At 44.2% G+C, this 71,214-nt stretch overlaps 3 protein-coding genes and 1 long non-coding RNA gene across 4 annotated transcripts; 1 reads left to right on the top strand and 3 right to left on the bottom strand.

Moving 5' to 3' along the window:
* Positions 1-2,252: 2,252 nt before the first annotated feature.
* Positions 2,253-7,019, bottom strand: HMGN2 (high mobility group nucleosomal binding domain 2). The gene is made up of 6 exons (XM_028738759.2): positions 6,708-7,019; positions 4,380-4,424; positions 4,007-4,036; positions 3,767-3,817; positions 3,522-3,617; positions 2,253-3,164 (listed from the first exon to the last, which is right to left on the bottom strand). The coding sequence occupies exons 1-6, from the start codon at positions 6,720-6,722 to the stop codon at positions 3,129-3,131; spliced, it is 273 nt and encodes a 90-aa protein (XP_028594592.1). The 5' UTR covers positions 6,723-7,019; the 3' UTR covers positions 2,253-3,128.
* A 4,105-nt stretch (positions 7,020-11,124) lies between these two features.
* On the bottom strand, positions 11,125-33,589 carry DHDDS (dehydrodolichyl diphosphate synthase subunit). The gene is made up of 9 exons (XM_028738755.2): positions 33,453-33,589; positions 28,262-28,373; positions 26,681-26,797; positions 25,965-26,107; positions 20,898-21,014; positions 19,846-19,947; positions 16,766-16,880; positions 13,679-13,786; positions 11,125-12,548 (listed from the first exon to the last, which is right to left on the bottom strand). Exons 2-9 carry the CDS (start codon positions 28,322-28,324, stop codon positions 12,312-12,314), a joined length of 1,002 nt encoding a protein of 333 aa, XP_028594588.1. The 5' UTR covers positions 28,325-28,373; positions 33,453-33,589; the 3' UTR covers positions 11,125-12,311.
* Positions 33,590-43,450: 9,861 nt separating this feature from the next.
* On the bottom strand, positions 43,451-55,332 carry ZNF683 (zinc finger protein 683). Its single transcript, XM_028738760.2, has 6 exons — positions 55,140-55,332; positions 50,675-50,794; positions 49,937-50,189; positions 48,186-49,144; positions 46,819-46,947; positions 43,451-45,307 (listed from the first exon to the last, which is right to left on the bottom strand). Exons 1-6 carry the CDS (start codon positions 55,296-55,298, stop codon positions 44,795-44,797), a joined length of 2,133 nt encoding a protein of 710 aa, XP_028594593.2. The 5' UTR covers positions 55,299-55,332; the 3' UTR covers positions 43,451-44,794.
* An 865-nt stretch (positions 55,333-56,197) lies between these two features.
* Positions 56,198-64,948, top strand: LOC114601530 (uncharacterized). The gene is made up of 3 exons (XR_003707777.2): positions 56,198-56,624; positions 63,972-64,042; positions 64,655-64,948. It is a non-coding gene; the product is annotated as an uncharacterized LOC114601530 (long non-coding RNA).
* Positions 64,949-71,214: the final 6,266 nt, after the last annotated feature.

Here is a 71,214-nt window from a genome sequence, read left to right as displayed (position 1 = left end):
AATGTTTCAACACCACTGGTGACCGAACCCTGTAAACTACCAGTTCAAAACGCAAAGGGCCAATAATGGTTGCAACACTGTGCTTCCAACACCTATCTCAGAGCTGCTCAGGATACCCTGGTGGATGGTATCAAAAGCTGCAGAGATCCACAATTAACAAGGCTGCCTTCCCCATCCATCAGCATGACCAAAGCTGGTACAGATGCCAAACCAGGCCTGAATCTAGGCTGGAAAGGGTCTAAACATTTCCTACAAGAACAGGTAAGAGCTTAGCTATCACCACCCTCTCAAGCACCTTCCCTACAATGGCATATTGGCAACATGATAGTTGTTTCAAATAACCCACATTAGACCTGGAGATTTGTATCATTTCCTGAAGTAAATTTAGTACCACCCTAGCAGTGATGTGCAAGTTTTGGTTTCCTTGTGTACTGAACTTATGCATCTGAGAAGAGGCCCACAGCAGTAGCATTATAGTATGGAAAGAATAGATGGGAGTGGTGTGCTGATGAGGAAAGAGCAATCTTATTAAAGGAGCAGCAAGCATCTGCAAAACTCTTTAATTTTCCAATTTTATTTTTTGCTGTCACAAAATCCAATTATGCAAATTAACACCTATCTGCTTTTGGAAGGTCATGCCAAGTTACTAATTTTGAAAACATTATGAGGACTTATAGAAAGTGCTGTAAAAGAGCTGATGCACTGGAAGGTTTAGTCTCACCCAACCTGAGTCTCAGCACTCTGCTCAACCTGCTGGATTAACTTGATTCCATATTACAAAAAAGAAAGTCCCACTGCATTCTAGAACCTTTGAATCTTCCGTATTTTTATGGCGCTACTTTCGTTTTGGTTATTCTAAGATTAATTTAACAACATGATCAGATCTAAACCAAATCATTGCTTACTCCTTGTGTAATACCACTCTTGGCCTTCAGTTCAACCTTGTGTTAAGCATTCAAATGGAGTTGTCCACCCTATACCTTTCCATGAATTCCTACTCCATTTCATACTGCTGTAGCCACCAAGAGTCACATGTAATCAATCACTTTTATTTTTGAACAATAAAGGCAAGATGACTAAATCCTGTAATTTACCTAAGCAGATTTAGTTTATAGAATGAATGGAGCCTCAGGTTCAGAGCTGCATGGGGCCCTCCAAGAGAGGACTCCAAGGCACAACCTTCACCAACTGTTGTTGAGTAGTTTTGCCTGGCTGGAATGTATTGCTGAACTGTAATAATTCTTCTTGCTTACTTGGAGAGCTATGCATGTATGCTGAAACCTCCAACTTGTGTGTGGCTGGAATGTAGCCTCCTGTCTAAAGGTAGGGTTGCCATATTTCAAACAGTGAAAATCTGGACAGAAAAGCTGTTGAGCTTTCTTGGCAAAATCACAGAAATTCTCCGTTTCTGAGCTCCTTTTCTGGAAAATCGGCAAAACTGGCCCTGCTGTCATGGGCTGCCATGCGTCCGGATTTTCCCGAACATATTGTTGATTTCCGCCTGGACACTGCTGCCAACTGCAGTATTCCAGATATGTCTGGGAGATTCTGGACGTATGGCAACCCTAGTCTAAAAGTAAAGAGTCAAAACTGTTTTATCCCTCTTTTGCCTAACTACCACTGGCATATGGTCCCTGGAAGTTTGTTCACAAAGAAATGAGGCCATTGGGCTGAAAAAGGTTCCCCACCAGTGTCTAGAGCCTTAAACATTAAGATAAAAGGCACGCAGTACAACTCAGTATTGCAAAAGAAGCCCACAAACGTTACTAGCCTTGAAAAATGTTTACTAAGCATACTGGGGCTTGGAGATGGGGCAAAACACCCTCTTTTACAGCAGCTGTGAGCTTCCATCCTCTGTCTGCTCACATGCAATTCCTTATCGCCTCTGGGTATCAGGGCTAGTTCTTAAATACAAGGCTGGTAGAACTCTTCTGAGATTATACCACTATAGAACACAGATGGGGAAAAGCATGACAAAATATTCAAAATAGCACCAGGGGTGAGGGGAGAGTAATTTTCCTTGACATGCTACTTTTGCATTTTGTCATGCAATTCCTTCACCTACATTTATAACTGGAAATTTCCCAAGAGAATTGAACCATGTGGTTTTTCTGATCATGTAGATCAATGCTTAGTGTTTCTATGACAGCGGGGCCATTTTGAAACATATATACTTACATTTAAGCTCACCAATGTAACCCTGAAAGAAAAGCACTAGAAATCAAAGAGAACAGAGTAAAAAAAGAGAACAGTCCAAGCCAAACAATATCCAGCTTTATTAAAGGTACTTTTCATAAAACAATCAATCAATGGTATTCAGGCAGGACATGGTCTACAATCTGCAATGTTTTACAACAAATTCCAACTCCCCTTTCTTCTTGGACTACCAAAATGTAAAGTTACTATATAAAACCCAATGAAATCTTCAATTCTTACTTGGAACAGGGAAAGTTTAGAGTGAGGGTGGACACTTTCACATTTAGTATGTTGTTTAACAACTTTTCACAAGCCTACCCTGACTTTTAGAGGAAAACAAAACCGTAGAATTCTTAATTTGAAGATTCACAATATAAGAAATGTGGCTCATCTGAGAGCCATCCTTCCCCCACCCCATAGTATTTGACACCAGAAATCTGGATTGCCTGACACTGTGAGTACGAATCTGATTTATGAGAGCAAGTATCAAAAGACCCTATGCCACACTCAAAGGAGTGGTAAATGCAATACAAATGACAATGTGAAAGAACAGACAGAGGAAGTCTAAGTACTGTTTTAAATGTACCTTCTCCTCAGACACAAGCATTTTGGGAACTTCAGTGTTCACTCAAGTATTTCAGAAACCAAAGATGAACAATATCAGGGAATCCCCCTTTCTTGTGTCCATGTAGACCCCCTCTTGTAAAATTGAAGGGGGGCTTTTAAAAGCCCAGGTTCTAAGTAACAGAGTCAATGGCATTTGTCCCCTCTCCTTCCCCCAAAACACAACAACGAAGCGTTCTGTGTGCTAACAACATAGCTTTAAAAAAAAAAGTAAAACAAAATTCTGCATTGTTATAAAACTTGATAAAAAATAGTATTTCAAACTGTACAGTCACCAGAAGTACACAGTTATCAAAAATTCACACAATTCACTTGGCATCCCCAGCACCTTCAGCTTTCTGTGCCTGAAAGACAAAGGCAGTCCCGTCAGTTTTCTTTATGCTAATGCAAGCTTACTACCCACATAGGCCAATGTCTGCATGAATCTATGTAAATTATATGAAACAGACACACACCCATTAACACAATGCAAGCTATTATGAGAAAGTATTGATGTTAGACTTGAGCAGAAGAACGAAGACAAATATTTCTTACTTAATTTTTAAAACTGCAATCTCGTATACAATCGGGAGCATACTATTCCATTCAAATACAATCATTTCACAACAAATTAACAAAAGAGTTTGGAGGAAACATGCTGGTCCATATCACTAAATATATAGTTTAGCAAAGTAAAGAAATCTACTATATTGCTATTATACCTGGTCTGTTTTGGCATCTCCATTTTCTGCAGGATTGTTTCCATCCTTGCCTGCATCAGCTTTCCCCTTCTTCCCCTTAGGTACCTTCTCAGCCTTCTGCCAGTCAATGGAAATAATTAATAGTTCACAAACCATAAACATCTGCTGATATAAAGGACTTCACACAATTTAAAACAATTGTTTGAACATAAGACCAGAGAACAAAGATGTATTCAAGTTCAAATTGCATACAATTTGAATTTTACCTTTGGAGCTGTTTTTTTAGGTTTAGGTTCTGGCTTTGGAGGAGCAGGTTTCTAGAAAAGACAGAACAATTCAAAAGTAGTTTTGAAACAATAAGGTATTTGTTCACTTTACTATATGATGTCATGCTTAACAGCCAACTTAATCCCTTTCAGGGTGTCAATGAGTTGACTATCAGTAGTTCTTTAGAAGTTACTACTGCTAACAACCCTAAAGGACATTCCATCACACAACATACTTACAGCAGATAACCTTGCTGATCTCCGCTGTGGCTGTTTTAAAAAAGAAAAGTTAACCATTAGAATGAGTTGTTTCTTTTAGAATAGAGACCTAAAATCCAGCATTCAAATACACGCATTACATTCTGATACAATTTTCAAGATCAGAAAGCTAACATACTTCTAAGTAGCATATCTCCATCTGACAGGTAAGGTTAAAATGAGAACAATGTGGTAAGAAAGCTAGATACATACAAATCTTTGCAAATTACACCACAAGCTTAACCATCTCTACTCAGAAGTAAGCTCAACTGAATTCAATGGGGTTTAGTGGCAAGTGAATACATTTGGGATTTCAGGTTCAGTCTATAACATAAAAATATAGTAATGCTCTTACCTCATCCTTTGCTTTGGCCTTGTCACCCTTGGTATCTCCTTCAGCCTATAAGGAATTTAAAAAGTGAAATAGCTGATGAAACCCTACACCATCAATCTAATTTCTTTGGAGGTTTTAAAAACTTGGATAAGCTGATGTTACTTAAATATATAAAGAAAAATATTTAATGCATTGCAAAGCTGACAATCTCATCTTTGTCTGATTCCTTTTTCCACAAATTTTAAAATAGCACCCTCTCACAACTACTTAATATTATTTTCCCTCCCTGTATGCAGTACAGAAAGCTGCCATATATAGAATCAAACCATTAGTCAATCTAGTTCAGTATTGTCTACATTGACTGGCAGCACTTCCCAGGGTTTCAGCCAAGTCTTTCCCAGCCTTATCTGGAGAAGCATGGATTGAACCTGAAACCTTATGTGTGCAAGGCAGATGCTTACTAAGCTATGGCCTTTATATTTTAAATCAAGATGTTGGCATTTTAAATCCTATGCTCAGAAAACCAAGAAATTGCATGTGAAAAATCAAATATTTTTTCTGGTTGCATAAAGAAAATATGCGGCATAGAAGATGCTCCCTGGGGCCATATAGTGTTGTCAGAAGCATCAACTATTGCAACATTCCAATTTATGTTCCTACAGAACCAAGTTTTACTCAATGCAAGTTCCCATAGTTTTTGACAATTATCATTTCAATAAATGATATAATTATTACTAGTATCTTCTAATTTAAAAAAATGGCTATATTGTATGCACTTCTGCATCCTTAGTGACCATATGTTCTCCCAATGAGAGATGTGTTTGTGGGAGGGTTGTGTGGATAACAGCATTGCCAGATGCCCCTAATTTTGATGCATTATTCTTTATTCCCCAACGCTGCAGCTCTAGGCAACATAATGGCTCCTTTTATTTCAGAACACTATGACCTCTATTGAGTCCGTGTAACAGACCCAAGATCTCACTTATTTCTGGAATTTTGATCTTGCAATTTGAACCTTGCTTGCCTGCCTACCCCTAGTGCCTCTTCAGACCTATGAAACCACTCACTGTGAGACATTTAAGGCTGTACCGACTCTGTCGCTTTAAGCCTTAAGGGATCATCCCTAGATTCAGAGCTCAGGCAACTCCCCTGGGCCCAACATACCCCCTCCTTCCAAGACACAATTGGGGAAACAATCCCGAATGCCTCTTTGAAGTGAAACGTGGATTTGGCAACCTAAAGGGCTCCAGAGAAGCAAGCCACAACGTGTACGTGTGTGGGCAACTCTAACCCTCCTTCGCCTCCCAACACTTAAGATGGTCACTTTCCCCCTTAGAAAGAAGGCAGGGGGCGGGAAAGATTCGCTAAGGAGCGCATGTAGGGCGGGAGGCGGGGCCTCTCCAACATCTTCACTGACAGGGGAAACCTCCATCCCCCGCGCAAACAACTGACAAGTCTCTCGCCAGGACTCCATAGGGCTGGTCTTTCCCCTCCCCCAGGGCTTTCAAAACTACCGCTTTTTTTGGGCCTTCCCGCCTTTTCGGGAGCGCGGGGGATGGCGGGGGAGAAAAGCCTGCGGCCCCCCCCGCCCCCATTACTGTATTTATTTGTGAAGGAAGCGGGGGGGGGAGGCGGATGACAGAACGCGAGTAGGAGTGCGCGCACGCGCCCATTTTTCCAACGTACCCCGCTTTATGTTTGCACGGACGCGCACGCGCGCGCCCAAACACCTACAACCAGCCACGCACGTGCCTCTCTCCAGCCAACCACCCTCCCGCCAAAAAAAACAGCCAGCTCGCTCCGGCTAAGCTTAGTCTCTTATCTTCCATATCTTGCTCCTCTGCCCACCCGCTGGCGGGCGCGTGCCCCTTCCCTATTGGTGGGGACTTAAGTGAGCGCGCGGGCGAGAAACTGCCAATGATTAATATTCTCGCGCCCATTCGAGTGCGCGCGCGCGCGCCATCTCTCTCGCTCTCTCTTCTTCCTTATAGTCTCCCCCCCCCCTCCCATCAAGAATGCGCGGCGGTTAACGGTCGTTCTCGCTCCGCTCCGCCCACTCCTTCTCCTCACTTTTAAGTCCTCAGAAGCACCGTCGAGCCGCCTCGCGCGCGCGCGCTCTTCCCTCGCCTCACAACCGTTAACCGCTCGTGGAGGAGGAAGGAAAGGAGAACCGGGGAGGGTGGGGGGGAGAGGGAGAAAGAGGAGGAGAAAGGAAAGAAAATGGCGGCTGATCTAAATCTCATCCCCGCATAAGCACCGCTCCTTCTGCAAACTACCATGTCTCTTCCCCACTTCCTCCTTCCCCGTCTCCCGTCCGAGCCATTAGGTTCTCTCGCCGCAGCCACGTACCTTTCTCTTGGGCATGTCGGCAGCGCGTGACAGAGGGGGAGAGAAAGAGAAAAAGGAGGCTGGCTTGGAAATATAAAAGCGCGGTCTCTGTAGGAGGGAAGGGAGAAACTCAACCGCCTGTAAAATAAAAAAAGGGAGGGGGGTGCAGAGAAGCCGCGCAGTAAGGTAGAGCAGAAGAGGAAAAGAGAGAAAGGGGGGCTCCGTTTGTTAGGTTCGCTCGTGTCGCTCACGACCCCACTAATTTGAATCGGGTGTTTATAAAGTTTTATATAGAGCCGGACGCGGCCCAACCGGTTCCAGCCGGATCCCCACCGCCCCGGCTGCCTATTGGACAGAGCACGTCACGTGGCAAGGGCTAGCCAGGGCGGGCGCTGCGAGGGGAGGCGAGGAGCGAAGGGGGCGCGCGCGCAACTAGTAAATCCTCCCTGCAAGAGCTGTTGCTCGGTCTTTCGACCACGGCGCGAATTTGTTTTAATGACAACAATAAATGGCAATACTAAGACCGACCCTCGGCGCCGTATAGAATTGTATTTTTTTAAAATAATAACCCGGACCTCTTTTTCGTTACGTATGTATGTACGCAAGAAAGAAAAATGCATTTCGTAGATTCTCATACCACTCTTGCTGCCTCCCCCCTCCGTTAAAAATAATTAAAAAACAATAATTTCTCTTGGGTTTTAAAAAAACGCACTGCAAAATTAATTAAATAAATAAATCCTCCTGGCTGAGAAGGAGCTCTCTGCGTAATCTTCACAACTCCTCTGGCGCGGTGACTGGACTTGCGCCCAGGTAAGCGTATATAAAGCTTGCGGTCGAAAGTTACCGCTGAGAAGCCAGTGCAGTGTCTCTCTCTCGCTGCAGGAGGGCGAAAGACCGACCTGCCTGGCGCACCTGCACAAGCCATGGCGCGCCTCTCCTGCGAAGGCGCAGGCAGGAAGAAAATGTTTCCGAGAAAGGGCCTTTCCCCTGTTCTTCCTGGCCCTCCAAGCCAATAACAACAACAACAACAAGAAATCTGGGTGGGAGCTTGGGTAGAAGATGGTGGCCTCTTTTAGCGCTCGAAGGGAAAGGAAGGTGCGGTCATTGCCTAGCTGAGGAGGGCAGAACGCAACCCACAGCGCCCTCTTCCTTTTCAACCTTGACTACGAACTGGCAGGGTCTCCCTCAAGAGCGAGCAGCAAAGGGCCTCAGGTGCAGCAGCCACCTCGCCTTCCCCCTCTCCAAAGGGAGAAAGAGGGGGAACGGAAGCATTCTTGTGGCGCGGGGACACTTTTACCGAAGACGCTTCCTTGGCAGGGGCCAGGTGAGGAGCTGTCCTTTTCAGCACCATTCTGTCCTGCTGCTGGTAGAATACCCACCCCAAACCCCAGCAGTTAGAAAGAGGCAGGGACAGATATGGAATACCTGCAGAAAAAGGCATGTTGCCCACATTGGATCTGTCATCGTATGTAGTGTCTCCCTTAACATAACTTGCCTTGCAATGGACACACCATGCAACATCATTACAGCTTGCACTACTAAGTGGTAAAGGTTACATTCAGGGTGAAGTTAAATGAGAGAGTTGCAGTGATGTCTTCACTCGTACGAATAATTTTGTGTGGCTTATATAGCATTAGAACACATTCGTCAATTGCACATGCACAGCTAATAATGGAGGATCTTATCGTCTTTGTTCAGAGGCAGCGTGCCACCAACTAGGCAATTGCTGAAGGGGCTACTTTTGGAAGCAGAATGCTGAACTAGACACAACTATGTTCACAGGATGTAGTGATGGCTACCAACTTGGGTGACTTAAAAAGAGGATTAGACAAATGTATGGGGGTTGAGGCTATCAGTGGTTACTAGCCATGATGGCTATGCTCTGCCTCCACGGCAGAACACCAAATGGATTTCCAGCAGACATCTGGTTGTGCACTGTGAGGACAGGATGATGGATTACATGGACCATTGGCCTGATTCAGCAGGGATTGTCTTCTTATGACATCCTTCTTCACCGCATTTCACTTGGGAGATGCTCCTGCCAAGGCACCCAGAGGAGCCTGCATGCTTCACCTGACTGCTGTCCAGAGCAGCAGAGCAACAGTCTGGGGAGCATGTAGATGGGCAGGTGGGCTCCTAGCCACTCCAAGCCAGAGTGGAAAGGCGTGGTTTTTGTTCCCTGCTGTGCCTGCACCCTCGGCAGGGCCAACTTCACAAACTCCTAGATACGCTCCTGAGTTCAGGGATGGGGAACCTTTTTCAGTCTTAGGGCAAAATTCCTTTGTTGGCAACCATCCAAGGCTGCATGGGTGACCAGACACAAGGGTGGGTGGAACAAAGAGAGAGATTTACTTTTGTACATTAAGCTTCCTTCCAGCGATGCAAAGGTTTATAAAATGTATGTACTTCCCTCCAACCAGGCAAGCAAGAGGCATTATCACAATTCAAGGTCACATTCTAACCAGGAAAAAGTACTCTTGGCAGTATTCTAACCAGGAAAAAGTACTCTTGGCAACCCCCTGCTTGGCAGGGGGTTGGACTCGATGGCCCTTGTGGTCTCTTCCAACTCTATGATTCTATGATTCTATGATTCTATGATTCTACTCTAGCATGGGCATGAGACTGAAGGAGCCCAGAAGGCCAGACAAAACAGTCATGGAGGGCCACTTTTGGTACCCAGGCTCAAGGTTTCCCATCCTTTAGAATTTTTAACAGACTGGAAGCAATATTGGTAACTACACTAAGCACTTTTAAGATTTAACATTTCATATGCCAGTTGCCAAATCTAACAATCTTCAACTTTTTAAAATTCCATCAGGATTCTAGTTATATTTCACTATGAACACAGTTACTACAGTAGAGCTAAACAACTTCGCGCTCTTAAAAATAACTCAAGTTGGCCTCTTACTCTCATTCTCCAGGAATAGAAATACCCCTTAACAGTAGGTGCAATGAACCACATAACGGCAACACAGCCGTCATTCATTCCAATTGTTCTCAGTGTGATCTACAAGCCATTTAAACAGGCAAGCATGTACTATAAGCCTGTTTAGTCAGATTAAAGTCATTGACATTAAGCAGACAGAAGCAAGTTCCACTGAAAACCTACTGGACACCCTGAAAATCTGCTAGAGGGTGGTTGAATGCCTTTTTCATTCATAATTTGAGCCACCCAAGGCAGCTTTAAAAAGACAAAGAATAAAAACCACAAAGCACAAATGTATGCGGGGGGTGAGGCTGGGGTGCAGAAGAAGCAAGCAGCAGACAGTACAAAACTGGAATCCAGCAAAATGACCCACCATCCAGTCCAAAAGCCTGCCTGCCAGAACTGAGTACGCTCCACCAAGGAGTTCCCAAACACCCAAACATTTTGGTCACTGGAAAGGATAATATGACAGCAGACTGTATTTTAGGCATACTGGTCCCACACAGTTGAGAACTATGAAGGCAAGTGTCCAGCACTTTCAATTGCTCCTGAAATTAGACCAGGAGCCAGTGCAAATGATGTAAATCAACACTATGCAATAGTCTGGCTGCTGCATCTTGTACTATCAGGTCTCAGAAGATTCAGACACACAACATCCCACCACCAGCACATTAACAGTAATCTAGTTTTGATGTGTGACCATGACATATGCAACCGGCAGCTAGCATGCTTGCCAGCATAGGATGCCACAGTGGCTACACTGATGCAAACTGTTCTGTATACACCCAGTGAGCCAGGTCATTATCTCCCCCACCCCACTGGCCAACTTTTGGCAGGTAAGTGGGAATCACCCATCCATCTGTCATCATGATGGAAGTGATATGTTGGTAGGCAGTCCCACTCCCTTATCAAAAATTGACCCATGAGATGGGGTGGGGTGGTGAAGCACCAAGTAGGATTGAACTCTCTGCTCACCTACTCAGGGTTCAGTCAGGCTCACTGCAGGAGTCTGCTATGGAAGCATGTTCCCCATAGGAAATGCACTGGTGAAGTAACACCCAGCAGGATTTTTAAAAAGCCCATGATGGACACATGGTTGTGATTTTTGGAGGAAATGGCACCACAAACCAAATTGGATTCCCTGAAGCACCAAAACTGACCCATGCACTGGAGGCTGCCCACCTCTGATCGGGTTTGGACTGGTGTGCCAACAGCTACTTCTAAACCATGTAGACAAAGAAACACCTTCATTAAGGATGTTGGACCTCTTGTTTCCCACAGAACCAACCATTCACGTTTTTCAACTTATTGATTGTAAGTTTTTAATGCAGAAGAAACATTTACTAATAAATATTCTTTCCCACCTCTGAAAAGAGAACACATGGCTGGGAGGTTATGTGCATGCCCTGTTCAAGAAACAGGAAAGACATTCCCTTTAGAATTTGAGGTCTTTCTTAAAACAGCTGTTTCAGACATCATAAAAGCTATAAAGATTCAGCTTCTAACAGCAGGTAAAGCCACTGTATGAGAACAAAGTTCCCATAATTTATTGGTCACCATGTATTTCTGTATATATCCTTAACTACTTGCATCGAAAAAGGACACAATTCTTAAATGGTTTGATGATTTACAGTATCGGTTCTCTGACAATTGGCTCATCCTCACCATTTTTTAAAAAGATAATTAAACTGCACATTTCTTCTTTGGATTCACATAGCGTTAGAATAGAAACTTTTAATAATATTCAGCTTATTTTTAAAATTTGTTGTCTCCCCCCAAAAATTGCTTTATTCATGGCTTGATGCCTTAATCAGCCTCTTCACAGCTGTATCCAGCATGCTGAATCTGCAAGTTTTTTATTTTTAAATAATGACATTTTCTGGTGCCATCTGAAAGTAAAACACTTAAAAAAACCACACACAGAGAGACAGCAGAGTATGCTGTATTAGATACACCTCCAGCAAACTGGAGTGCCCAAAGCTCTGTAGCACATACAGAGCCAAGCAGAAAGAACATTCTCCCACTCTAGTTTTTATTAATTTATGTACCACAATGCCAAAATAATTCTGGGGCAGGCAATGTATGTTTCCTTGTAGAGCCTCACAAGTACGCAGGTTCACCAAATTAGGGCAATTCTATTGTTTCTGGCCACACACAGAAAATTGAGACGAGAATTTTTATTTTTATTTAATGGGACAGCCAGTCTTCTAATTAGGCATCAAAAAGCCCATCTAGAACTAGACACCCATTTGTCTGTGTGCATGCAAACAGGGTCCTTGTCCACTTTCCCCAACTGCACCCCTCCCTGCACGGCAAGCAACTTTTCAGAGTTCGAAGAAGTTTAAGGAAACTTGTTTAGCTGAGGCACCGAAACACTGCAGTTTGGGAAGAGGGAGTGAAACAAGGACAGACCTTCCCAAGAACATCTACTCAAGCTTGTCCTCTTTGTTTGGTTACCTTTATAAACCCACATAAGCATAAACTTATTTCAGACACCGTCATCCCCAACCAAAGCTTGAATAACAACCAGAAACATAGGTGGTAAAGTCTTGTATATGTCTACTGAGAACACAAAGGGAAACAAAACTTTACATTCCCATTAACAAGTGAAGACCACTGGCAGCAGTTGAACTGTTTGTAACTTGATTCATGTCCTTCCTCTCCTGCACCTGACTCCTGGCCCTGCAAGTTCCTTTTTGTCATGCTGATGCCATACTCAGTTTTTCTAGGAAGTCCATGTGCTTATTCTCCAGGGCTTGCAAAAAACTCTGGATTCTCTCTTCCCGTTTAGCTCTGCATTCCTGGAGGAGAGTCCGCCGTCTCTGCGCATCTGTACAGGATGCAGAACCTTCCTCTTTCAGCTTCTCCAGCACACAGATCTTGTCATTTTCCATCTGCTGCCACTTCCTTTCTTCCATGTACAAATCCCTGGCTTTCTGAAAAGAAATGGCATATAAGTTGGTGAAAAATGAAGCAAGTCAATAGGGGGAGAGTCAATGTGGTGCCGCCCAGATGTTTGCGGGACTACAACTCCCATCAGCCCCAGCCAGCATGGCCACTTGGTCAAGGTTGATGAGAGTGGTGTGCCTTAACATCTTTGAAGTATCTCACTGGCTTCCCTGGAATAGAGAAGCAAAAATTGCTGGAGAAATTTGCTTCTGTTTGGTTCCCAAATGCCTCTCCATCTCTCCATGCAACAGCTCCCAAAAGCAAGCAAGCAAGCAAGCAAGCAAGCAAGCAAGCAAGCAAGCAAGCAAGCAAACAAACAAACAAACAACACCCAATCCCTGATGCTTCTCAAAGTTAGAGTTTGCTCCCTCTTCCTAAAATTATTTTTCTTCCATACACACTCTCACCAAGCAATTGCATTCCATTCTATGGAAATGCATTTGTCTTGCCACATGCAAAAATTCAGTGTATTTGGTGACTATCAAATATTTCTGCACTTCTGATTTTTGACTAGTATTTAACTGAAACAGAAGAAGACATCTGACCCACTTTAAAATCTACCCACAATGGAAAAGCTATCAGAACCATTTCAATAGGTCTGTTCTGCATATGATGAACACTGAACATCACCCAATGTCTAAATCTGTTTCTAGATCACCTAATACCATTTTCACTAGGGGCACATTTGGGCTTAGTTACCTTTTATGATGATGTCATATATTTAACCATTTTGGTATTAGGAAACTTATTTTTACCAGCTTTGAACTAATTCTACGGTCTACCCATAAAACAAACTAGGAGGACCTCACTAAATCCTACTCAAAATTTGATCTCCAGAAATTGGGACCTATTATTATATTATTCTTATTTATTAAATCTTGTGTTCAGCCCGTGAATATATAAATGACATGAGATGCAAAGAATTTTTGCTCAGGTGTTACAGTTGAGATGGGGAATGCTTGCTTTTAAAGCAATAAGGTTTTTTTTTTCTTTTTAAAAAACTGGCACAATTCCCAGTCTTTTAAGTCTTAAGAAAGTCAGTTAACATTCATAATATGTTGGTGGGGAGTTCTGGGTTTGCCAGATTTGCCTCAGATTTGTGCCCTCTGGGTGTTACCTGCAGAGCATTGTAGTTCATCTGGAACTGAAGGACAGCCTCCCACAAGTTCCAGAAGGAGTAATCTGGCCACAAGACAGACTGGAAAACCAAGCATGTATGAGATGTCTGCAGGAAGAAAGACAAGGAGTTTAACAGGCAGCCTGCAGAGGGAAGAACACCACAGAGTCAAGCAACGTTGGCCAGTGAAATTATTTTAGCACAAACCCACAAAAGGCCTTTCATCCATATGCTACATACATTCCTATTCATTGATTGCATGGGTTATGTGCAGATACTTTGGACCATGCTGGAATCCTGTAACCTCAAAATTCCACTATAAGAATGTGAAAACAGGGCAGAGAGGTGTTTAGCTCTGCACTAGGACCTTTGCAGTCATGAAAAGTGACTTCCCCGTTGCACCACTGCTGCTGAAAGGACTGAGGCTGTGAGGACTCATTCTAGAGTGTGCACATCCAATACCAATTGCCATTGCACCTCAATATCCTTTTGGCAGCGAAGGGAGCATGATCAGTCCAACACTACACCTCTAAAAAGTTTTTTGGGTTTTTTTGGGTGGGGGTAGGAGAAGGAAGGGCATTGAGCTCTAAGGATGTATGCCTGAGGTGACAACCTGTGGTCTACTCTAACACTCTCTCTCTCTCTCTCTCTCTCTCTCTCTCTCTCTCTCTCACACACACACACACACACACACACACACTCCAGTGGGCTCCCTGCTGTGATACCAAAAGATATTTGTGGCTCCCTCCAAATTTCTCCATAAAAGAAGAAATTAAAAAATCCTCTCCTCTCTCCACCCCAACAGCTCATGTAGGTCCCTCACCGTACTATTGTGATGACAAATGGCTTGTGTCCCTCCAAGCCACCCCCACCCCAGTTCAATTGGTCCATTTTAAAACAATGACTTTAACACTTACTTATAACAATGGTTTTGAATAGTCTCAACTTTATCTAGAAATATCTAAAATAATTAAATCACCCGTACAAGCTTCCCCACAATTGTCTTTACGGAACAGGATGACTGTTAACATGAAGGCTTGTTGCTCTAAACAACCTTTGGCATGGATGCTAACTGCAACCAGGATGGTTTAAGAACATATGGACTTCAGCTATTGCAGGGAGGGGTGGTGGTGGGGATAACACTGTTTATCCAGAGGGATGGATGATCCAGATTGCTGGTGGGATTTTATTTCTGGTGGGATTTTATTTCGCAAGCTTTGGACTTAGATGACCAACATTCACCATCCATGCCAGCTCAGGAAATATGGATGCCTCAATTTAGACTGGTGTGTTACCATTTCTTCCTCTTATCCTTTTTTTGTTTGCTTGCTTGTTTTCTGTATAGTATGATGTGATACCCTGCTACTGAACTTTTGTTTGCTAGTAACACTTTTTATGTTACAATAAAAATAACAAAACAACATTATGGGGGAAATGTTTTGGAAGGCAGCCTTGAGAACTACAGTTCTTGTTGTGCACATTTTCCCACTTTGGCCATACCTCCTGGACAACCATGGGGTCCATGTGGCCCTCTGCCTGGAAAAGGTTAGCCAACTCTAATGCAGGCCAAAGAGCACAGATTCTTGCAGGCCTGCTTCTTGCAGTCCTTTTTGTAGCAAAGCACACCCCTCCTTTTCTGCTGGAAAAAGGATCATGTTGCAGGAAACCAGCAGGTAGAATGACCCTGGCATTTGCAAAGCAGGGTGAGTGCTGCACTTGCTTCACATTCAACCTACACAATTCACTAGCCTCCTAAACATCAAAATGATAGGTGCCTGTTTAATCTCAGCTGATAACCGATTCCAGAAGGCTGTAGCTGCAAGACTCAAAGCCCAGGTTCTAGGTACAGGCTAAGTGCACCTCTGGGACATGTGGTACTCCCAGAATTCTCCAGCTGAGGGGTGCAGTTGCCAGCTAGGGATATATGGGGTGAAGAGGTCCCTTAGCAAATGGGACATGGAAATCAAAGGGGGAATCCTGAAAGGAAATTTCTCCATTTATATTTCATGCTTTAGCATAAAACGAAAAGCTGTAATTCAGGGGCAGCTAACCTGCGGCCTTCCAGACACTGCTGGGGTATAGTGCCATTGTCCTTGACCACTCAAGGTGGGGCTGTTGGGAGCTGGACTTCAATGGCATCTGGAGGGCCATAGGCTGGCCACTCCTGCTGTAATGTTAGCAGTATCAGAAGAAGAGCTCTGTTGGATCAGACCAAAAGCCCATCTAGTTTAGCATCTTGTTCTCAGAGTGGCCAACTAGGAAGTCCACAAACCTCCCAGCAACAGATATTCAGAGGCATATCCATGGCTTAGGACTGGCACCTGCATGCAGCTTAATCCAGAAGCTGCAGCTAGTGCAGAATGCAGCAGCTAGGTTGGTTGTTGAAGTATTCTATTGAAACCATAAAACACCTCTGCTGAGGGAGCTGCACTAGCTAGTGTTACAGTTCAAGGTTTTGCTTTTAGCATTCTAAGTCCTAAGAAACTTGATCTGGAAGGGAGACCCTTGCCCAATATAGCCCTACCAAGCTACTGCTCTTCTCAGATGCAATAGTGTTGAGAGTACCATATGCCTTAACTTGCACTAGAAACCAGACTTTTGGTTCTGCAGTTCCATTTCTCTGGAATCAGTTCCCAGCCGAAATCAGTCACCAGCATCAAGCTGCCTAGGCGCCTACTAAGTACATTTTTGTTTCAGAAGACTTATTTGAGGCATGACCCAGTCATTTATGCAACATCAGTTTTATATCTGAACAAGATTTTTGGAGCCCGTAGGAGTGGCTTTATTGTTTTTAAAGCTTGACATTGACTCTCAACATTTAGCCCTGATCTGACAGCTCCTTTGTTCACACTGGAATTCCAGTACGTGATGCAGGACTGTATATCTTCGATTGTATTTTTATTCTAATGGTTTAATGAAGAGAGATTCAGATTCCACCCCCAAAGCTGAAACGCAAAATCTTTCCTGAAACCGTACAACAAAATCCCCAGAGCCAAAGTGCTAAATTATTTCTAAACAAGACCAAGCAGAGCAGAAGAGGTGGATCTCACTCTTCCAACCTCATGGGTAATTTCAGTTCACTGTTACCTGCCAGAGCATGAAATCGCTAAGTCTGACTTCTCCGGAAGTCCTTATTAGGATGTCTGGATGAGGAGATTTACAGGTATACAGGCACTTGTCGATCAGCGACTCTGATACATCACTAAGAGACACAAAACTTAAATTAGGGAGGCAATGTTTATCTACAAAGTGGAATGCACATTAGGTGGACCATGAAGACCTTCTGGATCAGGCAAAGAAGAAGAGGCCCACTTATTCCAGCATCCTCCACTGCACACACTGCAGCCATGCATATGCCTATGGCAAAACTCCATAAGTGGTACACATGGGTATCAACCCTCACCTGCTGTCGCTCCTCCAACTGGTATCCAGAGGTTTACTGTCTCTGAATTCAGGGGTAGCCTACACTCATCATCATGGCTAGGAGGCAGTGGTGAGGCTCCTAGCCATGAAGACTAGAAAGACGGCACCATGTGCTTATTTCTGCACCTCTGGATCTTAACTTTAAATGATTCCATCCGAGTGCCAATCTCCTTAAAGAAGAAAAGGAGGGCACAGAGAGCAGCATGGCCTACCCACTTAGGAAACTGCCTTCCCCAAGAAGCAAATTCCAAGCATTTTTCTGAAAGCACTGAGGACTTTGTTTGAACTTGCTTTGGGTGCTAAGGAGTAAACTGGCACAAGATACATTTGATAAACATGTTTCATATACGATCAGACTCATTTTATTATTGTTTCTAAAGTGTGGAGCAGATTCTAAAGGGCACAAGGGAGATGTGCCCTTTATTTGGAGTTTCTAAACTCCAAATAAAAAAACAAACAACTCTTGAATCTATACTAGCACTATGCCTAATTGCCCATTCTTTGTTTATGGCACTTATTTTTCTTTCTCGTTTCAATACTACTTTTCCACCAGAGAAGAATGCACCAAATAGGTGAAGAAGAAATGTAACACAGTTACAACCACAAACACAAAAAGGCAATACAAAGTGTACCAGCATTTAAGACCATGACATCTGTAAGCTCATAAACCTAAAATAAATCCACTTGTGTTTTGTCCTCACGCCCTCCAGAGACTTGAAAGAACAGGGAAGTTCTAAAGAACCAGCTCAGTGCATGGAAAAGCCTTGTGAATAAGAGTAACTAGCATGCAGACTGTGTCACCAGCCTCCTGGGGGCTGGCAGAGAGAGATGGAGAATTCTGCTCATCCTCTTTCAGCCTGATTTGGTTTCTTGGGTTTCTGTGCCAGGTGTGGAGGTGCTCCTCCTCCTTCCCCAGTCCACATTTGCCTAAATGGAACTCCATGTGCTTGCCTACATGCAAATCCATATCACCTATGGCTACCAGACTCGTGCTTAAAATACAAGGCTAGCACAGGAGGATGGCATGTGGTGAGCCTCTTGAGGAGCAAAATCCACAAGAACGGCACCACTGCTAAGGTGGTCCTGCTCCACTGATGTAAAAATTCCTATGGGTCTCAATGACCAGAATACTTTTGTATGTGGAGAAGCCCCCACTGCATCCCAATGGTCCTCCATCCCGCAAAATAGTAGTTTTGCAACTGTGCCCAGGTGGTGGGTGTAGAATGTAAGACATTCCCGGGTGACACTGATCAGTCAGCAGCTTTCAATACACTCCACAATGCTATCCCCTCCTGAAGGGGCTCTGTGAGATGGAAGTCAAGAGGTGGAGTATTGTGGTAGTTCCAGTCCCATCTGCAGGACCACTTCCAGAATGTAGCACTGAGGGACTTTCACTTGGCCCTGAAGCAACTGTGCTGCCGAGTTCCATTCTGTCCCCCATGAGCTATAGGAAACCGCTAGGAGGGGGTCTTATGAGGATTTGAGGCTTGAATAGCTGAAAATCAGTTTTCATTTAGAGAAAGGATGGGGAACCTCAGCCCTGAGGCCAAACGCAGCCCCCTCCAGGCCTCTTAGTGGCTCTCAAGACTTGTATGGCTTAGGAAGGGGTGCAGCCTGGGACATGTCCCCAGCACTGCTTAGCAACCTCCTATTGAGTACCCAACGGTCTGTTTCATGCTGCTTGTTGTAGCATTTTCTTGCTATGTGTTTGTTTTGTTTTTCAAATAGTTTTGCTTGGTTTTAAAAAAGCTATATGGGCAGGTATTTGGGACGGAAAGGTGGCACACTGATTTTTAGTACACGTGACTTCTCTCAAGAGGTTTGGTCGCACTGGCGCAGGCCTCAGGGCCCTGCAACTATGATTTAGAATGGAGTGTGAGAGGTGGAGGGGTGCCGAAATTTGGCATCACCCAGGGCACTGCTGAAATTTGAGACCCCAAGATCCACCACTGCTTCTCTAAGAACATTTAAGGGGTTTCAGAATGGCATTGGACTTCTGTGGGAAGGCCCAGACAGTTGCAGTGGAGAATGTAGACGAGGAAGAGGCGTAGGACACGGGGAGTAAGTCAGCGTGATGCTGGTGGACTACAATCCCATTATCTCTGACTGCTGGCCATGCTGGTAGGGACTGATGGGAGTTGAAGTCCAGAAACACCTGGAGGGCATCATGTAGGCTAGCCGTGCGAAAGTATGATTATGGCTGTGTACAAACAGACTGGAAAACTGTAACCGGCATGAGCTTTCCTCCTGCAGCATCAGCTTTGCTTTCCCCAGCCTTTCCCTAAGCAGCACAGGTAGAGCCTGCGACTCAAGTCCTGACTGCCAGCTTGCCCTTCCGCTGAGGCTTCGGATTTCACGAATGCTTTGTTTGCATTTCCAAGAGCCTTGCATATTTATGCCCTCCAATGTTTGCTTAGTGCTTTAAGGTTGCTGGTGTTTTTTCGTGTGTTTTTTTTTTTTAAGGTTTTCATGCTTTGAAAACTGCTCTTCATGATTGACACAATGGCCAGCCAATCAGTGTACAGGAATGTGCTCCAAGGAGTGGCGGTAGCAGCAGCATGGGGGTGGGGGATGGGAAAATCTGGCTTCATGTGGGCACAAGGGCCAGATAGTCAGCACTAGGACGATCCAGCTCCTTCTGCCCAGCCTAAGGAACAGAGCTCAACCTGGGACTGAAGATGGCATGCCACAGAGTGGATGCTTCCGCAGCAGCCCCATTGCGGAAATCAAACATGCAAGGTTACCTGGGTTGAAGCAGTCCTTCTTCGACCCCCCAAGCCAGCTCTTTCACCGCATTGCTAATCTCTTGTCTTGATGTGTATGCAATACAAATGTTCAAATAACACCTTTTAAAAATAAAGAGAGAAGAAAAATGACGCACGGTGTTAAGGAAGTTTTCCTCCCTCTCTTATCATACCTGAACTTGAGTTCATCCAATTAAAATGATAGTCTATTCTGAATCTCCTCCTAAAAGGAAGCTGAAAGGAAGTTTTTAATGTTTGATGCTTTATTCTATTTTATATATTCTGTAAGCCGCTCAGAGTGGCTGAGGAAACTCAGTCAGATGGGTGGGGTATAAATAATAAAATTATTCTTCTTCTTATTATTATTACTAAGGTAAAGGTAAAGGTACCCCTGCCCATACGGGCCAGTCTTGACAGACTCTGGGGTTGTGCGCCCATCTCACTCAAGAGGCCAGGGGCCAGCGTTGTCCGGAGACCCTTCCGGGTCACGTGGCCAGCGTGACAAAGCTGCATCTGGCGAGCCAGCACAGCACACGGAACGCCGTTTACCTTCCCGCTGGTAAGCGGTCCCTATTTATCTACTTGCACCCGGGAGTGCTTTCGAACTGCTAGGTTGGCAGGCGCTGGGACCGAGCAGCGGGAGCGCACCCCGCTGCGGGGATTCGAACCGCTGACCTTTCGATCGGCAAGCCCTAGGCGCTGAGGCTTTTACCCACAGCGCCACCCGCGTCCATTATTATTACTACTACTACACAATTAAAGGAAGCACAAAGGGTTCATAATCCACACAAAGCCAAGATATGGACAGGCCCAGGGTTTCTGATACAATTGCAGAGAGATTATGTACAGGGAGTGGCCTGTCTTAATACCTCCCTCCCCCATTTCGACATTAAATACAGACATGCACAATGAGAGTAATGAATGATCACTTGGTTTTTGTTCAAACATCTGACAAACATGCCCCTACTGATGTTCTGTTTGCTTTTATGGTCTTGTGACGACTCCAGTAAAAACCATGTTTTAAAATGGCAAGACTTTGCAACAGGACTCACGTGTTGTAGTGCCTCGTTGCCAGCACAACTTTGGCAATTAGTTCCTGGATATCTTTCGGCAGGAGGGGCAGGTCCCCGAGGATACGAACACACACACCATGTCTCTCCAAGTTCTCCCTAAAAGGGAGAAGAGGAAGAGGATGGAGGAATCTGACTAACACAACAGACAAGACAAACCCCAGCAATGCCAGCACATACAGTATACAGTCAATATTAACCACCACTCAGTTATTCAGAGATTCTGCTTACATCTTGCAACATGACACATGGAGGAGTGGGGGAGAGAAGAATACAAGTCACAAGGGTTTTCCACGTAAGCAAGAGTTGGATCTGGGGCCACGTGAACAATGACAAGGCAGCAACACATTTGAAACTGTCCTGCCAAAAGCTCCAAAGATGTTTACTATATCATCCAGCAGCCGTGATTTCAGCTTACAGTGGTAACTTGGTTCTCAAACGCCTCGGTACTCAAACAAATTGGAACCCAAACACTGCAAACCTGGAAGTAAGTGTTTCAGTTTGCGAACATTTTTCGGAAGCAGAACATGCTCCGTTTTGAGTGTTATGCTGACTATTTGAGTGTTATGCTGACGATTTGAGTGCCACACTTCTTTTTTGAGTGTTACGATTCTGATTTGAGTGCCACACTTCCATTTTGAGTGTTACACTGAGGTCTGTCTGTTTTTGCTATTTATTTTGCATTTTTGTGGCTCTTTTTTGTTTTGTTTTTGTGACTGTGTGGAACCCAGTTCAGCTATTGATTGATTGATTGATTGATTGACTGATTGATTGTGTGACTGCAGTACATTGTTTATTGCTTTCATTTTATGGATCAATGGTCCCGTTAGATAGTAAAATTCATGTTAAATTGCTGTTTCAGGGGTTGTTTTTAAAAGTCAGGAACGGATTAATCCATTCTGCATTACTTTCTACAGGAAAGCGTGCCTTGGTTTTGGAACGTTTTGGTTTTGGAATGGACTTCCAGAATGGATTAAGTTTAAGAACCAAGGTTCCACTGTACTTTAATGAGCTGTGAATGAACAGCAATGAAGTGTATTGTGTGGGTGTTGGTTTTTCAAACCCATTGCATGGGAAAACATTAATTAATTTAGTCTACTGACTTTTACAAGAGGGGACCAGGGTATCTACACAGTTGCACTTTGCTTCAGCCTAGGGTGGAAGGCAAAGGTGCTCAATCCTGCCACTGCCAGGCTCCACTGGCTAAGAGCCCCAATAAAAATTATTGCTTTCAGGGTCCCAACTGAATGCCCACTCTTCTTAGACGTAACCTGAGAAAAAAATCATATAATCAGGTTTACGCTACAGTAGGAAGAAGGCCGTTCATACCCACCCTAGACTAGAATTATATTTACTTTCATCTTGGTCTAAATTGGAGCAGCTCCCCCAAGATTCTAGACAATTTAATATACACATTAAGCACCTTAATTGTTTCACTTCAGAGGAAGGACACACACTGAAGCTCCAAGAGTGCTGTTTGGGTTTCTGTTTACTTCCTTTACTGGCTGTCCCTCTTATCTTATCTGTTGCTTTATACCAACAGATAATTTGAAAATATAAAAATTCCCAATAAATAATAATAATAATAATAATAATAATAATAATAATAATAATAATTTATTATTTATACCCCGCCCATCTGGCTGGGTTTCCCCAGCCACTTTTCCCAATGTAAATTATATACCAGCTAGCAGGTTACAGCCAGTTGGGTTAATAATTCCAGTCCTAACAACCTTTCTTCCCATAGTTAACCAGTCAGGAATTGGCAAACTCTGAAGTTTCACTTCAAGTACAGGACAGGACAGTATGAAACATACTTTATAATTCATGTAATAGCTATCATATGACATTTTTCTTACATTCCACATACAATTATTCTGTAATCCTTATGCACAATCTTGTGGAGTAGGTTACAGCGATTATCCCTATATAAACAGCAATGGGAATGGGGTTTGGAGCTTGCCCCCAAACCACCCACTGAATTCATGGCAGCTGACTAATCTGGGGATATCCTTGTTCACAGCTCATTCTCTTAACCATCATGCTACCCTCATCTCAATGATAAATAACTTTGGTTTAATTATTTACTTGTGTTTTATTTTGTATTTTATTATGTGAACCGCCCTGAGATCTTTTGATGAAGGACAGTATATAAATTTTATTATTAAATGATGATGATAACAATAACAGTAACAGGTCGGAAAGCCTGTCCCCCTCCAGATTTATTTAAACCCCAACTTTCTTTTCTCATGGCATACATGAGGTTCTCAGGTGGTTATCCACCCAGGCACTGATCAGAGCCTTGCTCAAAATCTGCAAGATGGTGGTCCTCATGTATTTTCAGACCATACCCAGAGGCCATGTGGGCACCAATGGTTGGGGCTGAGGGAACTGAGAGTCCAGCATCATCTCTAGAGGACCTTCTGTCTAGTATTTCTTCAGGTCAACTGTGTGTTTGAGAAAGCAGGCATTGTTGCGGCCTGTGGAAACTCGATTCCTAATGGCCATTTTCATCCGGATAATAGCACAAGGATGTGGAATAATCCTCCAAACTCTCCATAGTCCAGCACAGAACTGAAAAGAACCCAGTAAGTACCCACTACTCTAGTTTCTTTCTGCTGCTCTGTCAATATACACTAATGGTCTATTTGACCCTGTAAAATTCAAAACACAACCACATTTCTCTTTTTATCCTGGTCCCACTAACAGCTGTAATACAGTCAAGCAGCAGCTATTCACAGGAAGACCTCTAAAAGCTCAGGCTAGTTTTATTTTATTTCGTAGTGCAAAAATATGCAGAAACATGAATAATATACCTATAAATATTATACCTCCAGCTTTCTTAGCTTAATTTGTTGCAGGAAGTTAACAATGGGACAGCGAAAATTGATTTTATGCGATTTAATGGTAGCCAAGAGACTGATACGGATACATGATCTCCTTTTGATAATATGATAACACTTGCAACTGATGAACAGACTGCTTACAGACGTAGACTCTGCTTGGATAAATGATAATATTTGGAATGCATTTATATAAAATGTGGTAGGCTATTAATATTTACATTAGTGTTAGACTAATATCAAATTTATAAAAGAATGTATGGGTTAGGGCAGGGGTCTGCAACCTTTAAGACAAAAAGAGCCACTTGGACCCGTTTCCGAAGAAAAACAACAACTGGGAGCCGCAAAACCATTGCGACATTTAAAACAAATATATCTCCGGAGCCGCGATCTGACAGCGGGCGGGGAGGTGACGTCGGGACGGTGCGTGACTAATGCACGCACCGCCCCCATGTGACATCACAGCCAGTACAGCGCCCGCCACAGTGGGGAGTGTCGAGGCGCACAATGCGCCTCCTCCCCTCGCTAGTATCCGCCCCGGAGCCACGGCAAAGGTGTAAAAGAGCCACATGCAGCTCCGGAGCCGCGGGTTGCAGACCCCTGGGTTAGGGTATTGTTGTATATATTCATATATCCCCCCCCCCCTTTAGAGTTTTGTGCCTTTTTTTGTTTGTATCACTTTATTGCTTTATAATTTAAAACGGTTCAATAAAATATCATTTTTTTAAAAAAAGATTTGCTGGTTTGTTGCAAGAGAATGGTATGTAAATAATTTTATAATTATGAATTAATAAATGTTAGAAATGATCACAAAAATTGTAATAATTTGATGCAGGTCTCTTTTTTGCTCTCATATTATCACCACAGGGGTTAATTAGCCTACTAATGTTTATGTGATCAACACTGCTTTGCAACTGGCCCATGCATGTACATTTAAGCTTTTAATTGTCACAGTCTCTGTTTTTCCCATTTCAATTCCCTCCAATGTCACTGTTGACCAGATTTTCTTTACCTCCATCCACCATCACCCCACAATGTGCCTACTATGGCACTTCACAAAGTAGACACTAATCTGCTAAAGCTTATGCCCTTGAAATTATATACTGAAAATAAAATAAATGGATGAAACTTTGGGAAGGTATTGTTCCAAAAATAAGTTAAAGCACAGCAATATTCCATATCCTCAGTTACTAATCTGTCAGTTCACAGAAACCTCAGCCATTTCCCTGCAGAATTATACAAAAATTTTAGTCACTAAGGAGACTGACAACTAGTGTGACATTTGTTTCCGTATGTACCTACCAAGACTCTAAAGATCTTCACCTGAGGTCTTTCTCCAAATTACTAGGTGAAATGTGGCAGGCAAGCAATGAAGACGGGGCCTTTTCAGTGGTGGCACCTCAATTATGGAATAATTTCCCAAGATGTTTACCTGGCAACCACCTTGATGTCTTTTTTTGGCAGCAGAAAAACCTCTATTTCCCCAGGCCTGTTAATTTGTTTAAACTGCTAAGCTGTTTCTCTCTCCACCAAATGATTTTATGCTGCTTATATAGGTTATTATTGCTTTTATTCAGTGGTATCTTGTTTTAATTTTAATAAAAGGAATATTTTGCTTAGGTAAACTGGCTTGGGAACATTTGTGGGAATGGCAATTTATAAATATGTAAAACAAATAACCAAACCCTGCTTCCAACCATTTGCCTTTTAGACAATACAGAAAAGCTACTTTAGAATCAAGTATATAAAAGCTACTTTAGAATCAAGTATATTTACTGCAATTTCCCCCACCAGGGCAAAAATTAATGCAGGATTAATTCATGGGTTCTTTCCAACTGACTTTTACTCAGAATGGACCCACTGAAATGAACGGCTTTGACTCACTTAGGTCCATTAATTTAAATCGGTTTGTTCTGAGTAAAAGTCAGTTGAATACAATTCAATGTTTCCTGCTGGTGACAGAAGTGATGACTCAAGTCAGGCCTAGCTTTTAAATGCATGCAGAAATACATCATGTTCCTTAACAGCAAATGAGGGCAACCTGTGGCCCTCCAGATCTTGCTAGACTACAACTCCCATCATCCCTGACCATTAGCCATGCTAGCTGGGGCTGATGGAAGTTGGAGTCCAATGACAACTGGAAGGTCTCAGGTTCCCAGCCCTGGACTTGCAGGTTGCGGCGGAAGGTTAGAAAGAAGGAGCTTACTGTTCTTCTAGAAGACGGGTAAATTTTTGCCTTGCCATCTCCATCAGGCCTTCCACTTCTTCCTGGGATCGCTTGAAGTTCTCAATACTAAAGGCATAGACTGTGACTTCCCGGATACCCAGACTCAAGCACCACTGCAGTGTCTGTAGAAAAGGAGATATTTATTCAAAGCCAAAGTGACAACAAACTAGTCACTAAAACTAAATTTTTGTTTTTGGGTCGCCCTTCATCAAATAGCTCTAGGGTGGGTTACAGAAACACACGCAAACCTCTCTCCCCATTTGATTTACGGATATCTGCTAAATAGGTGGTTTTTGCTCCCTTTGTGCTCATCAAATGATCTCTCCAATGACTACTGGGGTGCCACCACTGGAAAGGCCCTCTCCCTGGAGGTTACCCACCTCAATTCATCCAGAGAACCCAAAACAAACCCCCTGAAGCTTTTAAGGTTCAGGTAAGTACAGATGGGAGAAAACTGTATATAAAGTAACTTGGTCCCAAGCCATTTAAGGCTGTAAAGGTTAAAGCCAGCAATTTTAATCTGGACCTCAAAAGGAAGAAATTGAGGCCAGGCAGACAGAAAAAAAGAACAGGGAACAGGGTGATTAGACACACACATTTTGACCTAGCCAAGGCAAATGTGAACCAAGTCTTGAAGCCACCATCTTGGCCTTTGCATCCTAAACAGCCACTTGTCTAGAAAAGGTCCTCCTCACCTGTGCTAGTTTTGCAAATCCCTGTGAATGTCCTTCTATTTTTTTCACTTTGTGCTTTTGAGCGTAACGGCGGTTGCCATCCATGATGAAGGCGATGTGCTTGGGCATTGGGCCTGCCTAAATGCAAAGGGGGGGGGGAGAAAGCAGAGAAATGATAAGCTGTCAGAAAAATGATAATCAAACTCAATTTCAGCCTAAGCATGTATCATGAGCCAGGGCAGAGATCAAAGGTCAGGAGAAACAGGCACCTGCTGACAGCCCACATTCAAACAAGAGCCACCTGGACCCGGTCCTCCTATTCTTGCTTGTTCACCTGTGCCTCATTCTGGCCCAGAAGGGATGAGCAAATAAAGACCTGCTGCCCACTGCTTGTCTGCCCACTGGTTCTGTCTGGCAAGCAAGTGGGTGGTAGCAATAATAGGTCACAGCAATAGAAGTGAGTGGGTAGACTTGCTAAGGGAGGGGGGGCGCAATGAGAATGTATTGCTAATGGCCTCCCAAACCAGGAAAAGGCATGAACTCCCTAAAGGTGAGCACAAAGTGTGTGTGTGTGGGGGGGGGAACGGCCCGAAAATAACAGTTGTGTGCAGAGTGCAGGAGCGACACAGCTGAAGTCAGCAGTACACCTCTACCCCCCAAATTACAGGTTTTTTTTTAATAGTAACTGCTGAGTTTTAGAACAAAACAGGTGGTCCAGAGCCTAATCCTGGCAGATCTAAGAGCACCATAGGACAGCCTTGTTCACATGCTCATAAAGGTTGGCAACCTGCAAATACACACACACACACACACACACACACACACACCAACCTGCTGAGGAATAGTGGAGGAGGAACAGGGAGTTCTGTCCTCCTTGCAGGAGCCCACATTGTTTCTGTGCTGGGTGCAGAGGACAGGCAGAGCCAGCCAACCCTTCTCCACCATCCCACTCACTTATCTGCCTGAAATTCCTTCCTGCCTATGGCCAAAAGAGCTATCCTCAGGGCTGTGGAACCTGCAGCTCTTGGTCAGGCAATACATGGCCCTTAGCCTAATACCAGGTCAGGTGGGAAGCCTGAAGGGAGGAAACATACGGAGTTCTGAAAGTGATCACTACAGAACTTAGAGAATAGTAATTTGTCTGTCCCCTCGGCAGCACACTATTGGGTAGGGGAGAGAGAGGTGGGTGTCCCTACCTATATTTAGCTCTGGCCCATGAGAGATCACTGGCAAGAGAAGGAATGCCACTGCAGAAAAAGGGTTCTCCAGGAGAACCTCTAGGACCAGAATTTCCAGAGGTGTTCCCCTATAGCAGAGGTGGGAATCTATGGCTCATGGGCTTAATGAGACCTGCCAGGCCTCCCCATTTGGCCCATAAGGCTGTTCTGACCAAGCATGCCCACCTAAATGTCATATATGACATCGCGATGTGCGGTGCTTTGGAAGATCTCATGGCCTACAAGATAGGGGATCTGGGTTGCCGGCAGGATTCAGCTCTTCACCCTTCAAGCCCTATAGCATCATACATGCAGCAGCACTTCTAACACTCACATGCAAGCATCCAAGTCAAATAACTAGTGATAGCATCAGCATAACACTTACCTTTATCACACTGGCACAGAATCTCTCCAAGATGGACAAATCTCCTTCTTTTATCCAAGACATGGTCCTCCCTTTTCAAGCAAACTTTTTTAAGTTGAAGAGAAAGGAGAGCCTGAAAGTTATGGGAAGAAAAAAAAAGTTTTATTCATCCTTATTATTAATTAAATTTCTATCCTGCCCTTCATCCCAAAGAAGCCCAGGATTTGGGGGGTGGGAGTGGGAAACAAAGCAGTGAAACAAAATAGTAGAACAATAACATCAAGGACATCTAAAAACAGTCACATATCCTTCGAGTTAATACTGAAGGTCTACCAGGCTTGCATGTTGAGCACACTGCTTTATGGAAGTGAGTTGTGGACAACTTACAACTGCCAGGAGTGATGCTTCAACACCTTCTACATGAGCTGCATCAGGAAGGTTTTGGGTATCACTTGACAGGACAGAGACTCAAACAAAGATGTGCTCTCCCAAGCCCACATTCCCAGCATGTCAACACTCTGGTCTCAGTGACATCTACACTAGCTTGGTCGCGTCTACAGAATGGAAGATGGCAGAATCCACTAGGGCCTGCTCTATGGAGAGCTGGCTTTAGGCACCAGCTCAGTTGGCAGACCATCTCTGTTACAAAGATGGCTGCAAAGGTGACATGGAGGCTGGCAACATTAATCCCGCCATATGGGAATCCCTTGCAGACAATTGCACTATTAGGAGACACTATTAGGTCGTGTATCCATAGCAATGACCAGAGGAAGAATTACTGCTGGGAGGAGTAGAGAGAAGAAATGTTGTGGTGCACCTGCAGCAGCACAACCGGACAATTTCATCTGTCTCTACTCAACAAAACATGTCTCTCCCGTATTGGTCTGTACAGCCACAGCGAGTGCTGTAAGTCTCCAATGGTTTGACTTTACCCACAAAGGTGTACTCTTCCATTGTCTCCCAAGACAGGCGGATGCCAACTAGAACTAACTGCTGGGAATAGTTATCTTTCAGCCATCAAATGCCTTTGTGAACAGTGATGTTTTAAAATACAATCTGAAGACACCGGAATTTTGGGACATAAGGTCGTCTTTGGATGAACATGCATCTTACTGATCCATAACAGAAGGAATGAAGGTTCTCTGGTTCTCCAGCTGTTGCTAGACTACAACTCTCATCATGGCCAACTGCTCACTATACCGGCTGGCGCTGATGGGGAGTCCAGCATCTGGAGGGCCCCAGGGTCACCATGCCTTGTTTCACAGCAGTTATGGAGGAACCTTTGCAGTTTTATTGATTGTAATATGATAGAATATTGGCCCAGTGTATAACCACAGAGCCTAGGGCTTGCCGATCAGAAGGTCGGCGGTTGGAATCCCCGCAACGGGGTGAGCTCCCATTGCTCGGTCCCTGCTCCTGCCAACATAGCAGTTTGAAAGCACTTCAAAGTGCAAGTAGATAAATAGGTACCACTCCGGCGGGAAGGTAAACGGCATTTCTGTGTGCTGCTCTGGTTCGCCAGATGCGGCTTAGTCATGCTGGCCACATGACCTGGAAGCTGTACGCCGGCTCCCTTGGCCAATAAAGCGAGATGAGCACCGCAACCCCAGAGTCAGTCATGACTGGACCTAATGGTCAGGGGTCCCTTTACCTTTTATTAACCTGGCTTTTAAGATCCACCTGCCTCTATGTGCTTTCAGGTTTGTTTGGATTTCTGTTTCAACTGTGTATTCTTACACAAGGCAATTTTCATGGAAGAGCAATATATTTTAAAACCCTATAATAAAATTAACCTCTGCAGAGGATGGCCCTGCCATACTAGCATTGCTAATTGTGCAAGAGTCCATGGGCATGTACAAGGCTCATGGGCTCCTATATAGTACTGCCCACAAAGCTTTGCCACCCTTTATGTGCAAATAAATAAGAATTCAGAACTAACTCCTGCAGCAAAGCAGCAATTCCTCATGTAGCCAGCAAGGCTGAAGAAAAAGACGGTTTAATTGACTATTGTTGCTGTGGAACAATAATTGAACCAGTTGCTGTGGAAAAGAAAGTTTCAGGGTGCAATTCTGCAGTACTCACCTGGGAAAGTCCCACTGAACTCAATGTAGCTGAATAGACATGTACTGGATTGCAATGTCAGTTACATAACTCCTCCCTCAGTAACAGCAACCCCTCTAGCAGCACTGGGGCAAAGGGGGAGAAGGCGTTCTGCCTTCTCTCTTAACAATTGTTTCAGTGGTTTGAAGGCTGTTTCTCTTCTCTTGGACAGTGCCTTGTCTTTATACATTTGCCCAGCAGCCATAGGAGACCTGGAACTCCACATGAAGTAGGAGGAGGAATGCAGTGCCCCCCCGTCCCTCCTCTGCACTCAGCACAGAAATGTAGTAGGTTGCTGCTAGAGGGACGAAGCTAGTCATCCTTCTTCTGCCAACCCCCAGCAAGGTAATAGGGTGTGCATTTGGTTTTTGGGCAGACTAATAACTTTAGTGGGGTTATTTGGAAGGCTGCTACTGGGGCAGTGGAAGGAAAAGGCTGAGGTGGGGTTAGAACACAGCAGAAAAGGAGGGAATGCTGTACTCCATAAAATAAATAATGGCGGCTCCCTGATTGTGGAATGTTCACCCCAGAGAGGCATGTTAGCACCATCACTATCGGTTTTAGGTGCCTGGCAAATACATTTTTATTCACCCAGACCTGTGGACTTGAATTTTTTGCTTCTTTTAGTAGAGCGGGGTTGAGTTGGATCTTCTGTTTTATACATAATACAGTGGTACCTCAGGTTAAGTACTTAATTCGTTCCGGAGGTCCGTACTTAACCTGAAACTGTTCTTAACCTGAAGTACTACTTTAGCTAATGGGGCCTCCTGCTGCTGCCGCGCCGCCGGAGCCCGATTTCTGTTCTCATCCTGAAGCAAAGTTCTTAACCTGAAGCACTATTTCTGGGTTAGTGGAGTCTGTAACCTGAAGCGTATGTAACCTGAAGCGTATATAACCTGAGGTACCACTGTACTGTACAGGTGAATATTTTAGGTTATTTTTCCTCTTGTTTTTACACTAGCTTTTAAATTTGTAGGTCAATTCATGTTCTCCTTTCTGAGAAAAAGTGACTAATACTAATAAAAGTGGCATAATGATAATTATGACTATACAGTAGTAATATAATATGAAGACTATATACACCTGTAACTCAGGATAACACTTTGTGCATCTGATAAAACAAACTGTGGTCCGTGAAAGCTTATGCCATCATAAACTTTGTTTAAGGTGCCGCATGACTTTGTTGTTCTTGCTGCAACAAGATTAACACAGCTGGAAATATGATGGAGGTGTTAGTCATCAATATATCAGTGTTTCTGCTTTATTTTTTTAGCTCTGTTTACTGCTCTTGAAAGCCACTTTGAGAATCATTTGGAAAAGATGTCTAAAAATAAACTTGAAGAAATGTAGCCTAGTTTTCACTGAAGTGGCAAACCTAGGAATGTTCCACTTCAGATTACAAGGCAAGATCTTTCACATTATTGACTGCTCCTCCCCACAAATAATGATGATACAAAACTCCTTGCATGCAGAAAAGTAGCACATCAGAAAGAAGCATTCTAGCCCAGCCCTCTTTCAAAATATATATTTTTGGAGTTTCTCTAGCCATTCCTTGTATGAGTTTCTGAACACACCCAGGAAGTTCCTGGTCTATCCATATGGATTATTTGGCAATATGAAAAAGGTAGTGGGAGGAACTTCTCTAAAGATGTCGGTAAACTCCCCCGTCCTTCTCATAATTACTGAGGGTGTTGGGGAAAACAAGGTATTTCATCAAAAGAGGAAGATGTAATTATTGTCACCTCTCCCATGACAGGAGAAGGAGGAGAAGGAGAAGGAGAAGGAGAAGGAGAAGGAGAAGGGGGAACCCTACCTTTAAAAACAGAAATCATAAAGCAGGTTCATTTTCATGGCCCAACTAAATGAAGAGAGTGGAAGCAAGACATTCCCACTTAGGCCCTACTTCCTAGCGCTCTCTCTCTCTGTGTATAGGTAAACAAATATACACATAACCACCACACATGAATGACCATACTTATCATCAATATTTATATCCTTCCTATAAAGTATCTCAAAGATGAAACCCTTTACAGTTGGAACAGATTCTTCCTTATTCCCTAGTATGTTCCAGGGTTTCTGAAAAAGTGCTTAACAGTTCAACCCTATGCATATCTACTTAGAAGTAGGATATGCTGTAATCCTAGGAACTTACCTGTAAAGTCCAATTAAATGGGGCTTACTTCTGAGTAATGTAGGATCATGTTATTCTTTCATGGGTTGTTTTTTTACATATAGTTGGACTGTTGGGGGGGCTGGTTAGGGAGGGAGAAAAACTGCAAACTTATACCCACTTATCTCAGAGTGAGACCCAGAATGGGGATTACTTTCCATATAGAGTTGTTCTATAAATCTCCAGCAGTAGCATCAATGAAAGAGTAAAAACAACAGGATCATGCCCTGTAAGAGACTTCAGCTGTCAGCCTAACCCCACTTACCTGGGAGAAAGGTCCATTGAATTCAACAGGACTTACTTCTGAGTAGGCATGCTTAGGATTGCAGTGTGACCAATTAGGAACAATTCATAGGCACCCAGAAAACCGCCTCATACCAAGTCAGACCATTGAGCCACCTAGTTCAGCTCGTCTACACTTGGCTGGCAGTGGGTTTCAAGGGAGTCAGTCTCTCCCAGCTCCGCCTGTACCAGGGGTTGGACCAGGGACCTATTCCCATGCAAGACAGATGCTCTACCCCTGAGCTATGATTCTCCCACTTTACCAGATTCATCAAGGGTCAAACCCATCCCAGGGAACAGCGCTGTAGACCACAAAACCTCACACCGCAGTTTATTCGTTCACCACAAAAACTCTTTTGGCACTGCAACAGGCGAATCCTTTTCCAAAAGATGAACATACGGTTCACCATGTCACCCACGGAAACAAACTAAGGAAAGCCATTGGACCTGGAAGGGGGGCCCTCTCTCTTCCCTCCACCTTGAAAGGGGTCCCTCCCAAGACGGAGGGGGCACTGGAACCCCCAAAAGCACCGCAGGGGGCAGAAAGAGCCCCGATCCTTCTTCCCGCCTAAGAAGGGCTCCTGCGTGTTTGTCTCTACAGGGCAGTCGCTCCAAAGGAAGCCCCGCTGAGCTTGACCAGTAGGCGCTCCTCTCACTCACCCGCCAGCCGGGTCTGAAGTTGCACCTCTTGGAGCCTCGGCGGCGGCAGCTGCTCTGCAAAGGAGCGTGACGTGCCCTTCCGTATATGTCACTGCGACTCGACCCGCCTTCCGAGTTACGTCACCGTCTCGGAAGTGCGCGGCGAGCGCGCGCCCCTTCGCAGGAGGGGAGGAGGAGTCCAAGGCCTGGCCCCTCAGAGAAAGAGGGAGTGCGCGTGCGCGCGTTTGGAAATCTCCTGGCCGAACGTTGAAAGATTCGAATTGGAACGCTCGCGTTGCAGCTGCAACGGATGGTGCTCGAAGAGGCTCGCGATATTCTGACAACAGCAGTGGAGCTGGCATACAATAAAAATTTAGCCTAGCATATGCGTATGCATCTTATATCTATATAGAGCTCTGTGTGTGTGAGACACGAAAATCAGTTCTACATACTGCAGTGGAAAACATTTAAATTCTGATCGTAAAAATAATAGTGATGATAATAACATTCTGCTTGATATCAAAACAGCATTAACACATTAGTATCGATAATAACTGCATTAGTATCGATAATAACTGGAAGTGCAGGCAGAGGTGAAACGATAGGTATAAATGGCGGATAAATGGCAAGCTGACCTTTGTTCACCAGCCTGGAAGTACAGGCGAATCGCGTGGCATTATCTGTAGCAGCGACTGCCAGCGCCACCCGAAGTCTGGCTAGATCGTCGGTGGTTTTAGAAAAAGAGTATCGGGAACAGACAGGCCGTCGACCCCACAGTTTGTTCGAAGTAAGTCTCGTGGAGTTTAATGGTGAAAACTTGCATAGGGTTGTAGCCATTATCACTGCTATCATCGTTATCGACAGAGGACGAGATGGTTGGACAGTGTTCTCGAAGCTGCCAGCATGAGTCTGACCAAACTGCGGGAGGCAGTGGAAGACAGGAGTGCCTGGCGTGCTCTGGTCCATGGGGTCACGAAGAGTCGGACACGACTAAACGACTAAACAACAACAATCATCGTTATTATTTACTCAGTCTTTTAGGTTAACTTCTTACAAGTCAATGTGCAAAATTCAAAATCAGTAATAAAAACATGATCAGTTACAGTGTAATGAAATAACATTAAACAGCGCTGCTAAACAAAAGTTATCTTAAAACATGCCAGGATACAGATAAAAACTACAAACAAACCCTCAAACCAAACCAAGATATAACAAAGCAAATGCTTTGTGTGTGTGTAATTATTATTAAGGCATTTTTTTAAAAAAAGATTATTTACTATGAATAATTAGTTCTTCAATTTGCTTGTTTTCCTGTTCATGCCCAATATTTTCTCCCTTTTTTATCGGGTTCATTCAGGAGTCACCAATCTTTTTACACCCATTGGCACACCGGGCTTTTTCAGTGAGTGCTGTGGGCACCAACCTCTCTGGTCATTTCTTTCCCCCCACCACCATGTGAGACACAAAAAGAACATGCACACCACACTCTTCACTTTTCAAAGGATCTGAATAAAAGGCAGATCTAGTAGAATTAATCTGAGCACATGGAGCTGAAAGAAAAAGTAGTGACTCTTCCAACTTTTTTCTTCAACTCTGTTCTTTTTGAGGAAGAAAAAGGTGACTATCCTTTAAGAGTGATTAGATAGGGCGGTTCAGAGGCTTCATGGGCAATAGGGAAGACCTCAGCAGTGGTGGACTTTGGGCTCTTAAATTTCAGTGTCGCCCTGTGTGATGCTAAAATTTGGTGTCCCTTGCCTCTTGCACTCTGTTTTACAGCATTGTTGTGCTGCTTGGCAGCACGGTGCCCAGTGCAGCCGCACCGGTTGTGCTACTCTAAAACTGCCTCTAACCTCAGTATCTTGAAACCCACACTTGCCATGTTGGCAACCCCCTATATCTGATAGCGAGCATATGTGCAGTGACTGTGGTTTTCTTAACATTTGTACAGGGCCCTAGAAAATTTGGCATTTTATAGCTAATGATCTGTATTTCCTGAAGTAACCCTGCTGTCAGTCTGCATTAAGAACACTGATAAGTGATAGCCTGAATTTGGCAAGCATGTAAGAAAGGATGTAAAATGTTTGCTTTACCTTCAATGAAACTTCAGGTTTCTGTCAGTCTCTGTCTTTGAAAAAGAGCTTCCAGCGGCTCCTTCTGAATATCACAGGGCTCTGGAATAGGGCTAGGGAGCCTTTGACCCTCCAGACATTTTTGGACTCCAACTCCCATCAGCCCCAGCCTGGATAGCCAATGATCAGATGATAGGAGTTGTAGTCCAACAGCTTCAGGAGGTTCATTACCTCTAGAAAATTATCAAAGTTCAGACTTGAGGCAGCTGGCAAGAAGGGCTATCCACTGCCCACTCTTCTTCTGGTAGGGATCCTGTGCCTTAAACAGCCAGTAGGCAAGTAGAATTTCAACAGGGATAGCTTTTTTTCCAGCATGGAGAGGCTGTGCTATGGGGAAAACTGTATCCGCTAAAATCTGTCTGCCATGTAGTTGCTAATGCACAGGAGCCTTGCCAAGGGGGGAAATGTAAGAACTCTAATTATTATTATTTTAATTATCACCTATTGTTTGATTAATGTGTACTTCATTCATTAGCATTTTCAAATAACCTGCAATTATGCTTTACAATTATTGTTATCTTGCATCCTCTTCTAGTGAAATCGATTTACTGGCTGGATCATAAGACCAAATTCCAGAGCAGTAACCATTGTATCCTTGTTATGATCAAAGCAACAGATAAAGCTAAGATACAGTGAGTGACTTCTTCAAACCACCGCTCCCCTTTCCTTCCAGTCTCAATCCAAATCATTCTGAAACACTCACTCCCCCTAACAACTAACAATGAGTAGAACTTAAGATGTTTCCCATTCTAGCCTTGACCTCTCCAAAACAAAGTGTTAAATTCTTGCCTCTATCACACTTTATTTTATTTATCTGCTACGTGAAATAATGGCATTTCATCTAAGACATGATAGGGATGGAATAAGGGATTGGAAGGGAAATGGAAAGCAAGTAAATTCAGATATTAATTCTTCATAATGTTCAGGGCTTGCATTCCAATTAAAGCAATTTTAATTGATTTATCATAGCAGTTTCCATTGGTTGATAAAATGGGGGGACAGAGACCAAAACAGTACATATTCCAATTGTTCTATGTTAGTGTGTGTGTATATATATATATATATGAAGTTAAACATGAAGTTGAAGTTGGCTTTTCATTTTCATCATCATTATTAATTGTGTCACAGACAGGAAGTTCAAGGAGCTGAAGTTACAGCGGTGCATTTAAAGTAACTGTGTATAAGCAAAATTGTATGCAAAAATATTATATTAGTACCAATTCACACTAAAACGCTGGTGAATGTTCACGAGGACTTTTTAAAAAAACAAACAACCGTGCAGATTAACGTGGAGAATTGAATTTAGAAATCAAAAGAAACTGAAATAGACAGATTTGCCTATCCTTACACAGAACCTTCTATATCAGGTGCACAAAGTGGTAACCTCAATGGATAGGAATATTTTTACACAGGGAGGGAATATTTTTACACAGCCCATAGGTGTGTCCCATTATGATGCAGAGCACCAGTAAAAGTATAAGCCACTCAGAAGAGTAAAAGATCCAATCCGAATGGGTGTGTGACCTGCTGTCATCCAGCAATGAATTGGGAAAGCATCTCATAAGCACCTAGAGAAGAACAATTATTTTCCGTAGTGAGTCGGCCACTCCTAGATCCTATTAAACATCAGCCTGATTATTTCAAATGTGGGTGATCGTGTGTGTCACCAATATGAGCAGTGAAACCAGTGATTTAAATGGAATAGAATGTGAGAGCCAGTTAGCATTTTAGATTAGGACTGGGGAGGCCCAGGTTCAACTCACGAAGCTTGCTGGGTGGCATTGGGTCAGTAATTCGCTTTTTCAACCAATGTACCACACCATGTTTTGAGCAGGCATTGAAAACAGTACAGTGGAACCTCGGTTTTTGAACGTAATCCATTCCGGAAGACCGTTTGACTTCCGAAACGTTTGAAAACCGAAAACTGAAAGCGGAAGGCTCAATACAATAGAGAAACTCAAAACGGAAGCCATGTAGCATTTTCGGCTTCTGACAACCGTTCAGAAACCGGAGCAGTTACTTCCAGGTTTTCGGCATTTGAAAGCCGAAACGTACGATTACAGAGGCGTTCAACAACTGAGGTTCCACTGTACAATGAAGGTGCCTGAACAACATTAACAGGCAGTGAGTTCCAGAGAACAGGTGCTGGGGTTGCCATATTTCAAAAAGTAACGTTCCTGACACACACAAAGTGCATTGCCATACATCTGGCTTGCCATTATTCCTCCCTGACGCCATTTTAGGCAAGCCTAACAGGTGCTGCCCCACTATAAACTTTCCAAGTGCAACAACAGGGATCATTCAGTGTTGAGCATAAGGGTTAATTATGTTAATGTTAAAATCCACTAGCCAAGGCCAGGGGATGGGTAGAGGTGTTGCTTAGAGACCAAAGAGACATGGTCTCTGCCAAGGTAACACATGCTTTAATTGGATGTGTAGTTCTGATGCAATTTCCCCCGTATGTTTAAGCTGAACGGCTCACTGAACTAAGAAAGATAAAATCTTTCTGTTCCTTTCTCTTAATATTTTACAGTACTTTTGCTGTTTCCTCAGTAAAGTGTTTGTGTAGCCCTTGGAATCTAACCCTCACATAAGATGTGATTCCCCTTTACTTGTGGGGTGGGGCTCCTGCACACCATTTACTGCTCTGCCAAAGGTAGCAAAATCCTATATTATTATTGCTACGCTTTTGAATTGCTTCATATGAAATGTCTCAGAGACATTTAACATTTTTTAAAAAATCAGCAATAGCAACCCATATGAAACACTTTCTTGTATACAAATAATTAAAACCATTTACGGTAATATATAAAAAATACAATTACAGCAATTTCACATATAAAAGCACAATTAAAACAATTTGGTATATAAGAACCATTTCAAATCCAATACACATGCAGACTTGAGCTGGCCCTGAGCATGAGAGTTTGGTGACAAACGTAATTAAAGCAACATCACTGCCACACAGACAGTGTAGTTTCTGTCCTTCTGGAGCTGTTTTAATAGATGCAATCTGTTTTGTAGCTGGAGCTCATAGAGGTGTCGTCAGCCCATTGGGTGATGGAAGGGGCGGGTTTGTCCTCGCAGTTTTGCAAGATGAGTTGCTTGGCAGCTGGGACTGCTCGGGGAAGTATTTACTCGAGGGTTATGTCCTATAAAACTGGCACATACCCCACCAGCAGAGTGAAGGAAACCTCAAGCACCAAATTATATACAGGTCAAAACTACACCAGAAGGCTGCTGTTGGTGAGCACTCCCACATCACATACCCAAGGGTGCCAGATGGCTGTCTGCCAGTGTTGGCTCCAGGCTCTGGGGATCCTTGAGCAAGGTGTTCTCAATAACCCTACCCTGCTTTTCTTCCTCACGACTGTTGGTGCTGCCCATTTGCTTGACTGTAATGCAACCCAAAGCTGTTGATCTTGTTAGAATTCCCGCTCCTTGATTACAGTCATGGGATTTTTGTCTATCACATCACGGTATATGTTTTGACTCCACAGAGTGGGAAGTGACGGAGATAGGGTGTTTGTGTTACTGTGTTCCGTGAAGTGGGACTATTGTCCTTTGTTCTTTTTCTCTTTGCTGTCTGATGCTAGAGAGAGAAGGAGCCATGTTGCAGTGCTCCGTGTGTATGTTTATATGTAAATAAAGTAGATTAGCCAAAATGCTGAGTTGCTGAGGTCTGTCACGCAAGCTGCGAAGACTCTGCAGATCCCTAAGTGTCTGTTGGTATTGGTCGCTGTGATGTTTGGGCTGAAGAAAGCTTTTGAAGCTTCCGAACGATTGACCAGGAGGGAGAGAATATGCCAGTCGGGCATGTGTCTCTGCCAGGGTCCTACTCAAGTGTAGGATGAGCTCCTGACAGATCTTACCGGGTGAGTCCTTGGCTTTCTAGGGCCTAGCTGAGAACTGCCAGCTTCTTGTCACTCCCATTGCAGCAGATCGGCTCATGGGAGCCCGGGTGATGCCATCACCTCCAGGGCAAGTGACAGAAAAGAGGGCCCAGCCTAGCTGGTGAGAGCAGCAGCAAGCTGATATGGCAGTTCCTCCACTATATGTCATGGTGGAAGCCATGTTTATTCTTGTGACTGCTTTATCTACATATTAAGTGGTAGGTGTGGCTAATTTTACCATCAAAATGTGCACATATGTCAGAGGAGCTGAAGACATCTTATAGGTACTTTTCTTCCAACCTGGCTGGTTCCTTGAGCCAAACTGGGAATCTGCTGCCCCTGTGGATCTTGCAGTCTGAGGCGGTCACTTCACATGACCTCATAGGTGGGCTGGCCCTGCCTGCTCCCTTACCCAGAAAGCAGTCATACCTCCATGTTCTAAGTAAGGATGGGTGAATGTGTCAGTTTCAGTTTCCTCTCTGTTTCTTATTTCCCAATACTAAGTTCAGGACAGGTCTCCACATTTTTACATCAGTCTGTAAAAAAATTTAAGTCCTCATGAAAATCCTGATATACATATTTTTGTATGCACTTTTGCCTACCAGACACATTTTTACAAATAATATGTGTGTGTTATTTTCACTAATATATGCATTTTTATGCACATTTTACCTTATCATGTGCATTTTTGTATTAGTTAGCTGGAGAACCATGTTGCTGAATTCACAGATTCACATTTCAAAGATGGCTGTGTTTTGATCCCCATATTGTTTCAGAAAGTGTGAATTAGGTAGCTTCACCTTGAAATGCAAACTTAATCAAATTTCTCTTCTCCCTACTTCTGAGACAGCCACCATTGCTGCCCTCTGCTTTTGGGGGTCTCTCATTTGCCCACTTGCCTCACTCTGATGGTCTTATGGGTGATTCTGGCCTCCTTCCCTCCAAATCCTGACTATTCCAGACCCTCCGCATCCTCCCGTCCTCTTGCTTTTCTAGCTTTGGAGTTCATTCTTTGGAAGCTTGTAGATGGGTTCTTAGTATTATAAACAGATCATTCAGATTTCAATACAGTGGTACCTCAGGTTAAGTACTTACTGTAATTCGTTCCGGAGGTCCGTTCTTAACCTGAAACTGTTCTTAACCTGAAGCACCACTTTTGCTAATGGGGCCTCCTGCTGCCGCGCCGCCAGAGCACGATTTCTGTTCTCATCCTGAAGCAGAGCTCTTAACCCGAGGTTAGCGGAGTCTGTAACCTGAAGCGTATGTAACCTGAAGCGTATGTAACCCGAGGTACCACTGTAAAGCAATTTTAGTGCTAAAACTGAAACCATTCGCCTTCATGTCTCTTCTCTCTCTCTCTCATCCTTCCACCTATGCATCTCTCTTCCTCAGTCTGGACTTAAGACTAGAAAAATGAGAAACAGGAATAAGCCAAGAAACTGAAATGGATTGATTCCTCCATCCCTAATCCTCAGACACTTTGCTCCCACCTTTCACTTTTCAAAGGCATCCGGCTCCTTCTTTGCCACATATGTTTGGAGCAGCCTTCCAGAACACCTGTGTGATGACACCTCTCTCTTACTTCATTTAAAGCCCTACTTTGAACCCACGTTTCCCATCAAGCCTTTGGCACAACGCCTATTCTCCACACCCTATGTAACTAATCCTAATCAAGTGGAGCAGAAAAAAATGCATATTATTTCCCCTGCCTCCCATGTTGAATTTTAGAGATTGTAAGATCTTTAGACAGGCAACTAGCCTCTTGCATTCTGTGAAGCACTGCACACTGTAAATACTATGGAATAACAACAACAACAACAGGGTATCAAATTGATGCATCTCATCATAACAAAGATTTCTTGCTGAACAGGACTTTGACCAGCAAAGCTCTGGTGAAGAAATACAAAACTCCATCTGTGCGAGGAAAACAAGGTCACAGCCACACCATACATTTAAAGCTCTCTTATACCACTTGAGTGGGACGCAGGTGGCGCTGTGGGTTAAACCACAGAGCCTACGACTTGCCGATCAGAAGGTTGGTGGTTCGAATCCCCGCGACGGGGTGAGCTCCTGTTGCTCAGTCCCTGCTCCTGCCAACCTAACAGTTCAAAAGCACGTCAAAGTGCAAGTAGATAAATAGGTACTGCTCCAGCAGGAAGGTAAACGGTGTTTCCGTGTGCTGCTCTGATTCGCCAGAAGTGGCTTAGTCATGCTGGCCACATGACCCAGAAGCTGTACACCGGCTCCCTCAGCCAATAAAGCGAGATGAGCCCACCCCACCCCACCCCACAACCCAACTCAACCCAACCCAACCCACAACCCAACCCAACAACTCAACCCAACCCAACCCACAACCCAACCCAACAACTCAACCACTCAGCCACAACCCCAGAGTCGGTCACGACTGGACCTAATGGTCAGGGGTCCCTTTACCTTTACCTTTAAACCACTTGAACAGCCATGGCTTCCCTCAAATTGTCTGTTTATTTGGTTGTAAGTTGCTTTGGGTTGCCCTGGGCAAGATAAAGTGACTAACAATTTAATAATAATAATAATAATACAACAACGGAACTGTAATTTGTTTATTGGGCTGGGCTGGGAATTGTAGCTCTGTGAGAAGTCTCCTTTCAGCACCCTTAAACTACAATTCCCAGGATTCTTTGCAGGGGGGATGCCATGACTGTTAAAGTGATATGTGAGTTTTTTTAAATGCATGACATGGATGTGAACATACAGGATTTTTTTGGAAATTAGAGCTTGTTTAGTGACAGATATTTTCAGAGGGGGAAGTGTGTGTGGGAGTAGTAGTAAGAGTCCTTTCTGAATTGGACACACAAAAGCAAAGGAAGCTGTGTTGGTCTATGGGGCGGGCAGGGGGAAAGAATCTAAAATTCACTCATGGTCAGGCAACAGTTTAGGACTAGCCAAAGTGTCACAGAACAATGAGCTGCATTTTCCAGAAAACTTAATCTGGCTGGATGTTAAGCCAAGCAGGGCTGAGAGAGGAGGGGAAACAACTTAATGAAAAACAGAGCAAGTAGAATGAGGGCTGAATTTCACACACCCCTCCACAAATGTTGCTGATCCAGTTTGCCTCCCTGTCTCACCGTAGCTGCTTTAAAAGCAGTTGAGAGGTGCAATCATGGATTTATTTTATTTTGCATTTATTTTGACTCTTGGATACTTCTCAACACCAGGGGGCAGGTGTGGAGGATTAGTCATCTATATGTGTATTTATTTAACAGACTTTAGAAGCTACTTTATTGTATAAACCTACAGGCAGTTTACATAAAATATACATTAAAATTATCAATAAAAGTCCAAAGTTGAAATGAAGCTAACCTAAAGAAACGAACAAAAATCAAAATATCAATAAAACCAACAGTTAAAAACATGCATTATAAAATAAAACTGCATGTTAAAATACACGCTGACCTTACGTATCTGTGTAGACTTGCCTAAATAACAAAAAAATTAGCAGTTAAAAAAGTCAGGACTTTTCCTGTAAAGCAAGGCATAATCTCCTTGTGCCATGCTACCCATGCCTCAATACCAGAAGGCCAAGAGAAATTAAAGCATTTTTAGATGTGTGGGGTAAAGTCCTAGGCCTGTTGTTGTTGTTGTTTAGTCGTTTAGTCGTGTCCGACTCTTCGTGACCCCATGGACCAGAGCATGCCAGGCACTTCTGTCCTCCACTGCCTCCCGCAGTTTGATCAAACTCATGCTGGTAGCTTCAAGAACACCATCCAACCATCTCATCCTCTGTCGTCCCCTTCTCCTTGTGCCCTCCATCTTTCCCAACATCAGGGTCTTTTCCAGGGAGTCTTCTCTTCTCATGAGGTGGCCAAAGTATTGGAGCCTCAGCTTCACGATCTGTCCTTCCAGTGAGCACTCAGGGCTGATTTCCTTAAGAATGGAGAGGTTTGATCTTCTTGCAGTCCATGGGACTCTCAAGAGTCTCCTCCAGCACCATAATTCAAAAGCATCAATTCTTCGGCGACCAGCCTTCTTTATGGTCCAGCTCTCACTTCCATACATCACTACTGGGAAAACCATGGCTTTAACTATACGGACCTTTGTTGGCAAGGTGACGTCTCTACTTCTCAAGATGCTGTCTAGGTTTGCCATCGCCTTTCTCCCAAGGAGCAGGCGTCTTTTAATTTCGTGACTGCTGTATATCCTCTAATTCAGGGGTCGGGACCATTTCCCAGCACAAATGGTTTCCTCATGGGGAACCAGGGAGGAGGAGCATGCCAGTCATGGGTGGGGCAAAATGTCTTGGATCAGCTCAATTCTTTCATTTATTTGGGCTATTTATAGCCCACATTTCAGCAAAGACTCTCAGAGTAGCATACAATAGGAGAATAATCACAATTTATAAGCAATAAAAAACATGGAAATAATAAAAACTGAAATAAAACAAGACATAGCTGAGCGATACAATAAGGTAAAACGGCAACATTAAAAACCCCAAACACTTAAAAGGCCTGGCAAAAGAAAAAAGGGTTTCAATGGCATCATCACTAACAAGAACCACCAAGGCTGGTTCAAGGCACGCCTCTTGGGAGTTATTTCCAGAGTTAATGGCTAGGTAGACACCATACATTTAAGACACATTTTCACCAAAGAACCCTGGAAACAGTAGTTTACAGAGTTGCCATTCCCAGTGCCCTTTAAAAACAAGCAAGCAAGCAAGCAAGCAAGCAAGCAAGCAAGCAAGCAAGCAAGCAAACAAACAAACAAACAAACAAACAAACAAACTACAATTCCCAGAATTCTTTGGGGAAAGTCAAGTCATGTGCTTTAAATGTTTGTTAAATACGTACAGTAATACCTCTGGTTACGAACCATCCTCCTTGCGAACGCTTCAGGCTATGAGCTCCGCTAACCTGGAAGTACCGTATTTTTTGCACTTTAAGACTCACTTTTTCCCTCCTAAAAAGTAAGGGGAAATGTGTGTGCGTCTTATGGAGCGAATGCAGGCTGCACAGATATCACAGAAGCCAGAACAGCAAGCGATCCCTCTTGCTGTTCTGGCTTCTGAGATTCAGAATATTTTTTTTCTTGTTTTCCTCCTCCAAAAACTAGGTGCGTCTTGTGGTCTGGTGTGTCTTATAGAGCGAAAAATATGGCAGGTGCTGATGGTTGCTAACTTTGTCCCGGGATGTGTGCGTGCAGCAGGAGACCCCATTAGCAAAAGCACGCCTCAGGTTAAGAACGAACCTCTGGAATGAATTAAGTTCGTAACCCGAGGTACCACTGTATATGGCGTGTACGCAGTCAGCAGGCTTCCATCCTGCCTGTTACTCACAGACTGGCAGGGCAGCCGTGAGCCCAACATTTAGGCTGGTTGTGTCGGCAAAGACTCTCTCTTAAAACAAAGGGTGTAGCTCATCGCTGGGAAGAACGCAAACTGCCTGTGGGGGCTTGGTGAGCAGAGGGCGTTGTGCTGACCAGCTGCCACCATTTCCCTCAGGATGATGGCCTCCACTAGCACAGCAGCTCTGACAGGATCAGGCTCTCCCTCCTCCAGCTGGTCGGCATGCGGGCTGAAGTCAAAGCGGTCAATCATGTCGTTGAAATAGCAGAGCTGGGCAGGCGAGCAGTTGGCACACGGGTTAAGCGGGCAATACCCCCGCCGGTGCACCTCCAGGCTAACCCAGTGGATGTAGGTCTTGCGGCAGCGGGGGCAGTGGTGTAGGCGCTGGTGATCGTGGAGGCGCTGGTGGAGTTTGAGGTGGATGTGCTGGGTGAAACGGCTGTGGCATAGGCAGCATGCATAAGCCTTTATCCCAGAGTGCAGGCGGAGATGGGTTTTGAGGTTGCTGGTACTGCTGAAGCGTTTGGGGCAGACCTAGGGGAGAGATTGGTTTCTTGTTAGCCCAGGCACTGGTGCATTATGGGACAGAGAAAGCCCTAGACTGGCTCATCTGTGCTTAATTTCCAGAACGCTGCGGTTCATATTAAGCCTTGAGCTTGCTCCTTTACTTGTCAAACTTCAGAAGAGCAGCCTGCTAGGAGCTCTTTAGCATCACTGAGGTGCTGCTTTCCAACAATCAGCTGGAAGCGGAATTAAAAATGGTGATTTCCTCATAGTGCTTAATAGAGCCAGGGCTCAGAATGAACTAGTTTGGTTTAATAATACTCACGGAATTAGTTCAGAAATCTCTGAACTATACCTGAAAGTAAAAAACTTTACTTCAGGATGAGAACAGAAATTGCGCGGCTGCAGCAGGGCGGCAGCAGGAGGCCCCATTAGCTAAAGTGGTACCTCAGGTTAAGAACAGTTTCAGGTTAAGAACGGACCTCCGGAACAAATTAAGTTCTTAACCAGAGGTACCACTGTGTTTTATACTTCAGTGCAGCGACTTATAACATTCTGAATGAAGGAAAAAAATGAGCAAGGATTATTTGGATCAACTTGAATTGAACTGTGAATTGAACTGGTTTGTTTTGTAAAGGGATGTTCATGACTGTTCCCTTTTGGACATGTTGATTTTGAACTAGTTTCTTTTTAAAGTTTCCAAGCTCTGAGTATAGTGTAATTCAGCAGTGCCTTTCCTTGTGGCCATACGAAGAAATAAGGCCCACATGACTTTAATTAGAAGCTTTCTCCTTTTGGTTTCTAGTCCTAATTGCTTACAAATTCAGTGTGGCCCCAATGAATCACTGGTGAATTGCATGATAATTTGTTGTCTACGGCCATACTACCCTGAACACGCCCGATCTCGTCTGATCTCGGAAGCTAAGCAGGGTCAGGCCTGGTTAGTACTTGGATGGGGATGATAATTTGTAGGTTTCTATTGCCTGCTGAGACTTTTATTTCCTGCTGCACTGTAATGCAACCAAAGCCGTGTACAAATATAGAACTTTTAAAAAAGCCATGGATACTGTAAATCAAATTAAAATGCAACACACAAATACAATAATCACATATGATAAAAGAATTTCTTACACTTAGATATTGAAATATTAATATGCCTAATAAGCCAATGATAAAATTAAGTATGATTTGATGGCCTGTGTGAAAGTGAACCAGTTGGACAGACACTATCCCAGGCCCTGGCCCTAGAATCTACCAACTGTGTTTCCAGTATTGAGGGACCAGAGAACAGCTTCCCGCTCCATAGTTCCAGCCTTATGGTTTGGACAAATTCATATTGACTATTGGGAGAAGGAGAAAAAACTTCTCCCGCTCCACTCCATGTATAAATTTATATCACTATAACTTTCCTCCTTAAGCACCATTTCCCCCCAAAGCCCCAAACGCTGTAACCTTTCCACACACGCATATCTCCAAGGGACCAAATGGTCTCTCCCCCACTTCACCTGGCCTTTTAATGAGGAAAGAAAAGTGCCACCTACCAGGCACTTGTGTGGCTTCTCGCCTGTGTGCACCAGATGGTGTTTCTGCAGGTGAGCCAGCTGGGTGAAACGTTTTTTACAGACCTGGCACTGAAAGGGCTTCTCGCCACTGTGCACTCTCAGGTGGACCTGTAGGAGGAGGACAGTTCAGTGTGAGCTTGGAAGGGATGGAAAAAGGGGTGCCTAAAAGGGTGTCTTTAAGAATGAGAGACATAGAGAAGGGAACAAAAGGGTTCAGTTGTGGTTCGGAACAGAGGAAGCTGCTTTAATACTGAATTGGACCAGTGGCACATCTAGCTGACAGGCAGCGGCTGGCCAGGGTTTTAGGCAGGGAACATTCCCAGCCCTACCTAGCAATGCCTCGGATTGAACCTGGGATCTTGCGCAAACAGGGCAGATCCCCTGCGACTGAGTTATGTGTCTTCCCCCAAAAGAAGAGCAAGGTTGAAGACAAAGAATCTCCATCTGCAATGAAGGGTATGCCACACCCAGTGCATCAGGAAAGAGTGGAAATAAAGAAAAATGCTATTATTCCACACCATTTTGAAGTTCCCTGCCTTTTTTCAGCCAAAACCCATCTACCAAGCTGGTCTCCACTAACGGAGAATCTAAGGGTAGTCACAATGTGAACTTCAATAAGGTATACTCAGGGCCGTATTTAAGTTTGATGGGGCCCTAAGCTACTGAAGTTAATGGGGCCCTTTATATGTCCAGCTGTCCTTTGTCAACAACAAATTGTCACTGTTTTTTGTGTTGAATATATGTTATATGGTAATTAAATGGACCTAATAGGTATCTAAAGCCATTTGAACATAATTTTATTTGTTTTTTATCTGATATTTTGGAAATGTACATCCAGGTTTTTTCCCTTTAATTTTTTTGGGGGGCCCCCAAGATAGTGGGGCCCTAAGCTTTAGCTTGTTTAACTTATATGTAAATCCGGCACTGGGTATACTGAGCACACACCTGAATGAACCCTTACTACACCCACCCATCCACCCACACCCCTAGCATATTACTGGACTATGTCTGCAACCCCATCTCATAATTCTGATCCCAAAATAAAATTCTGCAGCCATAGTCAAACACAGTGTCACAATGGAAAGTCTAGTGTTAACACAGGTATAGACACCTAGACTGCAACTGCACATGGGTGGAGCAAGTGGCTAGGGCGGGTGCGCAGCTGGGTACAAACTGTACAAACTGGTACTTGCCAGCTGTTTGCAAATGCTATTTAGTCACCATGCCCAGACCTTCAGGAAACAGATCTAGGGCATCATGTAGGATGTGGAGAGAGGATTAGACAATTCTGGATGGGGAGGATAATTGGTATGAATTTGTTCTCAACTGGATGTCTCCAGATGTACCTTGAGATTAGAAAGCTGCCCAAAGCTCTTGGAGCAGATATGGCACTCGTATTTGATTTTGCCATTCTTCTTCCCCAGAGGGTACATTGCAGACTTGCTGCTTTCCTGGGAATCTGGTGGGTTGGTCTTTGGCGTACTGAGGTTGATGGTCTCATCCTGGCAGGCAAGCTGGGAGGGAGCTTTCAGCTGCTGAACTACGGAGCCACATGAAATGGCAGGGTGCCCTTGGTCAGAGTCCAGAAATGAGAAGATCCTGGTGTGGAGGGAAGAGAAACGATTTGGTGGTTTCTGGTCCACTTGTTTTCCATGTGGCAAGAGGGGAGGGAAGACAGCTTGAGACATCGCTGGAGAGGGAGGTCGCCTTTTCCCCAGGGAAGACAACTTTAGGGATGTGATTTCTCTAGGACCTGTTAGAGGCAATTCAAATGGAAATGAGAAGGTCTGAGGGGCCAGTAGAGATGTGGGGTGGTGGGCAGCTGAGGTGTTGCAGGCATAGTGATAAGCCTGGGGTAGGTTGCTCCTTGGCTGGCACTCTGAGCAGGAGGAAGACGGGTTACTGAGATGGAGCGGAATTTCCTTCCAGAGCGAGGTAGTTGCGTTGTATGGGTAGCAACTGGGGCCATACTGTCTCTCTGGGCCCATGTCTCTTTGGCTTGGAAGACCAGGCTTCTCAGAAGCAACTTCTTCCTTGGATGCATTCTGGGGAAAGTTAAGCTTTGTGGCCTGTTCTTGCATGCTCCCAGGGGTCTGTGCCTTTGAATCCACTTTTTGGTTTTCTGCTGTCTTCCTTGGCGGCATGTCTTGTTCTAGCTCTTCAACATCAATTATCTCTTCCTCGTCCTTGTCTATCTTTGTGTAAATAGCTGTGCATTTTTGGTCATCTTTGGAGGCATTCTGTGGTGGTCTACTGACTTTCTCAGGGAAGGGCTGCACCAGGAAATCCCTTGAGATTAGATACTCTGCAGAGTAAGAAGCAAATCTGCTTTTAATTGTTGCTCTTTATCTTGAAACGTATTTATGAAACTTAGAGAAATGAAATACAACAGTAAAAAAATATCTGACAAACTTTAAATATATCTTCCGCAATCATCACCTCTTTTTTTTAAAAAAGAAAGAAATGAAGAATGCCAAATATATATTTTTAAAACCTCTTTTCAGATTCTATGAGACAAACTAGTTCTGAGTAAAGATGGATTAATAGTTCCCCCAGTCTTAAATCCAGTGCTTCACATTGCCACATCAGATTGCAATATAAAAAGTCCTTTTGAAAATCAACCAGCATTTTGGTTCCAGTTCCTCAGACATTTTTGTTTGAAATTTTTCCAAAGGCACACGTTTTTGCAAAGCAATTTATCCTAATAGAATGCATTTTGCATGTTCTTTTCCCTAACATATGTATTTTTAATGCACACTTTACCCTAGTATATGCACTTTTGTACTCATTACTGGGGAAAAGTACATTACAAAATTCAGAGAAGTGCACATTTCAAAGGAAAGCTGCAATTCAGCTGACACACTGAGAACTGCAAATTAAAAATGCACATAAAATTGATTTTCTCCTCTGTCGCTATAACTGAGTCTGTTTCTCAAAAATGAACTTTCCCCATCTCAGCATATGTAGCTGGGTGATGGGGAGTAGGAGGAGATTTATGTGTTTATGCTGCTGGTCCTGGAACAAAATGGCCCTTGCCTGAATTGTTGCTGTTCAACCTATTGACAAGTGTGGTGTTCACCACCTACAGTGCCCTCACCTGGTTTAGTTGCCAGCTCCCCTGAGAGCAATTTTTGGAATTCTCTAGGTACCCCATGCATGTACCAAACCAAAAGTTCAGCTCCAGCCAAGATGGGTGTTATGGTATAGAAATAGATCTCCAGGTTGCACTGACAAGCCATTAAGTTCTGGGCTGGGTGGGTGGGAGCTGGATTCACATAGCACATCCAGTTACTGCAGTCGGGGTCACTCACGTCAAGAATGTGGTAGAGCTCTCCTTTTGCAGAGAAAACCTGGAGGAGGGGAAAGAGAAAGAAGATCTGGGTAATTGCTGGCATATATATATTTTAACGGGGGACCAATTATTCTGCGTTTCTCTCTCCCAACAGTCTTAATACTTCCTTGAGCCTCATCCATTTAAGGCTGCCGTCTCCTCCTAGACTCCATCTTACGACTGATTAAAAGCAAACTTCTGTGGCTTAAACATCAAGCCAGCTTTTTTCTTTCTCCCCACACCCCTGCTTTTCACCAAGCAGCTTAATGAAGAGAACTCACAAGCTTACTCCTCATTTTGTGACGTTTTGCTTCTTCCTAACCAAAGTGTCGCCCATCCAAGTATAGAAAGGGGCTGCTCCTTCATCTCCTTGATCACAATTGGGTTACAATATCTGAAGTTTCCAGATACATAGCAAACAGACAAACAAATAACTTTTAAAAATACATTGTAGATTTTATCTGGCCAAAAGGGGCCATTGTGTCTTTTGCAGCTGTTACTCACCCTCCAGTAGTGCTTTTGATCCATGTTTTTGGGGATATTCTCTCTGGTGTAGATCTTCCCAACCAGCGGCCCAAAGCGTGTTCCTTGCGGGATATACTCTCTGCTGATCACAGCTATTACCTACAGAAGCACCAAAACTATCTCAATTCAAGTCAGGCCTGAGTCTTCATCTCCTTCATTTGTACCTGCTAATATTTGGCTGATTTTATAAACACATATTTTATGGCAGGAGAGACTCATGCACATGAGCACACCAAGAGAAACCAGGAACATAATATTTTAGACTTGTAATGTAATGCTCCAGAAACCTAAATCTATTAACACCTCTGCATGGTGGAAGAAGAGTTCCCTTGTAAGGTAAAGGTAAAGGACCCCTGGACTGTTAAGTCCAGTCAAAGGTGACTCTGGGGTAGCAGCGTTCATCTCACTTTCACCAAGGGAGCCAGCGTTTGTCCACAGACAGCTTTCCAAGTCATGTGGCCAGCATGACTTCCCACCACAGTGGTACCTATTTATCTACTTGCACTGGGATGCAAGTATCTACTCTGCATGGGACATGGGTGGCGCTGTGGTCTAAACCACTGAGCCTCTTGGGGTGAGCTCCCATTGCTCTCAGTTCCTGCCAATCTAGCAGTTTGAAAGTTCCCTTGTACAATTTATTGTACTGGTCTCCCACGTCCTGTGCCATCACTGCACCACGCTGGCTCTCTTGTTGTCTACCTTCCTGACCTGACCGAGACAGAAGAAGCAAAGCTGATGGAGGGGTCATGGCTAAGTGGTAAAGCACCCCTGCTCTGCGTGCAGAAAGCCCCAGTTTCAAACCCCAGGTAGAGCTGGGAAAAGACCCTTGTGTTGAAACTACAGAGAGCCACTGCCAATCAGCGTTGACAATAAACCGACTCATTATAATGTAGGGTTTTGTTCTGCGTGCCTACTTCTAATCCCACTTCCTTTCCACAGCACATCTATGCTATAGGTCCCATCTGCACTATACATTTAAAGCAGTACCGTACAACTTTTAACAGTAACGGCTTCTCAAAAAAAACAACCTCTTGGGAATTGTAGTCTCTTAAGGGTGCTTAGAGATGTGAGAAAACTCCTATTCCTTCCCAGAGCTATGATTCCCTGGGAAGAGGGACTTCCAGTTAAGCCACTTCAAAAAAGAAATTTGCACCCTGTATGGATTCTAAAAATCCATGTATTACCCTATGTATACAAATTGCTTAACCAATATAAAACCTGCCCTCTTTTTTTCTCCAGCTTCTGCTTCCCCCTAGTGGCTTCTTAAGGTTGTGAACATAGCCAAATGCCTTTTCTCTGTGTTTGGAGACAATGCGGTTGGGGTTGGTCGGTTTTAAGAATCACAGGCGGGAAAACACACACCTCTGCATTGCAGCCTTGGCAGGGGTGGGGACAGGGAGGGCTCCATGTTTCCTTTTGCCCAGCCTTCGCTGACAGGGTGCCCTCTAAATGTTTTGGACTACAACTCCCATCAGCTCTAGACAGCATGTGCTGGTTGGCCAAGGCTGCTCTTGTGAGGGTGTTTTTTTTTTTAAATCAGCAAACCGCAGCATCACAAAGAGCAGCAAGTATGCAGGGAAGGCAAGACAAAATCCTGAGAAAGATTTCCATGCCTTCCTGGCTGGACACCTGAATTCAGGATCAAGACAGGTGTGATATCTGAGCCTTCAGTAAAAAGAAGCAGTCTACTGTATCCACAAATACAGTAGGGAATTGTGGGGGGTGATTTATGAAAACCCCATTTGACAAATTGTTGGCATGCATGGATCAGGAAAAGCAGGCTTTGGAGGAGGCCAGTTGGCCAGTGTCCTGTGTTGTCACCAACACACCTCTCCCCAATCCCCAGAACACCTTTGCAACCATTTAAAAACTGTTTGAAGCTCCTTCTAATGAGGAGGAAAACACAGGCATATAAATCTGATAGTGCTTGCAAAAAACCCCCAGTGCATTTGAAAGCATAGCAGTAAAATCATCATCTTCATAATTACCAGTGCTTGCAAGAATATAGGGTATTGCAAGCACCAATGACAAGCTGTGCTGTGTCTTGGCCTGTGTGGTTGGATTTCAAACCACATGGGCAGGGGAAAATGGGTCACCCAAGATCAATGCAATGTCAGGTGATTAACAGGTAACTTGTGCACCCCTGGTGTAAATGGAAAAGTGTGGTAATATGAAAGAAAGAAAAAGGTGTGCTGGGCCTGGGGGTAACCCATGAAACGCAGTCCAGGACCGGTCCAGAATCCAAAGGTTCTGCTGGGAGTCAGTCCGACAGGGCCAAGGCAGGACACGAGGCAGGAAACCAGGCAAGGACAGGTACAGGATCTCAGGCAGAATCTAGCATACAGCAATGTTGCTCCCACAACCTGGGGCGAGGTCTGACAGCCTTTTATCTTTGTCGGGGTAGTGGCTGTTCTTGATCCCCCGGTGACTCACCTCTGTGTTTTGCCTGAAGGCGAGCACTCCTCCTGTGAGTACTCAGGTCTCTCCTTCTCTCAGACCTTAGTCTCTGCAGCTTGGGAGACTTCGGTGGGTTACTAGACTCAGGGGCCGCCTCAGCCTCCCCTGACCAAACTGGTAGTGGAGCAGCTGTAAGTGATGGCCCAGCTGAAGGCAACAAGGTAATCCCCACATCTGGAGCCAGGGTAGGCTCAGGCCCCTGACTCTGCCCAGCTGGTGTTTGTTGCAGGGGAACCTGTGCAGACAGGGACTCTTCAGGATCAGGCCCCAGACTTGGTTCAGATGATGCCTGAGGCAAAGGATCCGGTACAGACTGAGTCTCCTCTGGTTCCGAGTCCAAGCCTGAGTCCCAGGCCATCACAAAAGGCACCTTATACATAGACCATTTGTCCATCTAACTTGGTGTTGTCTACACTGACTGGCAGCAGCTCTCCACGGCTTCAGACAGGGAAGAGCACAGAAAGAAGAAACACAATGGTGCACCTGCATCAGCACAACTGACCGCCTTCATCTGCCCCAGCTGCAAAAAAGCATGTCTCTCCCATATCAGTCTTTACAGCCACTGTAACTCCTGTTTGACTTCACCCCCAAAGGCACATTCCTCCATTGTCTCCTGAGAGAGGCGGATGCCAGCCGACCAGGAGATGTCAGGGATTGAACCTAGGACCTTCTGCATGCAACGCACTTGCTCTGCTACTGAGCTCTGGCTCTCCCAAAGGAGTAGCTTGCCTGGAGCATGCAGACTGAAGTGAGACTCACACTGCCTGATATGCTGCTAGCATGCAAAGCCGGGCTCAAGCTGCGGGTGAGGAACCCACTTGTGACCCCTCCTTAAATACTACACCACCCTTCCCCTCTCACATACTTTGTCAAGAGGAAGCTGGGTGTGCAGAGAAGCTGTTAACTCTGCATCTCATATGCCTACAGTCAATTCCACAACGCCTGGAGCCCTCTTTCCTTTCCAGCAGTCATAGAAAAAGATGACAACTGTGCAAGGAGCATCTGTTAAAGATTCGGAAACCTAGGCGAAGGGATTTTCAGACACGGTTCTTCTGCCAGTCCTGCGAAGACCTGCCACAGTCTGTACCCATTCAGGGCTGGGGCTGGGGAAATGGTAGAGGCTGGCAGTGGTGCAGACCAGGTCATAGAGGATGGTCAGACCGAAGCTGGCCAGGTGGGCGGGAGGGAGGGAGGGAGGCCGGAATGTAGCTGGAAGAGAATGAGGAGGGATTGCTTTGTCTCTTGCAAGGATGGGTGAATATGTCAGTTATGATTTCTCTCAGTTGCTCATTTGTATAAGTTCAGTTCTCCAAATTTCCACATCAATTTGTGTGTGTGTGTGTGTGTGTGTGTATATATATATATTTGGAGATATATATATAATATGTTATTGTGAAAATTGATCAGCAATTTTTGTGCGAGTTTCCCCTATTATATGCATTTTATATGCAATTTTGCACAATACACACATTTTTGCAAAACAAGCTCCCTTAATATGATGCGTTTTTGGATGCTGTTTTCACTAATCAGCATTTTAACTTTGTACACTGGTTCCTATACTTCTCTCTCCCCTACCCCACAGGCAACCTGAAAATCCCTGAGGGTCTAGGCAGGCCACTTAATGATCTTTCTGCCTGTTGTAGCAATTGTAGGGGTGCTGCATGATTTCTCATTGTATTTTTACAAATACAAATGAAGCAGTGGTCCATAGAACACAGTTTGGGAACCCCTACTCTGGTATTTGCATTTTTGCATACATTATTTGGCAGGAGAACTGCCCTTGCACAGTTTGAAAAAGTGTGCATTGCAAAGGATGGCTGCATTTCAGTTTGCAGATTGTTTTGGAATTAGGTAGGTTTGAGAACTGAATCGAATTCCGTCCCCATCCCGTGTCACTTGGGGTGTGCGGACAGAGGAAGGGGTGCAAATCAGTCCGGGAGACCATACAATGGAAGGTCCACCCTGCTGGGCTGGCCACTGGCATTACCTCATTGTTGCTGTTGCGCTGGAAGGCCAGGTTCCGGGGCAAAGAGGCTTGTGCTCGCGGAAGGTTGGCGTGTGGTTCGTACAGCTGGTCCTTCACAATGTAGGTACACTGATCCTCAAAACCCTCCCCTCTCCATGGAATGCTGGTCTCTTCCTTCATCCTTCTCCTCTCAATCCAGCCACGGGATGGGGAACAGAACCTGGCACAAGAGTGAAGGATTTTATTTGTTTGTTGGTTTCACAGGAATACATAGGTAAGTCTAGGTACCGGGGGGGGATCTGTGACAATTCCTGGAATCACATATTCCCGGAGGCATGCCTAGGGTGCCTTGTACCCTTGGCAAGGAGCTGTACTGGAGAAACTCCTGCCCCCCAAAAAGAATCTGAGAAACAGGCAAGGTTGTCTGAACAGGAGGAACGAGCCTCCTTGGGGCTAGATGGGGACACCCATGCTGCTCTCTGCCTGGAAGATGCTCCAAAGACCCCTTTCCATCATCATCATCATCAGCAGCAGCAGCAGCTGGAAATCCTGGCAGATTCCCTATTCAGGCAAAGCAGGTGCTGGCAAGGTCACTGCAGGTGTCGGGAGGACTCCAATGCCTGAGAGGTGATTTTTGTGGCTCTCCCCTGGGCTTGCGCCCTGGGGGGGGGGCAGTTTCGCCAATCCCTAAGTATGCTTCGGCACATTCTGCCTGCCAGTGCTTTTTGGGGGGGGGGCGCAGGGATACGCATACCCCTAAACATTTTGTGAATCTAAGTTTGGCCTCACTGAGGGGCAGTATTTCAATATGAGTAGGAAAATGAGAGTACCCCTAAACATTTTTTAGGGGGGGAGAAGCACTGCTGCCCACTAATATCTCACCCCTTTCTCAAATTATTTGTTATTTAAAGTGGTTTTTTAAAGTAAAAAAGTAAAATAAAAGCCCATAAGAAATGAAAATAACACCAATGCATATTTTTGTAGCTAATTTGGAATTTCAGAGGTAGAAATAAAGGGAACAAGAGAAGCGGAAAACAGTTTGTTCATATTTATTGTCTGTGGGCACTTCCAGACCGTCACAGTTTTCTGGTGGGATTCAGTCACACACCAGCAAATTCAGGTAGTGAAATTAGAGTTGCTTTGGTGCTCTTGTGCGATAAACCTGCTCTCCCTACCCACCCCCAACTTCCATTTGGAGCTTTTCGTGACCAGAAAAGAGATGAATAAATGCACTGGGAAGTGTGGGGTAACATTTGCTTGATGTCACATCGTGAACAAGTCGAAACAAATGCTAAATAAGTGGCCAGCATTGTCTATTCACCCTGCAACCTCTATGCAAGCAAAATCAGGATGAATGCTCAATCAGCAGGTCGGCAGGGAGTGACCCACCTTCACAAATGGATATCTGTTGCTTGCTCTGCCTTTTGCAGGTTCTGAAGGTATATCTGTCCAAGTGGCGCTGAGCTACTGATCCCCAGTGTTTACATAGGAAGAGCATATGAACAGGTAAGTTGTGTCCATCCTAACTGCAGGTGCACTTCTGTACTGTTGTGATAAATGCAACCCAAGAACTCGGGAACAGTGCTGCTTTATCTAATTAAATCTTGCTCTCATTCATGATTTTGGACTGGTTGCATGAGCAGTATTGGAAACTAGGGCTGGGCCGGCCCTATCATTTAGGCAGAGCAAGGCAGCTGCCTCAGGTGGCAGATGCTGGTGTCTGTGGACTCTGGCAATGAGGTGCTGGAGGGGACAGAGTTTTGGCTGCTCCACAGCTGGCTCAGCACCCCCTAGGCCAGCCTGCTGATTTCAGGTACTGTACAGTGGAGGACAATGTGCCATTTTGGGGTCCACCTCAGGTGCCAAAATGTCGGGCTGGCTTTGTTTAAAGGTACAGTGTGTACAACACCCAGTTCCCACTCCTACTACACATGTGGGGAGCTCCTGCTGCTGGTGTAATTTGGGGCAGGGTGGCTGAGTGACAAGCCACTGGACAGGCTCCAGTGCTGAGGTCCAGGCCCACTGATGGTCCCTGGTCTGCAGTTTGATAAACACTGTTTCAATTCATAAACCAGTAACAAAAAATAGGTGGGAATCTTATCCTATCCGTAGAGGCAGACTACAATTATACCCCTTCTGCAAGGGTGTTTTTTTGTTTACCTCTAGTAACTTTTTTTAACCAGCTCCTGTTCTTATGCCTCTAACAAACTGGTCTACTGCTATTAGCAGGTGGTTATATTTATTGCCATGCCCTGAAAAGCTTATTCTGCTGATTTTTCCTCCGCAGGGTTACTTTTAAAGGAACAGGAGCAGTCCATGCCATTTATTTATTTATTTATTTATTTATTTTGGTCACTTGGCAATCTTAACCTTACATCTAGTTTAGCATATGCTTAGAGGCATGCTTGCAGTTCCCTAGTGATAAAAGTAGCAGTTTTCCCCATAGTACAACAACAAAAATTTGTTAACCAGTTCATTTATTTCAAAACTGGATTTTGTTTTCAGTTCATTTCTTACACAAGGACTTCCATTTCTATAGCCCTACTATTACTAGGAAGCAGAGTGTAGCTGCATCTCATCCATTCTGACAAAAGCTCTGCGAGAAGGGCAGGCCATCTAACAATTCCCATTTCACAGATTGGAGGACCGAGGCAGAGAAACTGCGGTTTGCCCCAGGACAGTGTGAGTTACAAGCTAAGCTGGCATATCAGTTCTGCTGTTCCATGAAAGAGGAGGCAAAGTGTTGTCCACTGGGCTGCCTTGGTCCTCATTTACAATGTGCAGATTGCTAAACATGCACACCTCCTGCCTCCCAAAACAGAGATGAAAAATGTGCACTTACTTTGAATTGCCTTTTTCTGGTGTGGCTGCAGGGAGTCCATGGTGGCCCTGTCTGGCCTTCCGCTCTCACCATTCCATTCCCATCACTTCCCAGGACCACCACCAGCATATGATTCTGACAGTATGTTTTTGCAAACGCACTTTGCAAGGATATCACGTGGCAGGGGATTACAGGGGATTAGCTGGAGATGGTTCCTGTTTCGCCCAGCAGAAAAAGCAGGTCCAGATGGAGGATTTGGTAGCCCCTCTACTTAGAAGGCTAAGATAGTGTTAACGGCAGCAGCCTCAGCAGGAGGGATGCCCTGACCCCCGGCATGAACCAGGAGGTGGCCTGTTGAGGTTTTGTCTGACCCACTTGGTGGAAATTAGCATTGCCCATCAGCCAACTCATCCAAGAATGAAACGTTTTCAGTTTGAATGAAATGAAACCAAATCAAGATGAAATTAAAGCTTCCTGACCAACAGAAGCTTGCTCGGAGCTACTGGTCATGGCTATATTTTCTAAAAGTAGTAAATATGCTTAGCATTTTTAGAGAACCGCAGGAGGAGGAATTGATTGTTAAATCACTGAGAATTGTAGCTCTGTGATGAGAATAGAGGCCTCCTAACAACTGTCAGCACCTTTAACAAACTGGACTTCCCAGGATTATATAGGGGAAGCAGTGACTGTTCAAAGTGGCATGATACTGCTTTGAATGCACTGTTTCCCATTTCCTCTATCAGTGGTAGGTGCTTTTCAAAACTCAGATTACTGGATCCAACTTTTACCCAGATCCCTTGAGAGAGTGAAGTTTTTAGGCAGGTCTTTTCTCTCTTTCTGTCTCTCTGTTTGGGGTGGAGTGGGAAAATGATCTGAGGGAGCGAGGAGAAAAGGGCCCACTTGAAATTCCAAATGTGCCCACAGGCCAACATATTATTATTATTATTATTATTATTATTATTATTATTATTATTATTGTATACATTTGCTGGTACTTGGGGTTGAGAGATAGGTTCAAACATTTTCAAGCAGGCAGTGTCCCCCAGAGAACCTTGGGAACTGCTGTTTGTTAAGGGTGCTGGGAATTGTAGCTCTGTGAGGGGTAAACTACAGTCCCCAGGATTGTTTTGGAGGAAGCTGTGTTTTAAAATTTGATTTAAATGTATGCTGAGGGTGTGGCAAGAGTGACTGGCCCAAGATCCACCTGGTAGGCTCTGTGGTTAGGTAGGGATCTGCACCCAGGTCTCCCTTGTCCTAGCCTGACGTTATAACCCAGGCATAGTCAAACTCAGCCCTCCAGATGTTTTGGACTACAACTCCCATCATCCCTAGCTAACAGGACCAGTGGTCAGGGATGAAGGGAATTGTAGTCTCAAAACATCTGGAGGGCCGAGTTTGCCTATGCCTGCTATAACCAATATGTTTAATTCCTGGTGCAGAAGTACCTAGAAATCACTGGTCTCTCTGTGGGTGCTGAGAAAGATCCAAAACAGTATAACTGCCCTCGAAGGAATTGCTCTTTTGATGTGGGAATTGCTAGAGAACCCCACAGCAAAGAACATCTACAAACTCTGAAGCCGTCAAGTGTTTTCATGCCTAAAATGTTATACAACAAAAAAGAATCCTCACCATTTCCCACTCCCCATCTGTGGTGTCAGCTAAGAGGTCTGAGGTAGTTTCTTTTTTACTACTCAGGAGTCAGCCAACCCTCCAGCACTTTCGTTGAAAATGGCTAAGCAGCAGCAGCAAGGTTTGCATTCAACAGAAAGCATGATGAGGACTAAATAAATATGTAACATTTCCAGTAAAAGATTGGGGCAGAGGGGTGGGGGTACGAGGTGGAGGAAAGTGTGACAGTAGCTTGCATGCTTCTGGGCAGTGTTGAGCGAAGTGTTGAGGAAAAGCTTAACAGAGAAAGTAACTACTCACCAGGACAGTGCCTCAAGTGTTCCTAGAATAAAAATAATACTGTTTAGCAGACTTCAAACATTCAAAATCATCTCACATACATGGTCTCAGTCATTTTAGGCCTACTGTTAAACAGAGTGAGGCAGCCCTCTTAGGCAACTGATTTGTGGGTGCTATAAAGGGGCAGCAAATTGTTATCTGTTTGATGGACTATTATTACAATTATTATTTTGTGAGATTTCCTGTCTGAGGTGCCAAATTAACTTGACTAGTTTTGCATACTATTAGGGATGGGGCAGAAATGTTACTTTGTTTGCATTTTAATGAGAAACTACCTAATTTGCATTCTCAAACAAGTACACAAACCAAAGAACCGCTATCCAATGAAATTCTTTGTTTTCCAAATCTTGTGATGCAGTTCTCCAACCAATCAATGTGTGCAACAATCCATATAACTGGGGAAAATTGTACATAAAAATGCATATATGTGTGGAAATAACATACAAAGCTGCATTATATTAGGGGAAATTGCTTGCCAGAATGTGTATATTAGTCAAGACTGCATACAAAAATGTGGTTTTTAAAAAGAGAAATCAACAATAAAATGCTGATAGATGTTCCTGATTTTTTTTCTTCTTAAAAAACCCCCAATTTTTGCAAATTGCGGAAATGTGGAGAAATGAATTTAAGATTGCAAAAATGGGAAATGGAGAGAAACTGTCCTATACCTGGAGGTCTCAGGGTGGTTCACAGAATAAAATCAAAATATAAAATCACAAAATACACAATCAAAATAAAAACAACAACCCAATAAACTCCCCCCCCCAAACCCCCACATTTTAAAAGGCGTAGGATGTCAATCAAATCAACCAAAGGCCTGGTTAAGAAGGAACGTTTTTGCCTGGCTCCTGAAGGTGTATAATGATGGCACCAGGCAAACTTCCCTGGGGAGAGCATTCCACAGACAGGGAGCCACTGCAGAGAAGGCCTGTTGCCACCCTCCAGACCTCTCGAGCTGGAGGCACACGAAGGAGGGTCTCAGAAGATGATCTCACGGTCTGGGTAGGTTCACATGGAAAGAGGCAGCCCTTGACAGTGGCGTAGCGTGGGTTGTCAGCACCCGGGGCAAGGCAAGTAATTTGCGCCCCCTAACCCGTGGATTTGCGCCCCCTAACCCATGGATTTGCGCCCCCTAACCTGTGGATTTGCCCTAACCCCAGATGTTGCGCCCGGGCCCCCCTGCACCCCCCACGCTACGCCACTGGCCCTTGAGATATTGCGGTCCTGAGCCATTTAAGACTTTATAGGTCAAAACCAGCACTTTGAATTGGGCCCGGAAACCAACTGGTAGCCAGTGCAGTTGGACCAGGATTGGGGTAATATGCTCAAACCGTCTTGCTCCAGTGAGCAACCTGGCCACTGAATTCTGCACTAGCTGAAGTTTCCAAACCATCTTCAGAGACAGCCCTACGTATAACACATTGCTGTAATCTAACCTTGAGGTTACTAGAGCATAGGCAACAGTAGTTAGGCTATCCCTGTCCAGATAGGGGCGTACCTGGGCCACCAACCAAAGCTGATGGAAGGCACTCCGGGCCACTGAGGCCACCTGAACCACAAGCGACAGCAAAGGATCCAGGAGTACCCCCAAGCTACGAACCTCCTCCTTCAGAGGATATGTAACCCCATCAAGAGCAGGCGATCTCCCATCCATCCAGTCTAGAGAACCAGCCACTAACAGTGTTTCAGTCTTATCTGGATTGGGTTTCAGTTTGTTGTCTCTCATCCAGTCCATTACTGAGGCAAGACACTAGTCCAGCACTTCCACTGCCTCAACTGCAGATGTAAAGGAGAAATAGAGCTGACTGACATCAGCATACTGCTGACAATGTACTCCAAACCTCTGGATAACCCCACCCAGCAGTTTCATGTAGATGTTAAACAACATAGGGAATAGGATTGAGTCCTGTGGAACCCCACATTGAAGGTTCCACAAGGTTGAAAAGCATTCCCTAAGCAACACCGTCTGGAAACAGCCATCCAAGCAGGAATGGAACCACCGCAAAGTGATGCCACCCACCCCTAGTTTGGACAGTCGCTCCCAAAGGATGCCATGGTCAATGGTATTGAAAGCTGCTGAGAGGTCAGGGAGAATTAACAGGGACATGTTAACACTCTAACTGCAAAAATCAATAGATTTATCCCCTCCCCACTGTATTTTTCATTTACCGAATCAAAAATCTAAGTGGTAAGTGGCTGCAGTTTGGGGAAATTGAGGAAAACGGTGCTGGAAACAATAAATTAAGAGAACTATGTTGTGGGCCTACTTCTGTGTAAATTCTACAGTGTGAACTGAGTGAATTCCATCTGCATTTTCTTGGAAGGTGGTTTAAGACTGATTGTAACAGGGAGCAGAGATGGGGGAGAGATTTTTCCTATCTATTATGTTTATGGTATAGGAAATGAATTATTTTATATCAGTAGTTGAGGTAGATTTTCTTCCTAGTTTCAGAAATATCATTACTCGTGTGATCATTATAGATTCCTAGAACCTCCATAATATTTACAGAACAAGATAGCTCCCACATCAGATGTCCTTTTTGTTGTGCATTCATGACAATTTGTGCTTATGATGGTATCGGGGTGGTAATATGTGATCCTTTCAACCCTGTTTGTCTCTGCAAATGCTTTGGGGTGGGCCTACTGCTTCCTGATCTTTCTGTTCAATAGTGGGTAGACATGTGATACAACACAGTGATTTCTCCAAAGCAGCTCTTTATTTTGTAAGCTGGAACAGAACTGAACAGCAAACAGCTCAGCCGGCCTGCTTTTATAGGCAGCCGGCTGTCAACATTGTAGCAACAACAACCCAGGGTTTCCTGCCTAAAATAATAGACGTGGACCTGAGTGAAAACTATCTACATGATACTCATGGTGGCCAGTGTGAGAACTTCAATACATAACACTTTCCTCTTTGGGGATTTGTCCACTAAAACTCCTCCCCAACTGCTTCTCTCTCTGCTGGGAAAAGATACAGGTAGCCACATCTCACAAGGTTTGATGTCTCATATTTGTAAGCGCTGCTTCAATTTTAACATGTCAATATATTCAAAACTAATCCCAAAGGAAATACTACAGATACTACATTTCTCAAAAAGTCTAACGATATACTGTAAAGTTAAGAGAGAGCTTACACTCTTTTATATCTCTTATCATGTCAGTAGATAAATTCCATACTGCATTCCCACCAACAATTAAAGCATTAAGAAAAGTATATTTTCTGCATTATATAATGCAGAAAATAAAGCATTAGTTTGCTTTATTTCTCTGGCTACCTGTGTTCTCCTCACACCAGAGACTAATAGCAACTTGCAGGGTGTAGGGAACAATTTCCGTTAGGGAAATTGGGGGCGGGGCGGGGGAAGAGTACAGGGAATGCTTTTAGGTCAGGGGTGGGTGACTTGCACCCCTCCAAATGTTGCTGGACTCCAGTTCCTATCAGCACCAGTTGATAATGGCATTGCTGGGTTCAAATTCTGCTTCAGCTGTTCCATTGGGGACTCTAGATAAGCCCCTGCCTCTTATACTACACTCTTATACCTTTCTACTCAGAAGTAAGTCCCACTTAGTTCAGTGGGGCTTACTCTCAGATGCTTGCTCCTTATTTTCTCTCATTCTTTAAAAACTGTGATTTTCCCCTGCCTTTGCTGAGGGCTTATTGTGACAAAGAATATTTTGCAAGATGAAGCCTTTTGCACGAATTGCCACTCTCCCCAACAGTTACGGATTAAAAAAATAAAGCAACCCCAACCCCAAGAATCCTGGAAACTGTAGTTTGTTAAGGGTTCTGAGAACTGTGGCACAGTGGGGAGTAAGATGCAGCGCCCAGGATTGTTAAAGACAGGGGTGCAATTTAAATTTATGGTGTATATACGCAGCCTTGAAGTGTATGTTATGCCTTCAGGGAGTGTGGAATGGAAAGGGCTATGTCTGCAATACTGGCCATTTTTTGCCTGATTTGCTGCATTCCATTCTGTGCAAAAGTTGTGCATTCTATTCTATTCATATGGCTTTGTTTGATGTTCAGAGCTTTCTCTTGTGACAATGTGTCCCTCTCCCAACAGCAAGAAATTTCCCCAGTACTACACCATTGCCCTAGTGCGAGGTACCATCATTTCCCAACATGTCTTCACAGGTGATTGTTACCACTTTTTAAAAAGTTTTGAGTGTCTTTTTAACTCATCCAGCTTTGTTCTAGGAACCCAGGAATATGCCTTATACAGAGTCAGGATATTGGTCCATCTAGCTCAGCTCTTGGTCCACCATAAATTGCCCTTTGGAAGCACCCTTTGTTTCTTATTTACTTATTTTTTTTATTGCCATTCTTACTTTAATATGTGTATTCTTAGCTGCCATGGATTGGTATCTATTTACAAAACAAAAGAGAGTTGTGTCCAAAGTGGATCCTACTCAGAGTAAACCCACTGAAATTAATGGATATGACTAACTTCGGTCCAATAATTTTAAAAGGTCTACTCTGAGTAGAAATTTGTTGCTTACAGCCTATTATTTTAAAAATATTGTCTGCAGATCAAGCTGTTAATAAAGCCACAGGGAAATAGTTGGCCATCTATTTCTGAGCAATTAAAACAAATGAACAATCCCACCCATTTTATTTCCATTGTCCAGTTTCCATCTCCTTTACCTCCCCTCCCACCTTGCTCCTGGTTTGCAATTCCACATTTTTCTATTGTTACATGCAGTTTTTCTCTTTTTAAAATTGTTTATTTTTCCTTTCTTTTCACAGTTTTGCGATCGGGGTATTTGAACAATTTCAGTTACCCATGGCACTACTGTTTGGAGAAGACACCTATGTATTTGGGGACAACAAAAAAGTCTCAGCAACTCTTGAGGAGGACACACCATAACATCTGAGGTGCTTCCATACGGCAGTTTACTGTAGACTGGATATTGGTCATAGGATACTGGTGGACAAAGATATCAGTTCTGATTCTCTGAGTTTCTCATTTTTCCAATCTTAAATGCAGTTCTCCACATTTTCACAACAATTTGCATTAAAAACAACAACACAAAAAACATTCATGAAGTTTCACCAGGATTTTTGCACAAATTTCTCCTAATAAACTTATTTCCATATGCAATTTTGACTAATATACACATTTTCACAAGGCTTTCCCTCCTAATACAATGCATTTTATAATTTTATTTTTGCTAGTGTATACATTTCTGTACACTTGGCAGGAGAACTGCATTGCAAAATTTGCAGAAGTGCAGGTTTTGAAGCACTGCTGTGTTACGGGTTGCGTACTGTTTCTGAAAGCACACATTAGGCAGGTTCACTTTTAAATGCAAAATGATGTGACCTTCTCCCTCATCCCTAATTGCTCGTGCATACAAGGTTTTTGTGGCAAAGTTTTAGGATTTTCCATGGAAATCGTCAACCGGGGTCAAATGGGAAAATAATGCAGGGCCGAATTTTGAAGAGGATATCATTGTGTGATCACTGCACACAACATCCATGTGTGCACAGCACCAGGTCTGCAATAAATTGCCACCTACAATGCCCCCACAACTCTTCAAATTCCACCAAGACAAATGGCAAAGTATGCCTATGATACCTTTGCCAAATGATACCTTGCCAAAGTACCCTTGTACCACAGCTGTTAGAGCCCCTGGGCTTGTGAAGAGGTCATTCGGAAATCCAAACTTCCTATTGCTAAGAATATAAAATATGGCTATTTCTAATGGGATACCTGGATATAAAGGCAGAGCAAAGGAATGTTGCAAAACGACCCACCGAAAGAGTGAGGTAGGTACCAGAATGGAAAAGCCCTTTGACTCCAGGGAGCTGGCAGGAGGACCAAAGATTGCCTACCTGGGTTTGGATTGCTGCTTCTTTATCTCTCAAGCCAAGAACCGGTTGTGAGAATGAAAGGGAATCCACTCTGATCTCCTTTTGGGCACGTTATGAATGATTCAGCTGAAGCAACAGGAAGTGTCCTTAATTCTTCGGCTCTTGCTATATGCTGAGAGGAAAGTCAAAGCCACTATACCACAAGGAGGAGGAGGAAGAAGAGAATATTCTCTGAGGTGCTTAGTTTCTAAGAAGAGAGGTGCCAGGGTTCAAGATAGGTTGGAAGCTACCCTGTATGACACAGACACTCAGATGAGACACAGCTGCCCCTGATGATTCACTGGTCCAAAGACATTCTTGCATACTTGGGGGCACTCTTCTTCTTCTTCACATTTGCATCCTGTGCTTAGTTCAGCACCTGGGCAGAAAACAGCTTCCAGGGGTTGGTTTGGACCCTGCCCTGATAATAAAATGCAAAAGACCAGCTCCGCTCCCCTTAAAACAAACACAAAAAGCTGCCCACCATCCCTGGGCATCTCACTCGCAGCAAGCACCGTGCTGTTCCACATCTTTACACTTCCAATGTGCGTAATTGTATCACAAGTCAACTTGTTAAAGAATCCAATGTACTTATGGAGCTTTGGTTAAACTTTGCCAGGGGCAAACTAAGTCTTAGGTTAATCCTCAATTTGGGTTTGATAGGCCCGGGATTGCTGCTTGTGGACACAAAATGAGGTAGTCACATTTTGGTGGCAGGTAGAATTTACCCTGAGACACACAGCGGACTCCAGGGATGGTCTCTGGATATTTGTTGGAGATCCAAGACTTCCAAAGGCTGTCGCCCTAGCCATATTGTTATGTTCACTTTGAATGGAGCAGCCAAGATCATCAGGAGGAGTGTGGGAGAAATTTTAATTCATCTGTCTACTCCTGTGTGGATTTGCCTGACTCTTCAGGTCAGCACTGGAGGCCATCTGCTCTATCTCTGTGTGGTTAGGTGAGTTAAGAGAGACAGGTCCTGTTTGGTGGTAGTTCCTAAATATGGAATGCCCTCTCAGTGGAGATCTACCAGGCTCCCTCTTTGACTCCTCCACACAACCTCTTTATTAAGAATTCACCCTGATTTGCTTGCATAAATCTTGCATCAAGGTTATAGGATCAGGGAGCTGTTGTGGAAAGAGGGAGAGGGGATGGGGAGAAAGTAATCTAAAAGCGGGAGAGAGGTGGGTGGGGGAGATCCGAATGCCAGGCAATCCCACTTTCACACCTTCAACTTCTTATTCCATGGCTGGGAATAAAGTCTTGGGTTATTGCAGGTCCAAAGAGGGACGTGCACAGCCTCATCTGCATTACAGGGCATGCAAGCTTCCTTTCTCCCCCTTGAATCTCCTCTACTTTTGTGAAATGTGATATGGGCAACAAATGCCACACACACTTAACTCGGAGTAATTCCCACTGAACTCTGTTGCACCGTTAGGTTGCTTCCAGACAACCTGTTCAATGAACATTCAGCCTGGTTTGTTCATGGAGAGATTAGACAACATCTTGCCCAACAACTGTTACACCTTCCAGTACCTTTTCCTAATGCTTTCTGTACCTGAAAGTGTATTTGTTTCAGAAGAGCTCCAAACCCACTTTAATGGCGCAACCAGAATGTGCTGGGGAAGTGACTGAATCCCACACAAAAATATTGATAGGCTGGAAGATACCTTTAGCATGCAAAACCTTAGAAGCAGAGCCTTGCTACTTATCTTTGGAGTAAAGCTTTTTGTCTGAGGCTCACAGGAAACCCACAAGTGAGCAAGACAACATCTAAGGATCTCTGAGTTGAGGAACACCACAAAGAAAGTGTGGCATTGCTGAGGGGAGGGAGAGGGAGAGAAGGTATTGCAACAATTGATCAGCTTGAACTGGGGCATCTTCTTAAGGGAAGAGAGAATTCATGGGAATGACATCAGTAAAAGAGCCCCCAACCCCGTCCCCAAGGGAAGCCAAACCATTTACTAGAGGACTGAAAGTCAAGGGCTGATGCATAGATTCCTGGAGCTGGTTTCAAATTCCTGGAATCACAGATGACACTGGGCACCTTGTGAGTTTTTCAGCCTTGATTCCACTGCTTGCCAATAACATCTTGCTTACAGTGTGAAGCATGCGCCATCATAATAATTAGTAATAATATTTTTTATTTATTTATACCCCACCCATCTGGCTGGGTTTCCCCAGCCACTCTGGGACAGTACGTATAAAAAATAGTAATACAGTCTTGCTGCATCATTCTGATGCCAAGTCCTGCCTTCATCTGTCTCTTCTTCCCACCCACTTTCATGGTGCTCTCTGCAACAGGTCACTTTGTTGTGTGTTAGGGCCTACCCCACTTGTAAAATGCTCCTCCTGTAAAATGGGAGCAAATGCTCATTTCTCCAGTCAGGTAGAGGTTTGTTTTCTGAGCAACCAGCAAAGTGCTGGTTTGGACCTTTATGAACCTATCTAGACCCTTAAGCCTTCCTCTGAGGACTTCTCTATGTTCCTTTTCTGAAGGAGGGCTCAGAGGATGGTGACAAGCGAGAGGGCCTTTTCAGTTGTGGCTCCCCACCTGTCAAAGGCTCTCCCCGGTAAGGTTTGCTTGGCACAGGCCTGAACTGGCAAGACAATGGGGGGAGGAAGAGGATCCCAGCAAGGGGTGTAGCCAGGACTGGAATACACTGGGGCAAACAGTGGGTGGGGAAGGAGAGGTTGGTGCCGCATGTAGGGCACTCTAGGAGGCAGAGACAGGCAAGGGCCCACAACCCAGCTCCCTAGCTGGCCAGGTAGAGCAGGGGTAGGCAACTTAAGGCCCGGGGGCTAGATGTGGCCTAATCACCTTCTAAATCTGGCCCACGGACGGTCCGGGAATCAGCATGTTTTTACATGAGTAGAATGTATCCTTTTATTTAAAATGCATCTCTGGTGCATAGGAATTTGTTCATTATTCCCCCCCCCCCCCAAAAAAAAATAGTCCGGCCCATCACATTGTCTGAGGGACGGTGGACCGGCCCACGGCTGGAAAAGGTTGCTGACCCCTGAGGTAGAGCTTGCAACCTCTGGGAGGAGGGGTGTGATTCCTCAGATGGAGCTGGCTTGGAACAGGTGTGGGTCACCTGCCTCATCAAGCCCAGATGCTGCAATCAGTAGGCAAAGTACAAAAGGGAAACAGTGCTATGTCTGCTCAACTGCCTACCTTGACTTAGATGCTCCTGGACCTCCATGGGACTGTGCTTCAGGGTTGACTCTGGACTGTATCCTGACTGCTGGACATCAGACTTGACTACTTGAATTGACCTTGAACCTCATTTTCTGACCTTTGGACTTTGCTTGTGTGGATTGACCCTGATTTGTGTGGATTGACTACTGATTTGCTGCCAGGTAGGCCAGTTGTCCAGGGCAGGCACCCTCATTGACACTGCCAGCTAAAGTTTTACTGTTTTACCAAGGCTTTTGATAGACTGAAATGGTGTTTTCTTATTAGCGTGCTTCCAATGTAGTTGTTATGGGAGTTTTGTTCTGTTTTTACAATACAATGTTTTATATTGTTACTGTGTTGTAAATCACTGGGAAACTGTCAGGTAACAAATGAATAGCAAGTCTAATTAATAATAATGGTAATAGTACTTGTGATAGTACTGGTATACCTGGAAACTACAATGCATGTAGGAGTTGTGCCAATCCCATGATTCATTTCTGCATTTAGGGGCAAAGGAGCATAGCTTGAACTACCCCATATACTTGCCACTTCCTTGCAAGAGGCTGAAAAATTGTCTGGTTCTGCGTATAATTTTACCGACTGTCAATTGCCTTTTAATCCTTCGAAATCCATAAACCAAGCCTCCCTTCTCCTGAAATTCCCTTCCATTTATGTCATTAAGCAATAACAGTGCTCCTCTTATTCTCAGGTGTTGGGATCCCTCCCCTCACATCCTAGGGCTGCCATACGTTTGGAATTTCCTGGACACATCTGGAATACTGCAGTCGGCAGCAGTTTGAAATATGGCAACCCTATCACACCCATGCCTTTTTCTGTTCCCCTTCCGTAGAGCAAAGCAAGACACTATTCTCAGGTGATGTTCTTTGTGGAAGGTGGGTATACGAATTCATTTGATATCATGCATTTATTCCAGATGTAGGGATGGGAGAAAAAAACAAAGTTGGTTCACATTTAAAGCCGAACCTGTCAAAAACCATATGAACCTTCTGAAACCATATGAGAACCAAAACACAACCACCCTTCAAAATTCACACTTCTCTGAATTTTGTGATGCAGCTCCCCAGCCAGGGGAAAGTGTGCATAAGGATGAATATATTAGTGAAAATAAAAATGCAACATATTAGGAGACATTGCTTGCAAAAATGAGTGCATGAGTCAAACTCCATACAAAAAAATGTGTTTATTAGGAGAAATCAGCACTAAAATGCTGGAGAATTTTCATGGGGATTTTTGTTTTTTTTATTTTAAATCAGATTCCTCAAGAAATATGGACAACCAAATTTAAGATTGGAAAAGCACAAAACAGAGAGATCCGATAGTGAAAGATCTTAACCAGGAGTGAGCAACTTCCAGACCGTTTGGCTCACAAGGCTGTTTTAGCCAAGCCACACACACCTGCCCTACCCCTGATGTCAGCTGTGGGGCAAGAAAAGACATGGTTGGACTGACAGAGGGTTTACAGTCACCACTGGTCAGCTGGTACAAATTTCATACCATGTCCTTCAGTACGTTCCATTTTCAGGGTGGCTTGCTTGATTTCAATAGAACAGAAAAGTTCAAACAACCACCTAAATGAGAAACCTCAAAACCTCAATGGTGGAAACATCAAGGAGCGGAACAATTTAGGCAGCATAAATTATACGGTGGATTAAAAAACCTGAGAAAATTTCTTTTTTAAAAAGCATTGGTGCGGAAACTACCTGGGTAAGCACTCAGTAAACTATGCTATGAATTTCCATAGAGCAAGCTTTTGGGCAGGCTGAATGTAGGTGATCTTTGTTTGTTTAATTGAACTGTTAAATACTGCTTAATCACTGGAATTTCTAAGCGACATGCAGAAAAATGTCAGAAACAATCAGGGTCTCAGGTATCAGCACTTTGAATTAGGCTCGGCGACACACTTGAGAATGAAGGTAATCACAAATTGCGGCTGGTCAAGCAACTGTTGGATGAAAAGTTGGCAACCCCGCTACTATTGATTGCATTATTTCCTTTTTTTTTTAATGTAACCTCTCGGCCTCCAAAAAAGTACTGGGTCCCTTTTGAATGAACTACTCTGCTCCAGGCCTAATGTGACCAAATGGAATGGTTTCTGACCAACACAGAAAGCTTGCTGGATCAAACGAAAGGTGTTTCTGCTTGAGCATTTTCTTTCACATAGTGTCCAACCAGATGCCTCTGCCAAGCCCATAAAGTAGGTGAGGAGGGTAGTAAGCCCTGCCCCATTGGTGTACCCTGGTGACTCAGGCAT

The sequence above is a fragment of the Podarcis muralis genome, chromosome 7 (genome assembly GCF_964188315.1).
Source record: "Podarcis muralis chromosome 7, rPodMur119.hap1.1, whole genome shotgun sequence".
NCBI lineage: Eukaryota > Metazoa > Chordata > Lepidosauria > Squamata > Lacertidae > Podarcis > Podarcis muralis.
The sequence above is the reverse complement of the archived record's forward strand: the minus strand, read 5'-3'. Positions and strand labels throughout refer to the sequence as shown.

Bases quoted from the DNA above. Each gene is read 5' to 3' on its own strand.
- HMGN2 (XM_028738759.2), bottom strand. The intron at 3,818-4,006 runs GTAAGTATGTTG...TGTCTTTTCTAG, and splicing joins GATCAGCAAGGTTATCTGCT to AAACCTGCTCCTCCAAAGCC. The intron at 3,165-3,521 runs GTATAATAGCAA...TTTGTCTTTCAG, and splicing joins GAGATGCCAAAACAGACCAG to GCACAGAAAGCTGAAGGTGC.
- DHDDS (XM_028738755.2), bottom strand. From the start codon at position 28,324: ATGTCTTGGATAAAAGAAGGAGATTTGTCCATCTTGGAGAGATTCTGT. The intron at 26,798-28,261 runs GTAAGTGTTATG...CTTTGCATTTAG, and splicing joins TCTGTGCCAGTGTGATAAAG to GCAGGCCCAATGCCCAAGCA. The intron at 12,549-13,678 runs GTAACACCCAGA...ATTTCTTTTCAG, and splicing joins TGAACTACAATGCTCTGCAG to AAAGCCAGGGATTTGTACAT.
- ZNF683 (XM_028738760.2), bottom strand. From the start codon at position 55,298: ATGAAGGAAGAGACCAGCATTCCATGGAGAGGGGAGGGTTTTGAGGAT. The intron at 49,145-49,936 runs GTGAGGGCACTG...CTTACTCTGCAG, and splicing joins GGAGCTGGCAACTAAACCAG to AGTATCTAATCTCAAGGGAT. The intron at 46,948-48,185 runs GTACATCTGGAG...CTCCTCCTACAG, and splicing joins GGCAGCTTTCTAATCTCAAG to GTCCACCTGAGAGTGCACAG.